General features: G+C 36.2%; 4 protein-coding genes and 1 pseudogene across 10 annotated transcripts; 3 read left to right on the top strand and 2 right to left on the bottom strand.

The window, feature by feature from the left end:
* The first annotated feature begins 22,893 nt into the window (after positions 1 to 22,893).
* LOC132310119 (uncharacterized) lies at positions 22,894 to 25,168 on the top strand. The gene is made up of 2 exons (XM_059808344.1): positions 22,894 to 24,612; positions 24,706 to 25,168. The coding sequence occupies exons 1-2, from the start codon at positions 22,901 to 22,903 to the stop codon at positions 24,746 to 24,748; spliced, it is 1,755 nt and encodes a 584-aa protein (XP_059664327.1). The 5' UTR covers positions 22,894 to 22,900; the 3' UTR covers positions 24,749 to 25,168.
* Positions 25,169 to 26,274: 1,106 nt separating this feature from the next.
* LOC132310117 (uncharacterized) lies at positions 26,275 to 27,003 on the top strand. The gene is made up of 2 exons (XM_059808342.1): positions 26,275 to 26,457; positions 26,543 to 27,003. Exons 1-2 carry the CDS (start codon positions 26,370 to 26,372, stop codon positions 26,836 to 26,838), a joined length of 384 nt encoding a protein of 127 aa, XP_059664325.1. The 5' UTR covers positions 26,275 to 26,369; the 3' UTR covers positions 26,839 to 27,003.
* A 15-nt stretch (positions 27,004 to 27,018) lies between these two features.
* On the top strand, positions 27,019 to 29,699 carry LOC132310118 (uncharacterized). The gene is made up of 7 exons (XM_059808343.1): positions 27,019 to 27,220; positions 27,322 to 27,414; positions 27,903 to 28,007; positions 28,100 to 28,651; positions 28,751 to 28,805; positions 29,041 to 29,087; positions 29,420 to 29,699. Exons 2-4 carry the CDS (start codon positions 27,412 to 27,414, stop codon positions 28,436 to 28,438), a joined length of 447 nt encoding a protein of 148 aa, XP_059664326.1. The 5' UTR covers positions 27,019 to 27,220; positions 27,322 to 27,411; the 3' UTR covers positions 28,439 to 28,651; positions 28,751 to 28,805; positions 29,041 to 29,087; positions 29,420 to 29,699.
* Positions 29,700 to 31,358: 1,659 nt separating this feature from the next.
* Positions 31,359 to 43,353, bottom strand: LOC132306344 (uncharacterized). 7 transcript variants are annotated; one of them, XR_009481938.1, is made up of 8 exons: positions 43,189 to 43,353; positions 42,949 to 43,038; positions 35,435 to 35,630; positions 35,112 to 35,350; positions 34,795 to 35,004; positions 34,599 to 34,691; positions 34,359 to 34,499; positions 31,359 to 32,109 (listed from the first exon to the last, which is right to left on the bottom strand). XR_009481938.1 is itself a non-coding variant. In XM_059803702.1 (4 exons), exons 1-4 carry the CDS (start codon positions 37,604 to 37,606, stop codon positions 36,012 to 36,014), a joined length of 1,254 nt encoding a protein of 417 aa, XP_059659685.1. In that variant the 5' UTR covers positions 37,607 to 37,628; the 3' UTR covers positions 35,940 to 36,011. The 7 variants fall into 7 exon arrangements, 1 of the variants encoding a protein (XP_059659685.1); XR_009481939.1 differs by having other exon boundaries at positions 34,603 to 35,004; XR_009481942.1 differs by lacking the exon at positions 34,795 to 35,004 and having other exon boundaries at positions 34,603 to 34,691.
* Positions 43,354 to 64,861: 21,508 nt separating this feature from the next.
* LOC132310811 (small nucleolar RNA R71) lies at positions 64,862 to 64,960 on the bottom strand (annotated as a pseudogene).
* Between the last annotated feature and the right edge of the window lie 7,129 nt (positions 64,961 to 72,089).

Raw genomic sequence — 72,089 nt, 5'->3', positions numbered from 1 at the left:
GTCCTCCACACATCAAGAAAATGTTCATGCAAATCAAAACAACTCTAGAATCCTTTTGAGTGGACCGGCATCAAATATGTTACTATCTTAGCCAACTAAAGAATTAATCACATCCTTACCCTCAAACTAGCACACAAATCTAGTACCGATCATCAAGACAAAAAGTGGACCTTTTATTAAAGCTTTATTGCTCTAGGTGCGCTTATTATTTTCACTCGATTTTTTTTTTTTTTTTTTTTTTTTTTTAAGGATCAAAGATGGAAGCATGGTGCAATGTGTCGATCTATTAAGCTTTCTAGTGATTCATAAGGTTGAGCGTTAGGTCAATAACTCCCAAACCGGACTGCTTTAGGGCATTAGGCGTTCAAACACCCCTACGGACTTATAAGCTCAAATCAACTAGGCTACAAATCAAAACAACCTCCATCTAATCATTTCCCACTTTTCACCTTTTTGGGAGAAGTCCTCACTTTTTTTTTGCTTTTGCAAATTTTTCTTATTCTTTTTTTCTTTTTATTTTTTATTTATTTTTTATTTTTTTATTTTTTTCAATTATCAACCAGGAGTTTGGACCCTCCACCTTTCGGCGCGAGAAGTTCAGTGCTTGATGAGGCTAGAATCCCGGCTACTTAGTGAAAAGGGGTTGTTATCTACCTTTATCAAGAATGAAAGCTTTCAATGCACTACTAGCCTAATTGGGATATAACCAATTCAATAATCAACAAAGCATGTACCCCATAAATGAATGCTAGTGTGCACCGGTGCTAGTGTAGAATTCTAAAGTGAATCTCAAAATAATCACAAAATCAAGATGATGTGGACCACAAGTGTAAGCAAGATACCAATCTTTCAAAAAATTTACTCCTAAATGGCATCTATAAGGCATACAAGGAGTATTGGACTCTCAAGTCAAGCAATTTTTAAATTTTAAGCAATATAGTCCTCAAAAGATCAAAATCATAGCTAGATATGGACTAATCATAGAAAATCTCTCAAATACACAAGTCATGCTCAAAATTTTGAAGTTTAATGCTAACACTGTAAAGTACACCATTACCCCTAAACTTAAACGGCACAATGTTCTCAATGTGCAAAGAGAACAAAAGGAAAGAATATACCGGTGCAATTAAGGCAAAGAATGGCTGGGACTGAAGTATCCAAAGTGGGTGGCATGGCCCCCCCAAACTTGGGATTAACTGTGGTCCTGAAATTTGGTACTCGTATAAGTTCATCAGATAACAAAAGGGATAATTAGTGCACAATGGACATGCAAGTGTAAATGAAATAAAGCAGTGAGAGAGGTATAAGGGTGGTCCTGAAAATCGGGTAGCACTCTGTCACTGAAGTCACTGTGATGTACCTGATGGAGTTAAACAGATAGATATGAGAACAAAATAGATGACATCCACAGCAAAAACATATATAAAGAAAATAAAGTATAGAGTACATCAAAAGAGCAAAGCCGATATATCCGGCTGCAAATAATATACAGTGACAAAAATGAAGTATAGATCACAGAGGTGTAATATGAAAAGATAGAAGAACTAGGAATCTCAGGTGGACGAGGCAGGACGGGCAGGGCGAGCTCTGCAGATATCCCTAGATAAATCTCGGAGTGCAGTTATGACATCCGTGCAGAATGTAGCAAAATCAACTCGGTGGGCTACAGCATCGGCTCGAATGGCAGCAGTATCAGCTCTGATAGCAACCACTGCATCCTCAAGAGCTTGAAGATGCTCTCCAAAGCCGGGGGTCTGACTAGGAGCCTCAGGTACGGATGAATCAAAAGAAAGATCCTGAGTCTGCTCCTCCTCGTGTACTGGCGACCCAGCTGGAGAGTGCTGCTCTGCGTCATCTGCAGGTTGTTCTAAATCGATGTCTATGTGCTCGGCAGCTGGACCTACTGGTACATCGTTCGCTGTAGGGTCTGCTGCTGCTGCCTCTGCCTCCTCAGCCTCGAGCTCCTCTACAGCCACTATTGCGTGGTCATGTAGTCTGGTGATAATAGCATTGTATTCCAGTCCTTCTTCAAGAAGTGACAGGAACCTCTCTCAGGGTGCTCCTGAGGATAAAAAGGATAGCGCTGATCAATCAATATCTGGGTGATGAGGTGGCCGAATGGGAGAGACTTAGCCCTTCCGGGCTTCTCCTTGCTGATATACTCATCAAAGAGCTTCCTCATCACGCTCCAGATGAGCGCGGGGATAGGTACCCAGTGGCCTGTATAAAATGCGTAGAGGGCTATCAGATAGTCTCCTCGCCGCTGAATCTTGTGCCCAGCCATATATATGTTTCGAAAGAGAATGGAATCAAAGAACCATAGGTCATCTAGAAGAAAGTTGCGGGTGGTGAAAGTCTCGCCATCGGTATGGTGACCTGTTAGGCTATCAGAAATACTGCCATGACTGCATAAGAAGGCCTGTATAGCCTAGGATAAAGCTCATATAGCTCCAGAGGGCATCGGTGTGGACAATGGCATGATCTGGCTAGTATGTCCACAGTAATAGTAATCTGATGGCCATTTATAGTAGTGACCAGCTCTGCCGTGGTACGCGGGGACGGTCGGAGGTTCTAGAAGAACATCCGTACTAGCCGCGGGTAGATTGGCTGAGTAACTTGGGCAAGAATAGCTGCAAGGCCCCTCTGGATAATATCATCGTAAGCTGATCAGGTCAGTACCGATCTGGAGAAAAAATTTGTGTCGTGACTCATGGTCCACTGTCATATGTGCATATCTAGGCGCGGGCCTATCACGCTCTCGAGCTGGCTGGTGTGGTGGAGATGGTAATGGTGAATGCTCAGCCTCAGCATGTGATGGAGATGGTGATGGTATAAATGCAGGCTGAGCCTCAGAAGTAGATGGAATATGATCAGCCTCAGCCTCATGGGAAGGTGACTGAGGTGGAGTAGGCGCTAATGGCTCCTCCTGTGCGTGAGAGGGCTCTGTTGGCTCCTCTATCTTAGGTCGGATATGTCTCCGAGGCCCGTGTTGCCTCTTAGCAACAGTCTTGCGCTTAGTCATGGCCTGAAAAATAATTAAAACTTACAAGGGGAGTCGGTGCTAGAATAAAGAATTGAAAGCTCAAAATAGAAACATGCATGTCAAATAAGATAGATAAAACATATAGATGACATGAATCTATGTAAGTGACAGGATAGGAGGCATACTAAACAATGTAAGTATGAAATGCATCCAATGTGGAATATCACAGGCATTGGGCATGAATGAGATAGCATGGACACAATACATGATGAATGAAGTGTGTGTACGAGATTTGTGAAGTTCGATCGATCACAAAAAAATGTGAGATCGATCTTAAAACTTCGATCGATCTGAGAAACTGAAAAAGATGAGTTCGATCGATCTTTCAAGATCTATCTGAGATAGAAGTTCAATCGATCGAACAGTGTGAAGATGAAAACTGAAAGGTCACAAATCTGTGACTTTGGAAGCACGGGGGCCATACGAACAGTGTTGTGGGCCCATCAACACAACAATTCCTCAATCCTATCCACTTTACAAAGCTCATACTCCCACAAATCGAATCAAAACTCAAAATATATACATATATATACAAACATGCTTCAAGCTTCATCAATGGAGGAGATCATCAACAATACATCCTAGATCTAGCATGTAGGCAACATGTATTAAACAAGTTGAAGCTTGAAATCATAAGATATGGCTCGGATCTTACCTCAAGTCGCGAGAGAAGATGAAAGGAAGATGGAGATGAAAATCCAAGAGGAGAGAGAGAGAATCAACGTTTGGATTTCGCCGGAGATTCGCCGGAGAAGATGATGAAGATGGGTGCACAGTGGTGATGGGAATGAGGGTCAAGGGTTTGGAGGGTTGGATCGATCTAATGAATCGATCTTGAGACCCTCAAGGTTTATTTTTAAAAACTTTTCTCGATTAGTTCGATCGAACTTTGATGATCTCTCTTCAAAGTATTTTTGGAATTTTTAAAATTTTTGAAAAATTAAAAACTAAAATTAAAAATTAAAAATTAAAATTGAAAAATAGAAAATATGTTTGGATTTTTTAAAAATAAAAATATTTTTGGATTTTTGAAATAAATAAAGTAAAATCCCCTTTTTTATTATTTTTATTTTTTAAAAAAATAAAATAAAATAATTTTTTTTTGGGTTTTTTGGAAAAGAAAATAATATATATATATATATATATATATATATATATATATTTTTTTTTAAAATTAAAAAGTCAAATGAAATCAAACAAAAGTCAAAATAGAGAATTGAAGAACTGAGATCGATATGAACAAAATGTTCGATCGATCATACAGAGAGTAAAAATATGCAGGTTTTTGGTTCAAAATTTTGGTTAAATGTTGGAACTCAAGATCGATCAAACTTTAAAGTTGGATCGATCTAAGGACTTCAGATCGATCTTGAAATGTTTTCGATCGATGAGATAGAGAGCTGAAATATGCAGGTTGATGCAGGCTCAAAATTTTTGAAGTGTTGGATCTCAAGATCGATCGAACTTTGAAGTTGGATCGATCTAAGGTCTTCTGATCGATCTGAGAATAAGTTCGAACGATGGGACAGAGAGGTGATTTGGATGCAGGTGGATGCAAGTCAAATTTTTTTCTAAGTGTTGGATGCTGGTGGAAGTTCGATCGATCGAACTCTCATTTGAGATCGATCGAACTTATGCAAAATGCTCAATCACAACAGACAAGTTCATGCAATCCTAATCACAGTTCCTAGCAATGCATATGAACCAAAAATAAGTACATACACTTCGCAAGAAATGAAATATAAGATAGAAATGAGGGAGAAATAGGGTTTTGACACCCTACGAAATGTCGTGCAAGTCTTTAACGTCCTAGCAAGACATTGGGCTTTTTTAGCCCGGATTAAAGATTTTGTAATGCATCCCCTCCTTGTTGGGGTGATAGATGCTTTGAACTCCACCCAACAAACAGTTCTTTGAAGAACTTGTTGGATTAAGCTCAAAAGAAACTTTTGATCCTTTGTCAATGCAATCACAATCTTTGGGCTTCCATGCCCATTCAAGGCAAGAATTTGAAACAAGACTTTGAGAATGCAAGGTTGAAGATGATCCCTTTGAATTTTTGGTCTTACACAAAAGCTCACTTCCTTGACATTGAAGATTATAGCATTTATCTACAACATTAACCTCTCCTTCATATTTATCAAATGAATTGGGTGTGGGATTAAAGATATTCAACTTCACCTTCATGTGGCCAAATGAGATCTTCATTATTCCCATCCTACAATTGATGTTGGCATTAGCGGTTGCTAAAAAAGGACGGCCAAGGATAACGGGAATTTGGCTTTTAGGATTGGGGACCGGTTCTGTGTCAATGACAACGAAATCAACGGGGAAGAAAAATTTGTCAATCTTTATCAAAACATCCTCAATTATACCCCTAGGCTTCTTAATGGATCGGTCGGCAAGTTGAAAAACTACTGACGTCGGTTTCAATTCACTTAGGCCCAATTTGACATAAATCGAGTATGGAAGAAGGTTAACACTTGCTCCTAAGTCAAGAAGCGCCCGATTAATGATATGATCACCAATAACGCATGAAGTAGTAGGTGAACCGGGGTCCTTAAACTTTGGTAAAGTGTTATGTTGCAAAATTGAGCTTACTTGCTCGGTCAAAACCACTTTTCTTGGTGTTTGGCTCTTGTTCTTCCGCTTTTGGGTGCACAAGTCTTTCAAGAATTTGGTATAAGTCGGAATTTGCTTGATTGCATCCAAAAGTGGAAGATTGACTTTCACTTGCCTAAACATTTTCATGATTTCATTAGTTTTTGCCTTTTGCTTGTCTTTTGAAATGGATCCTTTTAAGGCATCCAGAAATGGAGCTTTTGGCTCTAACACTTTTTCAGCATTTCCTTTTGAAAACTCTTCAACACAAGAATTTTTCAAATCACTTTGTTTCAAATCATTTTTCAACAAAACCTTTTCAAATTCATTTTTCGGCAAATCTTTCTTCAAATCATTTTCAAAATCATTCTTCAAATCACATTTTGAAGCTTTCTCATTCACAAGATCATTTATATGCAATGTAGGAGGAATGGGATGTGAAACGGGATGGGTGACAACTTGAGGTTGCACCGGTTCACTCTATTCATTGGACATTTCAACTTAATTGTCCACAATCCTACCACTCCGTAAGGTAGTCATCGCATTAACATGCTCAATGGTGTGGCCTTCCGATGAGGAATGGGTTTCCACAACACATTGTTGCTTAGGTGGGGTATTCATAGGCATCTTTCCCTTCTCTTTAGCATTAAGAGTGCTTGCTATTTGCCCTACTTGGGTTTCTAGCTTCGCAATAAATTGAGAGTGGAAATGAAGCAATTGTTTGTTTGCCTCAAGAGTGCCCAAAGCATTCAAAACTTTTTTTTCAAAGACAGGACTTCTAGCATTTCCTTGGGAATAAGATTAGTTGGGAAAATGAGAGTTAGCAAATTGATTCCCTTGTGATTGATAAGGTCTATAACCTTGGGATCCTTGGTTTTGAAGTGGAGGTGGAATATACTTCCCTTGAAAACTGCCTTGGGAAGGGTTTGAGCCCTCTCCTTGGTTTTTCCAAGAGAAATTCGGATGATTTCTCCAACTTAGATTATAATGAGTACCATAAGGATTGTTCCCTTGGTTCACAAAAGCTGCATTGACTTGTTCATTAGGTTCATTTTGCACTTGTCCGTGAGGACAATAAGAAGTAGAATGAAGAACACTAGAAAAAATCATACATGTTTCATTTGATGCACGATGAGAATGGTTAGGGAAGGAAGATACTTGGTTCGCCGAGTTTTGGTTAATAAAAAATTGATCAAACCTTTGAGATAAAGACTTCATTTCGGCGGCTATTTCATTTGAATGGTCAACTTGATGTAAGCCAACACTCTTCCTAGCTTGTCAATTTCTACCATTCTTGGATGATAATGTTCTATGCAAAGAATTTTCACTTATGCTCTCATAAAGACGCCACACGTCATCCTCATGCCTATCAATGTATGAGCCACCCATGGAAGCATCAACCATGCCTTTGTAATTGTCCGATAAGCTCTCAAAGAAATATTAAACTAATTTCCATTTGGGCATGTCATGATGTGGACACTTACTAAGCAATTCATTAAAGTGTTCCCATGCCTCAGGAAACGTTTCTCCATCCCCATGTGAAAATTCCCGAATTCAGGTTCTCATGGCATTGGTCTTAGAAACCGAATAGTACTTCTTTAAGAACTTTTGTTGCATTTCTGCCCAAGAAGTGATTGAAAAAGGCCTAAGATTGTTAAACCAATACTTTGCCTTATCTTTTAAGGTGAATGAAAAAAGTTTGAGTCTTAAGACCTCTTCTGGCATGTCTGTATATTTTACGGTGGAACATACTTCTAGAAACTCATCAAATTGCTTGTAAGGTTCTTCACTTGGAAGTCCATGATAGTTAGGAAGCATTTGAAAGGTTTGTGGCTTAATTTCAAAGTGGTGTGCTCTAAATGGTGGCAATTGAATACATGTGGATGCATTGTATTCGTGAGGCACATAGTGATCTCTTAAAGCAAGTGGAGGATTAGCAATTTGAGGTGCAACATGGGCACCTTGATTTTGATTTACTTGAATGATGGGAGGTTGCGGAGCATACATTGGCCTTGGCATTCCAAATGGAACTTGGCCTTGTTGTTGTTGTGGTTGGTGAATGAATGGCCTAGACATGTCTAATGGTGCTTGAATGTTCTCATGATGCACATTTGGATGAAGGATACCTTGTTGGTCTATGTGACCAAGGTCCTCTACATGCTCTTCATTATGGCCTTCCATTGATGTAATGGATCGGGTAGAACTAGAACTTCCTCTTCCCTTAGGATTTCTAACTACGGATTCAAAATGCAAATCAAGAGGGACAAGAGTTGGTCTTAGTGATCTACGACCATGCATGCACAATGTAAAAACATATAAGCACAATGAATGAACAAACACTTCGACTTCACAACAATTCAATAATTTTTCCTCCACAAACACTTAACCCATACTCCTATGCTTTAACAACAATGATGCAAAGAACAATTAAGAATGCCTCCACGCGGGCTCACGATTTATCTAAGAATTTAAAAACAAGCCTCCACGCGGGTCGACGATTTAACTAAGGGATTGAGTAAAGAAAGTCTCACAAAGGTCCTTTAGCACTTCAACTCCAAATTTATAGCTTAGCTTAGCAATTTTTTTTAAAATTTTTAGCATTTTTCCTTTCTTGCTTAGCTTCTTTGCTTGAATGCTTCTTTACTTGCTTCCTAGCTCAATGCTCCTTGTCAAAGATGAACAAACACAATAAGTAATCAAAAGAAAAATAAAAACAAAGTAAAGACACGATCAAAAAAGTACTAATTCCTAATTGATTCCACAAATACGACGTTGCCTAATCCCCGACAACGGCGCCAAAAACTAATTGTATGTCGCCGCACCACAAGCTTAAGAGTGTGCATTAAGGCGAGGGCCAAGTTTTATATTTATAGAAGCCACTGCTACCTTCACTAAAAATATAGTTAGGGTGAGTAGGGAGCATCCCAAGGGATTGGAGTGGAATTTGGTTGTCGAATCGCTATTAGGGTTAGTAGGTTGAGTGATCAAACAAATAGTTGGTTGGTTGATTAAACTAGAGAGCAAATTAAATTAAATAATTGAATGCAATAAAGAGTAAGTAAGAGAGAGATCTTGGGGTTTAGAGGTCACCACCAAACAATACTTTTCTACACCCTTAACAAGTGACTAATGAGGGAAATGCGTGTTGCAATATTGATGTGTGTGTTTGTTTGGTTGATTCAATTAGCAAGGGTGACCAATTAAGTATACATTGTCTAATCAACCTGTGAAAAGCACAATATATATAACAATTAAGTATATATTGTCTAAATAGTATGTGAAAAGCACAATATATCTAGTAAGTCATTAATCCTTTCATTAAGCTCACAAGCCAAATACACCACAAGGTTAGAGACATATGCTACTTGCATTTAAAAGTATGGAACATCAAACAACAAGCATGGAGTGTCCTCCCATCGAATAACTATGCTACCATTACACTACAATTAAGCTAATGACATGAAATTAAACTAATTAAGCTAAGGGAGAGGCACAATCCATCAAGAAATGAGCATGAACCATCTAAAAAATTACAAGAGCATTCCATTAAGCACAATGTTTTGACAATCTCTAGATCTATGACATTAATACACATAGACATGCATCAATAACACAAGAAATAGAGATAAACACATGAACATCTATTCTAGCATACATAGACATATGGATAGAATGAAATGATGAATTGGAAGCATTAAACCACATATATCATTGAATAAACAAGATCTATATATATAAAAGTGCCAAAACATGTATTACAACACTAATCCCTCAATAATACACAAAATCAAGATGTACAAAGCATGCTTGGGGCTAACTCTAGCCCCAAGAGGATGTCTAGCCGCTCATGGTAGTGCTTCTCCAACCCTCAAGGGCTAACTCCATGGTAGAGATTTGCTCCTTGGTTGATGAAGAGTCTCCAATGGTGTCTTTAGCCTCCTCCTCCTCTAAGCTTCCTCTCCAAGAGTTCTATAAGGTATGAGATGATATGATGTGATATGATGGAAAAAGTAATCATTATCCTTATATAGGTAGGTCAAATGACACCCAAAATAAGCTGGGGTCGTACAACAAATATTCCCCAATGATTGGATAAAGGATAACTTTTTCTAAGCTAGAAATTTAACTTTTTCGCACTGGAGGAAGTTCGATCGATCGAACCTTAGACTTGGATCGATCGAACATGGCTGAGATCTATCGAACTGAAGTTGGATTGATCCTCAATGGCGGCGCTATTTGGATAAAAACAAATCTGAGATATTTTGAAGATATTTTTGGGAAAAGAACAAAAGTGGTTGGTAGGGTGGTACAACTGGATAAGATCAATCATTTGGATAAGGACAAGGTAGTTCGATCGATCGAAGAATGATGTTGGATCGATCGAACTTTTGAGATCTCTGAAAATGTCACCATGGCCCTGATCCATCTTGAAGAGCTGAGATCGATCATGTTGGATCGATCGAACTTTGATCTGAGATCGATCGAAGATGTTGATTTTCACCTTTTTCTTCCTGTTGCTTCTACTTGGCTCCTTTCTTTAATTCATCCCAGAATTGCTTCATTTCTGCTCTTATTTGGCTGAGTTAACTTATTTTCAAAATAAGTGCCTGAAAATGGAAATAATATGAAATCAATCTAAAACGGTAAAGTTAGATAGATAAGGGTATTAGAATGCCTAAGCTTAAGGGGTTTAAATACGCATTTTTTAGCGCTCAACATGGTTACACCGGTTCACTCTCTTCATTGGACATACCTACTTGGTTGTCCATAATCTTCCCACTTCTCAAGGTTGTCACCGCATTGACATGCTCTATTGTGTGACCTTTCGATGAGGAATGAGTCTCCACAACACATTGTTGCTTTTGTGGGGCATTGAAAGGCATTTCCCTTTCTCTCTAGCATTTAAAGTACTAGCTATTTGCCCTACTTGAGTTTCTAGCTTAGTAATGGATTGGGAACGAGAATGAAGTAATTGAGTGTTCACCTCTAGAGTGCCTAGAGCGGTCAAAACTTTCTCTTCAAAAGCGGGACTCTTAGCATTTCCTTGAGAATATGATGGTTGATTAGGAAAATGAAAATTAGAAAATTGATTTCCTTGTAGTTGAAATGATGATCTAAAACCTTGGGAACCATGGCTTTGCATCAGAGGTGGAACATACTTCCCTTGGAAACCACCTTGGGAAGGGTTCAAGCCTTCCCCTTGGTTTCTCCAAGAGAAATTTGGGTGATTCCTCCAACTAGGATTATAATGATTGCCATAAGAATTGTTCCCTTGATTAACAAAAGCTGCATTGACTTGTTCATGATGCTCACTTTGAACATGTCCATGAGGACAATTGGAAGTAGAATATAAAACACTTGAACAAGTCACGCATGTCTTATTGGATGCATGATGGGAATGGTTGGGGATGGAAGATACTTGATTTGCCGAGTTTTGGTTGATCAAGAATTGATCAAACCTTTTAGATAAGGATTTCATCTCGGCGGCTATTTCATTGGAATGGTCAACTTGATGTAAGCCAACACTCTTCCTTCCACTTGAATTCCTACCATTCTTAGAAGATAAAGTTTGATGCAAAGAATTTTCACTCATGCTCTCATAAAGACGCCACACGTCGTCCTCATGCCTATCAGTATAAGAGCCACCCATGGAAGCATCAACCATGCCTTTGTAATTGTCCGATAAGCTCTCAAAGATATATTGAACTAATTGCCATTTGGGCATGTCATGATGTGGACACTTCCTAAGCAATTTATTGAATTTTTTCCATGCCTCATGGAACGTTTCCCCATCTCGGTGTGAAAACTCTCGAATTGAGGTTCTCATGGCATTGGTCTTAGAAATCTGATAGTACTTCTTCGAGAACTCTTGTTGCATTTCTGCCTAAGAAGTTATTGAAAAAGGCCTAAGATTGTTAAACCAATATTTTGCCTTGTCTTTAAGGGTGAATGGAAAAAGTTTAAGTCTGAAGACCTCTTCTGGCATGTCCGTGTATCTCACGATGGAACATACTTCAAGAAACTCATCCAAATGCTTGTAAGGTTCTTCACTTGAAAGTCCATGATAGTTAGGAAGCATTTGAATGGTTTGTGATTGGATCTTATAATGGTGTGCTCTAAATGGTGGCAATTGAATGCATGTGGGTGCATTGTATTCATTAGGCACATAGTGATCTCTTAAAGCAAGGGGAGGATTAACAATTGGAGGTGCAACATGGGCACCTTGATTGCCTTGAATGATGGGAGGTTGTAGCATAGATTGGCCTTGGCATTCCCAATGGAACTTGGCCTTGTTGTTGTGGTGGGTGAATGAATGGCCTCGGCATGCCTAATGGTACTTGCATGTTATCATGATGCACATTGGGGTGGAGGATACCTTGTTGGTCTATGTGACCAAGGTCCTCCACATGGTCCTCATTATGTACTTCCATTGATGAAATGGATTGACTAGAACTTCCTCTTCCCCTAGGGTTTCGAACAACGGATTCAAGATGAAAATTAAGAGGGACAAGAGTAGGTTTCAATGATCTACGACCATGCATGCACAACAAAACACAACAAGCAATAAGTAATGAACAAACACTTCACCTTCGCAACAAATCAACAATCAACAAACTTCCTTCACATACAATGATTCCATACTCCCATGCTATCAACAATATGCAAAGAAAAGTAAATTACCTCCACGTGGGCTCACGATTTATCTAAGAATTGAAATACAAGCCTCCACGCGGGCCGACGATTTAATTAGAGATTGAGTTAAGAAAGAGCTCACAAAGGGTCCTTAGTACTTCAATTCAATTTTCAATTTTAGCCTTGCAAAATTTCTAGATTTTAGCTTTTTCCTTGCTTTTGTTTAGCTCCTTGATTGAAATGCTCCTTTGCTCACCTTCTAGCTCAATGCACCTAGTCAAACAAGAACCAACACAATAAGTAACCAAAATGAAAATGAAAACAAAGTAAAGACATGATCAAAAGAGTACTAATACCTAATTGATTCCACAAATACGATGTTGCCTTCAATCAATCCCTGACAACGGTGCTAAAAACTTGGTGTGGCATATCGCGGCCCACCAAAGCTTGAACCAAAAGATAGTGGGTTGGGTTATGGTCAAGTTTTACATTTATAAATTGTCACTACTACCTTTCACTAAAAATATAGTTAGAGCGAGTAGGGATCGTCCCAAAGGATTGGTGGGTTGTATTAGGTTGTGGAATAGAGATTAGGGTTAGTAGGTCGAGTGATCAAAAGATTGGTTGATGGTTGAATTACACTAAGATGCAATTTAAACTAAAGTAAACAATTAAATGTAATGGAGGGAAAATAAGAGAGAGATCTTGGGGTTTAGAGATCACCACTAAGCATAACTTTTCTACACCCTTAATGAATGATTAATGAGGGAGAAAACATGTATTGCAACATAGTGTATGTGTGTGGTTGTTTCAACAAGCATAGATGACAAATTAAGCATATATTGTCTAAGCAACATGATGGATAGTACAATATATCAAGCTAAGCCATTAATCATTTCTTTAAGCTCACAATCCAAACACATCACAAGGTTAGAGAAATATGCTACTTGCTTTCATAAGTATGGAATATCAAACAACAAGCATGAATTGTCCTCCCATTTAACACCTAAACTACAACTACATTACAATTAAGTTAATGACATGAAATTAAACTAATTTAACTAAGGAAGAGACACAATCCATCAAGAAATGAGTATGAGCCATCAAATAAACCATAAGAGCATTCCATTAAGCACTATGTCTTGACAATCTCTAGATCTATAGCATTAATACACATAGACATGCATCAATAATATAAGAAATAGAGATAAATATATGAATATCTATTATAGCATACATAGACATATGGATAGAATGAAATGATCAATTGGAAGCATTAAACTACACAAATCATTGAATAAACAAGATCTATGCATATAAATATGTCAAAACATTTATCACAATACAAATCCCTTAAAAAATTCATAAATCAAGATGTGGAAAGCATGCTTAGGGCTAACTCTAGCCCCAAGAGGATGTCTAGTCACTCATGGATGGTGTCCTCCAACCCTCAAGGGCTAATTCCATAGTAGAGATGGCTCCTATTCTTGGTTGATGGAAGAACTCCAAGCTTATGTCTTTTGCCTCCTCCTTTCTTTTCTTCCTCACTAAGAATATGAAATTTGTGTCTCTAGTGTATGTATCTAGTATCTGTCAAGAATGACTCATATTCCTTATATAAGTAGGTTAAATGTCACCCCCAATGAGCTGGGCTCGTACACCAATATTCCTTCCAATGATTGGGTATGAGACAACTTTTAATGAGCTGGAAATTGGATTTTCTTGCACTTTGGGAAGTTCGATTGATCGAACTTGTGGTGAGATCAATCGAATATGGCTGAGATCTATCGAACTTAAGTTGGATCGATCCTCTATGGCGGCGCCTTTTTGGATAAAGACAAATCTGAGATATTTTGAAGATATTTTTGGGAAAGAGACAAATGTGGTAGGTAGGGTGGTACAACTGGATAAGATGGAATCTTTTCGATCAATAGGAAGAAAGTTGGATAGATCGAACTTTGTGGGATGTTTCGATAAGGACAAAAGAGCTTGAATCCATCTTGAAATGCTGAGATCGATGAACTTTCGATCGATCGAATATTTTCTGAGATTGATCGAACTTGCTGAATTTCCACCACTTGCTTCCTTTTGCTCCCACTTTGCTCCTTTCTTTGATTCATCTCAAAATTGCTTCAATTATGCTCTTATTTAGCTGAGTTAGCTTATTTTGGGGATAAGTACCTGAAAATGAAAATAATACAAAATCAATCTAAAACGGGAAAATAAGATAGGTAAAGGTTCTAAAATATCTAAGTTTAAGGGTTTTAAATGCGCACTTTTCAGCGCTCATCATGACTCACGTCTTTTTTTATTCTAGAGCTTGATAAATGATCAAGCTAGAATTAGATGAGTTTTACATGGTTTAAGTTTATTCTTTCCTAATTTGGAGAGCTCCTTCAGTTAGAAGCGGACTTCATTATCATCAAACCTTGTTCACATTTTCAATTATTGTTCAAATTAAGACCAAATTAAATTCAAGCCATCTAACTTATCCTATACAAGTCCTTCATTATCCTAATGCGAAACTTATATATTGTCATTGGAATTACATTCAAATGTCATTTCACAACCAACACCTCTAATGAAAATCTGAAAAAGTCCTTTGCTGATTAGACATATATAAGACTGTGGCAAATAGCTTAAAAAACAAAAAGGTTTGTTGAATAAGTAGAATCAAAGTGAAATTTAATTGGATTAATTTATCCCTAACAATAGTAGGATTATGAGCCCTTGAGATGGAGATCATTGATTTGGCTAATTTATTACACTTTTTATTTATTTTTTATTTTTTATTTTTTTATATAGAGATGGAGATCATTGATTTGGCTAATTAATTACACTTTTTTTTTATATAAAAAAATAATAATAAAATAAAAAAAAAAAATTGGTAGTTGGTGTACCATGTAGTGAGGAAATCATTTAAATTTTTTTCTTTATCCAAGTCCAGATATATAGATGATCAAGTTAAATTAGGCCAGTCTATGTCATGAAGGAAATTATTTCTCAATCTACAGAGTACTTTTCATCAAGGGCATCTAGCGAGGTGTGAACATCTTTTTCATCATTTCACATTAAATTCATATCATGGTTCACAATAAAACCAAACTCAATTCAAATCCTATACCTTATCCACTTATCCTAAATAAGTCCTAGATTTAAGTCTTAGATTTCTGTGGTTATCTGAATCTGAAATTTTATTGTTATATCACATGTCTCGGTGATGACTTGAACATAAATGAGACACGACAATGACACGTTAAAACCCTATAACTAACATATACAAGTTTTAGATTTAAGTGATTATGAAGAGTTTTAATGTCATATCACAGTCAACTAGTATAATGAATTGAAGATGATACGTCAGTAAGACGTTTTAGATACAATCATCTGTTATAACGAATGATTTTGTAATTATTATTATTATTATTTTTTAAATGAGACTAAATTGAATTTAAAATATATCGGGTTATTTTAAAATAATAATATAAAATTTAAAAAAATAAAAATAACAATATATGGTTAAAATGATCAAAAAAATATTATTTATATATAATAATATATTATATTATTAATGTCTAAAATATATTAGATAAAATTATTATTTTAGATTGGAAAGTTTAAAAGACATCCACGATTGGAAAGTAAAATAATCACGAGCATTGACGTGGGCAACGAGAGAGGTGAGAAAAGTTTAGTTGTGGGCTGACCAATTAATCATTCCCTTTCCTTGCGTGGTTGGGGCAGTTTGTTCGACACCTAGTATGCGAGTGACATGACATAACAAATAATAATCACCCATTTTATTTCATTTCAATTCAACGGTATACTGAATTACCCATCTTTTGTGTTTAGACAAGGCCCTCACTAACATCCAATATGCCAGCAACACGATTTGACGTTACGGATTCTCTATGCTCATCCCCATCCCAACAGACAACGCGCACATCTCTCTCTCTCTTTCTCTCTCTCTCTCTATGTATATATATTTGTATATGTATATAGTTTTATAAAGGAGATTTGGAATTCGGACATGATTCACATTCAAAACAATTTTTTTTACCCAACTTGCATTCTACTTTTTTCTTTTACTAAAAAAAATTTAAATAAAATAATTCAATTAATTATCCATTAAAAATACAATCTATTAATAATCAACACACATTTGAGGGTTAAGTTTGTCTTTTCATGTATTAAAATATTTAAGTATAAGTGAAAAAAGGTAGAATATGAATATGATTATCTCACAATATGGTGTGAAAAAAAAAAAAAAAAATCTCACAATATGTCCTAATACATATACTATATACTTTTATATACTTACCATAACCACGTCGAAAGGATAATATATAGGTAATTTACTGAACCTATCATAAGGTTTGGCCTAATTACCCTAGGTTTAAAGCTTTTAAAATATGGTACAGTTAATTGAATGTTAAGCCTGATAAACTCAAGAAATAAAATAACCACAATGTCAAACTACCCTAGTATGCAATTACTATAATTATTACTCACTAGCCAAATAAAATCACTCTTCAAAGGCATTCATATTTGGACCAATGCCGTCCGTGTCGACCACCACCATCCCTAATTTGAAAGACAAGCCCCTTCCTAATTATTGTAGACATTCCATTTTGCCCCATCACTTTCAATATACAGTTGAAAGGATCTAATCGTTGGATCTACAATCCAACTTCATCAAGTGGATTGAAAAGTCCTAAAACTACCACATGTAATAAGGATCAAACTTGAAGAGCCACCTTAGACTCCTACTAATCAAATCTTAGTGCAAGGGCAAAATAAATTTTGCACCGCAATCCGGTCATCAATGCTACTAATGGGTCGGACAACACTAATGTGTTCTGAAGGTCCAAAAACTTGAGAATGCAAAGGATGGGATCCTAATTCCTCCGAAAAATCAAAAACACCTAAATCCCCAAAATTAGGGGGGAAAAGGTCAAAACACACCATCAATAGAAAATATGACTATCCAATCGTAAAATAGATAGCACTAGAGTGTTTGGATCATCTAAGAACCCTCGAAAGCATATATGAATCGAGCTATAACTCCTGAATGTCTTTCGATCACCCCCTTAAGAACGGATGCGTCTAAGAACATTTCTCTAAAAACACGGAACTCACCCGGATTTCTAGCTTGGCAATCCTGGTACTTATTGGCCCGTATCCACAGATACGGGCCACCAAAAAGCAAAACAAATTCACGATCTCGCAGGCTCTAATGCGGGCTATGCAGAGCTTACAGACCGTAACACCAAATGCGGACCAGTATATTCCACATAAAAAATTCTGTTTATTTTCGGACTAAGAAACCCACTACATATGTTTTTCCCATCCCACATCAAATTACGAGGACATAGTGGGATGCCATGGAGCCATATAAATAAGCTCCACCCTTTTCTTTCCCCTCTCTAAAAAACCCTAGCTTCTTTTCTCCCTCTCTTTCTCTCTCTCACTTAAAGAGAGAAGCCTATACAACCCCTTTATAGCTTCCTTTTAACCAAGTAGTTTCATTGAAGAAGAGAGAAGAATGTGTTGTTTAAACAAGGAGAATGATTTGTTGGAAACTAGTTCTAAAAACTAATGTTTTGTGTGAATGAACCATGCCTGCAACATAAGTTGAAAAATGCAGTCACAGACTAACAATGTGAATATGGGCATTGTCTATGTATATCACATTGTAGCAATATGAATGTCAACTATTACATGGGCATTGATATGGTGGTATTACATTGCCTGCATAGTTTCCATGTCAGTAATATAGCCTCTGATCCTTTAACGTATACTTTAACGGGAAACTTGACTGTTTTGCAACGTGACGAGCTTTTGCGAAGTAGCTATTGGAAGTGGTGTGTAACCCATCAACCGTTGGCTTCTGGTTATTCACGGCAAGAGTTTCCAGAACACAAGACGTGATTGTTGGAATGGATTAATCTGGAAAGTTGCGATGAATGGTTGTATTAGTGAGATGAAGAGACACACCTAAATCAAGAAACACCATTTTGTCTATAAATACCCACCACGGTTGCCATTTGCATTTCTTTCATTTTTCATTCTTCTCTCCCTCTCTCAACACGAACCCACCCAAGTGGGTGTAGGTTCAAGCTATAGGTCAAGCAGTCGAAGCCAATTAGACCCAAGAACAATATTGATCAGTCATATTAAAATTGGTCCGAACCATTTGGTTTAGATAGCACCTAATTCATTATTTATATAGTATAAATGCATTTTTGAGTCAAAGACAGTATTACACAGTGGAGGTTCGCCTTATATATCAATGAGTTTGAAGTACTGTTACTGGTGGATGTAAACCATTGTATCATGGGAGACAAGTGTCATGGAGATTGTTAGCACCGTGAGGGGTGTAAATTATCTTAAGGCCCACTGCAACAAAATGGAGCTTTTGTGACGAAGTTTTATTGACCAAATATATTTGGTCAACAAAAGTAGTTTTTTAGTGACCAAATATTTTTTTGTCACCATTAGTGTATGTTTTTAGCAACTAAGAACAAAATTTGTCGATAATCGTTTGGCAGGAAGTTGGCGCTCTTTCATGCTCCTTGGAGGGATCTAAACTTGGTAACTTTTTTGTACTAGCCACGAATGTTTTCGTCTCTTTGAAATTTTTGCAATACGACAATATTCTTTCCTAAAAATATTATTTTAGACAGCGCTATTTTATTAGTAAAAAAACCCAAAAAGGAAAAGGTCCTGTATGCACGCATATGATTTCTTCCCCCAATCTCTAAGTTTTCTCAGTTTCCCCCGCTAGAGCAAATTGATCTCTTGATTAAATTCCAATATCTTATCCCTAATCCAAAACAAAAAAAATTCATTATCCCACACACAGCGCGCCTCTTTTTTCTCAAAAACCCTAGATTTATCTTTGTTTTATGTGCTCTCCTCTAACAAATATATCCATAGAATCCGATTATCAGGATTATCTCAAAGCGTTGTGCGTGTGTCTGCAAGAGATATTCCAACAATATCTTACACTTCAACGTTGGTGTCCAAAGTGCTCTCCATCCTTTTCTCCAATTTCCAAAGCCGCGGCCTGCTATTTACTCCATCAATAATAGATTGAAGCCCTTAAATCTCGGTAAGTTTCAAATCTTGAATTATATTTCTTAATCACTTTGGAATTTGTTGTTTGTTCTTTTCAATTCTGATACTTTGTAAATAATTTAGTTTTACAATTTAGGCTTTTGATTTGCTTTTGAAAAATCTATCATCATTCATGAAAATACATTTATACATGTTATGATTATATGAGTTTAATGATCTGTTATGGATATGGGTACTGAGAAGATATCTCCTAACTTTTGCCTTGCAGCTCTGTCATCGGATTTGTAGCAGTGATTCTTCTTTAACGTCGTTTCTGTTATAGAAGAATAATATATACAAACAAGGTATGTCGTCTGTTATAGATTCTAGTGATATTCCAGTGATTTGTCTTTAACGTCATTGTTGTTATAAAAGTATGTCAGTATGTCGCCTGTTATAGATTCCAGTTATCTAGGTTTGGCCTTGGGCCTTATTTGTATATATTGTTCTCCCTTCTCTCTCTCCATTAAAATAATTAATTACATGTTCTCTTCGATCTCCTACCTACATCTTGTCATTTGTTTTTAAGTTCTCTCTCATTTTTTTAAAAAATATTTATATATTTTTTTCTACTCCCATTTTGTCATCTCGCTCTCTCTCTTCCCTTTTAATGAAATTCTATTATTAGCTTATTATTATCAAGTGTATTTGTCTCTGAATTGAGGTCTTCGTCTTTCCCTTCCTTTGACTACTACCGGGCTGCTTTGGTTTCATTGGCTTTAAATCAATATTAACATTTTTAATTGAATAGTTTATATATTTAAGAATTGCTTTTTGCATATATGATTATTGTGATCACATCTGTGGTGATGCTGTAATTTTTTTGTATGAGATTCTAATGTAATTTTCTATTATGACATAACTTGTTTTTTATGCTCCTTATTAGAAGTCTGACTTTAAATTTTTTTTACATACATAGTTATTTTTGGTTGGTTTTGTGGGTCTGGACCATTGATACATTGGATTAAGTTGACAAGCTTGGGATTCTAGAGTTACTAAGAGCGGCTAATAGAATTTTTTTTTTTTTTTTTTCCTAAATGGAGTAAGTTTTATGAATAATATCAATAATGTACAAAGAAACTATGACTGCATACCCTCATGACAAAGGAACATACTCCTAAAGAGAGAAGAAGACAGTCAAGGATAGACCCCTTGACAAAAGAAAACCATAGACAAAGATACTGACAAAGCTATAAATCTAACTTATCAAACTTCTCCAACCAAAGAAAGAAGAAAGCAGCAAAAACAAGAGATTTTGCAGCTTCCTACATTGAACATCTGGCCAGGAGAAAAAGACAACACTTGGACATACATCTAAGAACATTCTAAATGTAAAGCTCTGATAAACCAGTCCAAATATGCCATAAGATCGAAGACACAGCAACCGCAATAAGAGACTACTAAAATACAGCAGCAGGGCTAAAAACAAACCCCTATGCTCTTAAGCCCCTTCATGAAAGGAAGAGCCTGCGCATCTAGCAGCTTCAAACATTGAACTTCTGATGAGGAGAGACAAACATCTTTGAACATATTCTGTAACTACAGAACTTGCTGAATAAGTTTGAATTAACTTTAGAGATGGCTTTTTAGATGCTTTCACAATCATCTAAAATAATTTTAAAACACATGAAAGAGCGAAAATAATTTTTGCAATGATAGATAAGCTCTAATTAAGGCTATAACAACCTTGTTGGAGGCTTTTCCCTGTCCTAAAATGAGATTAAAAAAAGTTTTATGTAAATTAAACTTGTTTACTTCTATTAATTTTGGGTCTTTTGTATTAACATTTACCTATAAGAATCTCAATAAAAAAATGCTTTTCAACCTTCATTGTAATTTGAAAAGGGAATGTGTGGTTTTTCTGTGTCATCGTGTACTTGTATGCTTGAATCAGTTTCCTCTTGAGAGGAGCTTCTGTGATGGGTTTCTTCAGTCACTCTATTGAAATCTGGTTCTGATAAGTTGTTTTGCGAGACAAAACTGATTGTCTCTTTGTTGTGGACTTTTTCTTCCTCATCAATTGGGCTTTTCTGAATATAATCGACATTGTGCTCCTTTAGGAATAACATGAATTCTTTAAAATTCTCTTATGTTGGAAGATAATGCCCACTGTGAGGCCAGACTGCCTATTGAATTCAATAGTCGGATTAATATACAAAATAAAAGTGCCTTAAAAAGGATCCAAAGAAGCTATAAAAAGGAAAATAAATAAAAGGATGTGGCACAGTTTTGTACACTTAGAATTCCATCTTCGACTACTAATCTACCAGCACATAACATACCCCAACTGAATAGAAGTAGCAGGGATAAAAACACAAAATCCAAAATACACATACAGCCCACTCCAAAGTACACCCCCATGTTCTCAAGACCCTTCAAGAAAAGAGGAGCATGCACATCAGTAACTTCATACATTGAACTAATACACATACAGCCCACTCCAAAATACACCCCCATATATATGCATCTATTAATCTTTTTATTAATAAGTTTTATTATTTTTATTTACTAAAAGTCTTGTAAAATTGCTAAAATAATCAAAACACTTATTAAACTCTCCATTAGTACCTAGCTAATCAATTAATAATTAAGGACAATAAAAAAACAAATTAATTGACCTAAGTCACACACCTGTTATTTTATTGTCGCTAGCTGCGGAAAGCACCTCATTCTCTCTCATCCTGGTCTCAAATGGAAACTGGAATCTCCTCTTTCTTTCATTATATTTTCTTCTCTCTCAACAAAAAGTGAAATGATTAATGATTTTAATTTATTTTTTCATATTGTGGGGTCCAGCATAAGTGCATGAGTCTTTTTAAACTGTGACTTAGTTAAATGGGTGAGAATTCTATGAAAATTCATTAAAAACATTTATATAATTAATTAAAAGTCTATAAATATATATAAAAATAACATTCCTAATTTTTTTAGTTTAATTCACATTGTTGTTGATGATGTTTGCAAATGTAGATGGACAAGAGTTGGATCCAACTTCCTAGGATTGATCCGCACTATGCAAAAGGGATTAAAGATTTTATTGAGGTGGCTAAGGCCTATGTAGATGACAAGAATAGGACTAGGTGCCCATGTTCTAAATGCAAAAACATACTATATAGAACATTACCTGAGGTTAAAGGACACTTGTGTCAAAATGGGATGGACAAAATGTATACTCGCTGGGAATGGCATGGAGAGGGGTATGATATGGCTAATAATAATAGTTCAGAGGAAGAGGTTGAAGAAGAGGAAGATGGTGATGAGGTAAATGAGTTGTTGGAAGACATTTGCATGGGACCTTTTGTGCAAACAGAAATGACAGATGTTCAGCAAGGGTTGGATGATGCTTTGCCAAATTCTAACATGGGACATGATAGGTTTCAAGATTTATTACAGGATGCACAACGTGAGTTATATCCAGGATGTGAAAAATTTTCAAAATTATCGTTCGTTCTAAAGTTATACAAAATGAAAGTAACTCAGAAATTGAGCAACAAATATTTCACTATGATGCTAAAGTTGCTTAATGAAGCAATGCCCAAAGGTGTTGAGCTTCCAAAGTCACATTATGAGGCAAAGAACATGTTGCGTGAATTAGGTTTTGGGTATGAAGTGATACATGCTTGCATAAATGATTGTATTTTATTTTTGAAAGAATATGAAAATAATGAGTTCTGCCCTCGGTGTGGTGAGTCTAGATACAAATCTCATGAAGGCAAGGGTAAAAAAATACCACAAAAGATTCTTAGATACTTTCCTTTGAAGAGCAGGCTTCAGAGGTTGTTTATGTCAAGAAAAATATCTTCAGATATGAGGTGGCACAAAGAGAAACGTGTTAAGGAGACTAATATATTCAGACATCCCGCAGATTCTATGACTTGGGAGAAATTTGATATAAGACATCCTTGGTTTTCAGCGGAACCTCGTAATGTTAGACTTGGTCTAGCAAGTGACGGATTCAATCCATTTAGCAACATGAGTAATTCATATAGCATGTGGCCAGTAATGGTTTTTCCATATAACTTGCCACCTTGGAAATGCATGAAAGAACCATATTTGTTTATGTCATTACTTATTCCTGGACTGAGATCACCAGGGAAGGAAATTGATGTGTACTTGAGACCGTTGATCGATGAGTTAAAAGAGTTATGGGTGGATGGTGTAATGACTTATGATGCTTCTACTATGTGTACTTTTAGATTGCATGTGGCATTATTATGGACAATAAATGATTTTCCAGCATATGGAGATTTGTCTGGTTGGGTCACAAAGGGATACATGGCATGTCCTGTTTGTAACTTTGATGCATCTTCAATACGTTTGGAGCATGGGAAAAAGATTTGTTGGTTTTGCCATCGTCGTTGGCTGCCACTAGACCATAAATGGCGAAATTTATACAAACAGTTTGATGGTAACAAAGAAAGGAGGTCACCACCTAAAGAATTAACTGGTGATGAGTTGATTCAACAGTTGCTTCAAATTAGGTTCGCCGACTTGGGAAAAGGACCGACCAACAAAAAGAGGAAGCGTACCAAATCCGAGTTAAATTGGACTAAGAAAAGCTTATTTTTTGAATTGTCATATTGGCAAGGCCTCAAACTGAGACATAATCTGGATGTTATGCACATAGAAAAAAATATATGTGATTATATATTAGGGACATTAATGAACATTGAAGGAAAGACAAAAGACACAATGAAATCTCGTTTGGATTTGCAATTAATGGGTATAAGAAAAGAGTTGCATTTTACTCCTAGTGGCAATAAGTTTCTTATGCCCCTGGCATGTTATACATTATCTACTGATAAGAAAAAGAGCATATGTGAATGGTTGAAGGCAGTAAAGTTGCCAGATGGGTATGGTTCCAATATATCTCGGTGTATTCATAAAAATAATCGTACTATATCAGGTTTGAAAAGTCATGATTGTCACGTACTTCTCCAGCGTCTTCTTCCGGTTGCTATTCGTGGACACATGTCCGATAATGTATGTAATGCATTGGTTGAACTTGGATTATTTTTCAAAGAGTTGTGTTGTAAGACGTTGAAACTAGAAGTCTTAGAGGCACTTGAAAAGGATATTGTATCCATACTTTGCAAGCTTGAGATGATCTTCCTACCTTCATTTTTTGATGTGATGGTTCATCTAGCTGTTCATTTACCCCGTGAGGCCATTATTGCTGGACCAACACAATATCGATGGATGTACCCCATTGAAAGGTGTGTCTTATTTGTTCGTTAATTCATATCTCCATAATTTTTATTCTTATGTTAATTTCTTTTATAATTTTGTCAATATGAAAACATATTCAGATTTCTACGAACTTTGAAACAATATGTTCGCAACAAAGCATGACCTGAAGGTTCAATTGCCGAAGCTTATGTTGATAGTGAGTGTGTTGCATTTTATTCATTGTACCTTCGAGGGGTGGAGACACGTTTCAATCGAGAGGAAAGGAATTTTGACAAAGGGCAAACCCAGAAGTCAACAAGTTTTTCTATATTCACGCAGAATGTTCGCCCCTTAGGGTATGGAAATTATGAAATAATGGATTCTGCAAATCTCGAAAAGGCGCACTTTTATGTGCTTAACAATTGTCCAGAAGTGGAGCCATTCTTAGGGTAAGTGAATTGGAGATATTATGTTATTTAAATTCAATTATTATTATTTAAAACATTGACATTCTTATGTAGAAAGCACATGGAAGAACTAAAGAGACAAGATCCTAACAACGTAGTTGTGAGGCATTCAAAACAATTTACTAAATGGTTTGAAGAGCATGTAAGTTTTTCATAAAATTTATTGCATATTAATTGTATAATAATATTTTTTTATATCTATTCTCGTATATGTTATGTAAACTATTTCATTTGTGTATAGGTTAAAAGATTGCGACAAAGTATGTCGCCTGATGCTATTGATGATCTTTATTCTCTAGCTTGTGGGCTTGACTCGAGAGTGAAACGATATACAGGTTGTGTTGTGAATGGGACTAGGTTCCATACTAAAGAGAGGGAGAAGAACAGGAAAACACAAAATAATGGCGTGATGGTCAAAGGTGAAAATATTGATTTTTATGGTTGTTTGACAGACATCATTGAGGTGTCTTATGACACGGAAAGACGTGTAGTTCTATTCAGGTGTGATTGGTGCAATACAAGAAGTGGAATTCAAAAAGATAAATATTTCACTAGTGTCAATCTCTCCCGTCAAGCATATAAGGATGAGCCGTTCGTGTTAGCTCATCAAGCCAAACAGGTTTTATACCTCAAGGACAACAAATTAAGGGGTGCCTGGGAAGTTGTGCAGCAGATTGATCCTAGGAACTTATTCGATGTCCCAGAAAAAGATGATAAAACAAATGGGTCAAATGAAGGGGAAAGTAGTGAGGAGGTTGCATATCAAGATTTTGAGTCACTAGAAGTTAATGGTGTTGTTTGAGACATAGATTTTGACTCGGTGACATTAACTAATGATGATATGGTTTCAAATGAAATTGATTCCGATGCAGTTCATAATATCATAAATAATGCACATGGCAATGATGATGTAGAGAACGTTACCCTTGATTATGAAACTTTTGATGAAGAAGATGCATCCAATGATGATTCTTTGGATGAAGAAGATATTGTGTTTAGTGATGATGATACCGATATAGAATAGTTTGTTGTTTAAAAGTTAAAAATCTTACTTTATTAATATATTAAGAATTTTTATGTTAAGATGTGCTCATTTGTAGTTATGTGTTATTTTGAAATGCTTACATTCCAAATATGACTTGTTTTTTTAGCTTATAATCTGTTTGATTTCATTTTTAAATGGCATTAATAATATGTTTAGTTATATAGAATTGACATTTTCATAAATTTTTTTCATCAAAGTGTATTACTATTGCATTTAAAGGAAGTGATGTTCTTCAAGAGAGGTAGTTTAGTTCTACCATTTCTATATTGTTGTATTTTGTTCCAGTGTATACATGGCTCCTACTAATCGTAAGAGGGTAATGGCTAACACTACTGATATCAACAATGATGAGTTGCAGTCCATGCCGGATGATGGTCAATGTAAGTTAATAGAATAATTTATTATTGCAACTATAATATATTATTGTTTAGAGTATCACTAATACTGAAGTGGATTTATTTGCAGGTTCTGCCACTTCCGTTAAAAGGCGTGGACCCTCAACAAACAAGGCATTGGAGGATGTGTTGGATAAAAATAAGAGGCAGCCATTAGAAGTTACATTTAAAGAAGGACATTTGCAGCCTGTAGGTAAGAACGCAAAACTTTGGAAGGCTGAAATTGGAGTAGAAACAAGACGTTTTCCAGCTATTTACCCCCGATATGATAAGATACCACCTGAAAATAAGGATGTTGTGTATTATAGATTAAAGGTAATACTTTCATTCGTACAAAACTACTCTCATTCCAATCTCTTTTGCTAATTTCAATAGTTAGTAGTTAATTGACAATGTTTAATTTGATATGTTTTCCAGGTAGTAACTTACGTTTCGCTAAATATATGTTTTTCCTTTACAAATTACCAAAGTCTAACTAATAGATAATACTTTTTCTTATCTATTTGGATAACTAAATTTATTGTTCTATTTCTTTTAGAAAAAATTTAGACCTAATGTTGGTGAACACCATCATAGACGGGCATTTAATCATCAGTTCAGCAAGTGCTTGAAGGCCCGCAGATACAAAATAAAGAATTACTATGATGGCTTTAAAAACGCTGAGCTTGCTCGGCGTAACCCATTTAAAGGTGTTCCCAACGAGCATTGGAATTTATTGTGCGACAGATACAGTTCTGAGAAGTGTGTGGTAATGAAATAATATACTTACAACTTTGTAATTATGGATTGAGTTTGAATTACACACACAAATATGTTGATATACATGTTTTTTGATTAATTATCATGCAGAATCGCAGTGAGACAAACAAAAAGAATAGGGACAAGGTGAAGACTAAGAATTATGGTGGCTCGAAAGTGTATGTTCAGTACCTGGATGAGATGGTAATGACAAAAGGCTATTCAAATCACATTTTAGTACTTTTTGAAAACTTCTTTATGCATTAATTTTTCAATTAGTTATACTTGTATAGTTAAAATATTCAACGCCCTTATATTTTGGTATCTCCATTTAAAATAATATGTTTTATACGTTAACTAAACTGAAATGTGTGAAGTTATTCAAAACTGTTTTAGTTTCAACTTTAATGAGTTTTGTAGATGATTAATTTGATATAATAAGTTATATATGTATATGTTCTAAAATTCAACATATATATATATATATATATATATATATATATATATATATGTATGTATTTGTATATACTGTGTATATATATGTAATGTTTAGTATATGAAAATTATATGTATGTGGATACGAATATATTTGTAATTTAGTCTGAGTTCCCGCTAGCTTTTGTTCCTTATTCGGTTGATTGTTAAGCTTTTTATAGCCCAGTTTGTTCATTTTACTTGCTTATATATCACAGCTTAATAATGAAACTGGGGAAGATGGAAGTGTGATTGAATTCTATGCAAAATCACATATCAAGGAAAATGGGGAATCTATTGATGAAGAGGCTGAGAAGAATTATGTAAGAATGTCTTCATTGTTAATATTTTAGCTTTTATTTAAATTAAAGGATGGTGCACATTTAGGATGACAACTTCGCTTCTGAACATGCAGGCTAGAATGCTAGAAATGAAAAAAGTTGCAATTGAAATTGGAGAAGTAATAACCCACGAGAAAGAGGAAGAAATAATGCTTGAAGTGCTAGGGAATAAGTGTTCATTTTTAAATGGGCCTAATAAGGATATGCCAACTTTGTCAATCCGTGCTACTCAAAAAGATGTGGATGCAGCTAATGCTAGGGCCGACAAAGCAGAAACGAATATGGACGAGATGAGACAAGAGGTGCAAGGGATGAGGGAAGACATGCAGCAACAAATTCAAGAGAAAGTGAAAGAGGCAATGCTTGCTTTTATTGCAAATATTGGGCAGCCTTCCCTTGCACCCCAAAATTAATCTACTTTAGAGTTTTAGAAGGACAACTTTTTAAAATTAATTAGGTCTAATATTTTAGGACTTTGAATACTTTCTTGCAGTTTCTTGTTTTTTAATAGTAAACCTATTATTTTTGGGATGATGCATCAATATTCCTTATGCCCTCTTTCTCTCAAATTGTTTGAAAACTCTCTTGTTTCACATTGGATATGGTTTTTGGAAGGATAATTTATGGTAAGTTAGCTAACTTAGAATCAATTTAATTTTTATAATTTTTTTTTTTTTTTTTTTTTTTATCAATAGTTTTTACCAGGTATACAATTTATTTTGCAGGTAGTTCGTCTTGTTAAGAGAGTTGCTTCTTAATTTGTTGGAGTGTTCTATGGCAGTAAGTATTGCCTACCTTGTTTTTATTGGTACTAGGGGTTCACTTATAATGTAATCTATAGCATTTTCTTGTACGCAACATTATGGTAATTGAGTTGATATAATATTGTGAAAATACGTAAGCCATAATTGCTTCATTAATGAGGGGTTTTTATTTTTTATTTTTAAAATTATATTTCATGTTTAAAGTTCTCTTTAAGGGTGTACTGATATTTACACCTTCAATTGTTTCTTAGGAAAAAATTTGCTTTATTCTTTGGACTAGGAATTAATGCTGAAGTTGGTAAGTTTTAAATTTGTTGATTTTGATGAGATGTGATAATTTTTTATAAATGCATACAGCAGTCTTGGAGAATATGATATTACGTATTGTAGTATTTGTTTTTTTGTATAAAAGTTGAGTAATATACCAACAAAGCTGAAGACATATTACTTTTATTATCGTGTATAAAGAAAATTAAATTTGAGTACGTTTCTCTTCTAGTTAGTTTATGCAATGCTACATTCTCGATCTATTCGTCCATTAAATTGCATATAATTAGAAAAAAAAAAAGTTTATATAATCTTACAAATTGTACACAATATTGTAATGACCTTTATCTTTTTGAATTGTAGAGCGATTAATTGGGATGACATGAAGAAAATGAAGTATTCATGACAACGACGAACTAAAGTGATGAGATTCCATACGAAGAACTTTGAGGTGCTGCCATAGAGGGAGAGTTAGGAGTTTGCTTTTATGTTTTAGTTTGGTCTTTAATTTGTATTAGACAATTGGAAATTTAGTTTATATTTTGACTCAGAATTGAACAAATGTAGAAATTTATTCAAATTGATGTTAATTTTGTATTTGAACTCAGAATTATTATGTATTGCATAATAAAATTTAATGTTATGTTTAAATTTGTATTGCTATATAGAGTTTGAAATTTGTGGACCTGTGCTACTATTTGGACTTTTTTATAATATTAGCAAAAACGATAAGAAGTTTAGAAATTAAAGCATGCAAAAAATGGTTTTTAGCAATGAAAGACCATTGTCATTGGGTAAGTTAGTGACGAAAACTTTCGTTGATAATGCCCAATAAAATGTGACAAACATTTTAGTCACTAAAAAGCAAACAGATGTAACGAAAAGTATGTCACTAAAAGTCATGCAATAGTGATGAAAATGTGACAAACGTTTTAGTCACTAAAAGGCAAATAGATGTGACGAAAAATATGGTTGCTAAACGTCATGCAATAATGACGAAAATGTCCGTCACTAGTAGGCAAGCAAATGTGACGAAAAGTATGGTCACTAAAAGTCATGCAATAGTGACGCAAATTTTTTTGTCACTAAAAGCAAAGTCAATAGTGACGTAATTTGCATTCGTCACTATAGATTAACCGAGACGATTATATAGCAACGAAATATTGACAAATGATTTTTCGTCACTAAAAACTTTTAGCAACGAAAATTTAGTTTTTTGTGACGAAAAAAAACATTGCTAAAGCTCCATTTTGTTGTAGTGAGGACATAGTATCCAATACTAGCTTCAGTCTAGGTTGTTTATTTATTATTATTAATTTATTACATTGTTTTGCATGTTTAATTAAATATAGAGTTGTATTTTTAATTATTTATTTCGTAGCATATTTTAATTATCTCATAGCATTTTTGTATAAGATTTGTTATATCATAAATGTCATATGAAGCATATATTTTATCTAACAATCTTGAGACAAATTATTTTCTGCTTTGTTTTACTATATGTTTTTATTTAAGATATAAACAAGTAGAGATTATACTAATAATTGAGATATAAGAAAATAATGTTATAAGTATTATTACATGATAATATACTAAATATTGATGTGTTCAATATTATGTGAAATTGAAGCATGTGATATAAATAGATTATTGATTTATTTATATAATTCAATATTGGTTGGATTATTTTAATTTTTTTAATATGATATTCTGTAATATATTATATTATCTTAAGCATGTGCCAGCTAGAGGTGAAAAAAGGTATTTCGTTACTTTTATCAATGATTGTACAAGATACTGTTATGTATATATACTATGAAACAAAGATAAAGCCATAGAAATGTTTAAACATTACAAAAATGAGGTTGAGAACCAACTAGGCAAAAAGATTAACACTACAAGAAATTAGGGTTTTAGGGACAGTCGAAACTGTCCCTAAAAGCTCGAAAATGTCCCTAAAAGTCAAATTGGTCCGTGACTAAAAGTAGCGTGACAAAAGAGCTTTAGGGACAGTCAAGTTTGACCGTGACAAATACTTTGACTTTTAGGGACGGTTTGGACTGTCCCTAATAATACCGTCCCTGAAACTTATTAGGGACGGTATAGACTGTCTCTAATAAGATATGAATTAGGGACAGTTTCAGGGACTGTCCCCATTACATATAATATTAGGGACGGACGGACCGTCCCTAATACATTATTTTTAATTATAATTATTGTATTAGGGACGGATGGACTGTCCCTAATACATGTTTTTTAATTATAATTATTGTATTAGAGACGGGTAGACCGTCCCTAATACTTTTTCTTTTTTTTTTTTTTTTTTTTTTTTTTTTTTCTTTTGTATACTTGATTTGTGGGTTTAACCATTCTGAATACATGCATGCAAAACGTAAATAAAATAGATCCATAATAACATTCAAAAAGATATTGTTAGCCATCAAACAAAATAAATCCACAATACATATTCAAGATCCATAAAATTTCTAATTTTCTAAACAAAAACAAAAACTGCTAACCAGTTTTCTAAACAAAAACTAAAACCATCTGGTAGCACAAAAAATTGTTCCATCCCCTTCAAGATCCATTATTCATTCCGTTGGTGGTTGATGTGGTGCTTGTTGGTGCCACCATGTTGGTGGCGGCTGCTGATATTGCCACCTTGTGGGTGGCAGCTGCTGAAAATGAGAGTCTGTTGGAGGTGGCGAAGGCTGTTGATGCCAGTTTGGTGCGGTTTGCTGCAGCTGCTGCTGATATTGGAGGAGCCATGGTGGTGGCTGTTACTGCAACTGCTCAAGCATCTTCTCAAGTTTATCCATCTTTTCCGCCATTTGTACATTTCTTTCCTCAGCAATTTCGGCCCTTTTCCTAGAAGCCTCGTCACATGATGAGGAGGCACGTTGACGCTTTGGAGCCATGAAACCATGTCCGAATCCACGACAATATCCCTTCCTTATGCCTAGTTGGTTTTGCACTATCTCAACATCATTTATGGTTGGACTCGTACCATCAGAATTTTGAGAATTTTGTGCAGCCTTTTCTTTCATTGCATCCTGCAAAATATTTAAGTTTGCTATCAAATTGAAAGAATATGACATAGGAATAAATCATGTGCAAGGTAGAATATTAATCTCAATAGAGAGAAAAAAAATGCTTATACACATAATGGAAGGATGAGTACATTGCAATGACAAACTATATTGTCAACTACAAATGAAAGGAAGAAGTTCTCATGTCATTTTTTTCTTTATCTAAACTGGTGTGGAGAAATTAAAAGTCCTAATTATGAATTTAGAGAACAAATTATAATTTCTGTTTTGTCAAAGTCAACTCTTATGGAAACAAGATTCTTAATAGCATAATCTCAAGAGCAGCATGAATCTTCTTGTTTGATTTAGAGCATGTTTACCCTATCACTATCAGTTGTATGACTTCAAGAGTGTGCAATCACTGTGACTCTCACATAAGCACCACAGATTAGCATCACTATGACCCTTGATTGGTTTAAATTCTGAATACTTAGCTTTAATCCATCTACTTAGATTGCATATGAAAGTTATTTTCAATATATATATATGTGTGTGTGTGTGTGTGTGTGCACGTGCGCGCGCACGCGCGCAAGTTCAGTGCTATAACATGATTGATTCATAACTCTAAAAAGGATCATTACGTTAATTTAATTGTGTAGACAGGTGACTTAAAAAAATACCTCCCTGCTACAACATATGCATTTATCAAGTCCACATTTCCGTAGTCAAAAATATAAATTCACAAGGACTTAATAACGTTACAAATGCCGATGCACATACACATCTTCTTTCTTACTGGACTATATTTCATATTTCAAATTTCATATTATTTGGTCATCATTTTCTTAAGTTATATCTAGACCACTTTAGAAGGAAAACTTCACTGACTAATTTATTATTTTTTTCATTTTATGGTAGGTAAGTTAAACAAAGATATCAATTTATATTTACAGAAGTAGATAATTATCACATAAAATAATTTAGGCTCATTTGAATATGGATAAAATGCTCAATTTAAAGGGTTACATAACTAGGGGGTTATGCCTTTATGAACCACATCCCGGCCTGGGTCATATGCATTGATATCACTCCGTACATTAATCAATGCGAACCATAGGAATAAAAGGTTGTTAGAACATGTAAGCCAGTGTTATTAACAGCCAAATAAGGGAAGAAAAAATATATATTCTAGGAACTAATGAAATTTCCACGTGTTAATAGCCTTATATAATAACATAAATTCATTTTCAGCCACGTTTACGAGATATTTTCGAAGATTTAATAATGTACTAAAAAATGTGTGTGTGACTGTGTGTTTTGGGTTGATTGAATATGCTTGAATATCTATACGAACACACATGAATAAATACTACAAAATATGACCTAAATATCAACATAATGAAGAACAAGAATTTACTAGTAAAAAACAAGTACAATTTTCAAGCATCATGAAATGATAGAGACTATGAAACATACTAGATAATATATACACGAAGAGACTTGGAATTTTAGGTTTTGATACTTCACTCTCATCTTATTTTGAAAAGAAAAATGGTTATTGGACGAAATATTTCAGATCATTTCAATATATTTCAACTGTTTCAGTATAATGGATGAGTTTCTCCTTAACTGTTTCCGTAGTCAACCAAATTGATTTAAGAAAACTAAGGTTATTTCACTTGCTAAGTTAATTATATTGCTTCAATGGATTTGTATTTAAAATTTCTAATAATATTTTTTTCCTTGAAAGATTCATTTAGATGTAAATTTCAGCAACATACCTACACAATTTTTAACTTCCGGAAGCAATAATAACTTGTCTTTAAGGCAAGTAATCACAACAAAATTACCATTTCCTGTTAAACACAACTACTGACCATGTGGGTGTGACCTTAAGAAAGTCCTTCAAGCACAGTTGTAATCTAGAAATAAAGGGCTCTCTTTTATGATCTCCCCATCACATTAACACAACTTTTAACTTCTCTCAATGTGAACCCTCTTTGTCACATGGCCCCAACATTTCAACAAATTATTTCCATTATACTTTTTTTTATTTTTTAAACATGAAATACATGAATGAAAACCACACTTCATCCGCAACAATTCCCCACCTCCATTTGTGCACAGAAAATCAAGAATGGTCACTTAAAGGCATGTGACCCCCTATAAACCGCAAAAATGGTCACTTAAAGGCATGTGACCTCCTATTAACCGCAAAAATATTATGAGATTCAAATTTCATAATCCAACATACTAGCTTATAATTAACTTACAAAATTCCTCTTAGCTTTCTCGTGTGCCCATCCACCTTGTTCCTTAAAATGTGTGTCCTTGTACAAGCGAATGGCAGGATCCTCATCCCTTTCACCATCTTCATCTTCATCTTCTTGGCTCTGCCTTTCTTTGAGTTTGACCTACAATACAAAGTAGTAGTGACCATTAGACAAATATATGGTTTAGAACGTAGAATATAAAATAAAAAATTTATAATTATTGTTTCATATATTACGTACATACGCATCGTAACGTCTAACGAAGGACATCGATCCAGAATAATGTGGAACCTTAATCTTGGAACGATTTTCTTTGTTTTTTTCACTTATTTCCTAGGTAGCAATTCAAACAATATTACAAGTTAGGAAACCCAAATAGCTAGTGAATGAAGTTATTATATTAAATAATAAAAAACAAGTAGTTAAGAAATTGAACCTAAAATTTTGGTGATATCCAATTATCACACAATTTTTGCCAAACAGCATTACCAATACCATTGTAAGGATGGCGGCGTGCATTCTCAATAGGAAGATGCTCCTCAAAATGACACTTCAATTTATATCTATATTTCCTCAACGCGCTGGAAATTCCCTTATTTACTCGCTTAAAATTAATGTCATTCGCATATGCATCAACTCCAAAGACCTTATTTATAATGTAAAATTAATGTAAGCTACAATTTGTAACCAATTAAGCCAGCAACCTCTGATTTATTTTTAACAAAACAAACATTAAATGATGGTTATCATTACCTTCAAATGCTCATAGTAGACCTCTTTCTCAAAATCTGGAACATCCCTCCACGTTTTATACTTTAAAAGGGCTTCAGTATCTCGTATATTAATGCCAACCTCAGCTGTCCATAATTTGTTATTTAAACCAACAGGTTTAATATAACCCTCTCCAAACTCTACTAGAACCGGACAGTTGTTTTCTTTAATTTTGTGCAAGGCTTCATTTTTTGCTCTTCCATGCCCTTTTCATATCGGACCTGAAAAACAAATTCATCATCTTAATTAAAATGTAGGCATTTTACAAAAGAGCTTATGGTTAATTAATAATGAAGCATAATTACCTCCTCTTGGTTGTGGCCCCATCTGCTCTTTACTACCATCACCTTCTATTCTTTGATTTGTTGTATTCCTGTCATCACTTGATCCACTCAATTGTATAGGAGGTGAACTTGTAGATGGTCGCTCAGTTTCAGCCCTGCGGGACCTTAAAAGTCTATGCATTGGTTCCTCGGAGGTGTCCATAATTTAGTTTACAAGCTGATATGAAGAATCAAGTGAAATTAAATCAAAATAAACAAGTATATACAGAATATATTTAGAGTCATCATTTCATATTTACATAATTGCATTGAATAAAAAATTCAATAATTAGAGACTAATAAACCTGAAGGAAGTCAATAAATAAAGACTAGTAATATAACTGAATAGATCACATTAAATATTATCATAAAACCAAAAAAATAAGTAAATGCTCAAATATAACAATTAATTTGGTCAACCAAATCAAAGATGCAAATTAATGAAGCACAGAATCAATACTTAAAGAGAAATTTAAACAAAAAGTAATTCAAAAGATAAAGCTCGGTAATATAATTCATAAAACCATAAAATGAGATACATGCTCAAGAATACAAAGCTTCACATGTCATCCAAATCAGTATCATCTTCAGACATTAATTCTGGTTCCTCATCTGAACTATATTGAATGTCATTTCCATCATCATTCTCAACATCCCAAAAGTCGTCATTAATGGCTGCTTCACTCCTACATTTTTGAATCATTTCAGCATCAACAGTTTCACCATCCAAATCGTCCCTGTTCAAAGGGAGTGGATCCATGTCCAAGTCCGCTTCTACAACTCCATCCATGATGCTTGGTTCGTTCTCTTGGTACGCTGCAATGTTGAGCATTTCATCATGTACTCCTGTTTCACCCTCTTTTTTAGGTACATCAAATGATCTTCTACTTGTTATATCTTGAACTACCTCCCACGTCCCTTGTAATTTCTTATCTTTGACATAGAAGCATTGTGATGCTTGATTTGCTAACACAAACGGCTTATTTTTGTACGCTCTACTGGCTACATTTACATTTGTGAAATAGGTATCTTTATGTACACCGGTACCAATCCTAACATCAAACCAATCACATTTGAAAAGAAAAATTTTTCTACCCAGAGGATATCTTAACTCAATGATATCTGTTAGGACACCATAGTAATCTTGGTCTTCTCCTTTCACTAACACGCCACTATTCTGTGTTCGTCGATTTTGCTCCCTTTCCTTAGTATGGAACCTAATCCCATTTACAATACACGCAGAATATCGACTTACTAGACTTTGAGGTCCACACGCTAATGAATACAGATCATCACAAGTTGTTTCCTTTTGATGATGACGCATTTCCTTTATCTATTAAAAAAAGTGTAGTGTTAAATAAATGAATGACAGTTCATTTTAATTAAATTAAAGAATTTTATTTAATTAAGTACAATAGGTGCATAATGAACTTACTTTTGTTTCGAACCAGCTCGAATATTCTTTAACATGTCTTTGAGGAACATTGTGCGGATTTTCTCTCTCAAGTTCTACCTTGTGTTTTCTAAACAATTACATGATGTTAAAGATACAATTGTTTACATGTATTAAGAAATAGACTATATATTCATAGAAACTGACAAGATATGACATACAATGAGCTACTTACTCTTCATATGACAAAACATCTTCACAATTCTGTAACACGTACAATCGGGCCATCTCTATGTCCGCACGGGGCAATATGTCCAAACTTTGTGTCCCTATCGGTCGAACCACTTGCTTTAGATCATAAAAAGTGGACCAATTATTGTTGTAGTTTCCCTCACTATTTCTTTCTTCTCTATTGAACCTTGTCTCAATCCCTCCAAGAAATTTTGAACAAAATGTGAGGCATTCATCGTCCACGTAAGCTTCTGCAATGGACCCTTCCGGACGTGCTTTGTTACGGACGTACAATTTGAGAGTATGCAAAAATCTACATACCCGTTAATCAAACCAATAATATTTGATAACAAATTGATAAAACTTGTCACAAAAAAAAAAAAAATAAAAGAAAAAATAAAAAAATAAAAAAAGGAGGAATTTTGGTTTACTAAAAATATACAGCACCTTTCAATCAGGTACATCCATCGATATTGTGCAGGGCTTGCGATGATGGCTTCACACGGCAAATGCAGAGCCAAGTGCACCATAATGTTAAAAAATGATGGAGGAAATATCATCTATAACTTGCTTAGTATAACAGCAATGTCCCTTTCCATTGCCTCTAAGACATCCACTTTAACTCGACAACACAATTCTTTGAAGAATAAACCAAGCTCAGCTATTGTGTTACAAATATCTGAATTTAAGAATCCTCGTATAGCAATAGGGAGGAGATGTTGTAAGAGAACGTGTGAATCATGACTTTTCAATCCAGATATCTTACAATTATTAACATTCACACACCGACTTATGTTCGATGCATAGCTATCTGGAAACTTAACTGATCTTAGCCATTCACATAGTTGCCTTTTATCATTCTTTGAGAATGTGTAATGCGCTTGTGGCATCTCAAATTTTTCACCATTACGCCTCAGGTGGAGTTCTTTTCTAATCCCCATTGCTTCTAAATCCAACCGACTTTTGAACGTGTCCTTAGTTTTCCCTTCAATGTCCAATAATGTCCCCAACACACTATCGCATATATTTTTCTCTATATACATAACATCCAGGTTGTGCCGCAACAAAAGGGTCTGCCAATAAGGTAGTTCAAAAAAAATACTCTTCTTCATCCAGTTAAGTTCAAATTCCTCACGAGTTCGCTTCTTTTTATTTGGTCCCTTTCCGAAACTAACCTCGGGTATGAGGTTAAGCTGTTCCAGAATATCATCACCCGTCAACTGCTTTGGTGGCCCTTTGTCTTCACTTTTGCCATTAAATTGCTTGTGATGTTTTTTAAAAATGTGATCTAACGATAAAAACATACAACTTCCCAAGTAACATATCTTACGCCCGTGTTCCAAATAACAAGAACATGTTTCTTTGTTACAATTTGGACATGCTAGATAACCCTTTGTCATCCATTCAGATACCATCGCATAAGCGGGAAAATCACTAATGGTCCAAATCATTGCCGCATGCATTTTAAAGTTACATTTACTGTAGGCGTCATACGTCATCACACCATCCCGCCATAATTCTTTTAACTCTTCAACCAAAGGTTGCATGTACACATAAATATCATTACCAGGCGATGTTGGACCAGGAATAAGCAACGACATAAATATATATGGCTCCTTCATACATATCCAAGGTAGCAAATTGTAAGGCACAATCATCACAGGCCACATACTATACGTATTGCTCATGTTACCAAATGGATTGAATCCATCAGTTGCTAATCCAACACGAACATTACGAGGATCAGCAGCAAACCAACTATGCTTACTATCAAAATCCTCCCAAGCTTTTGAGTCAGCTGGATGTCTTAACTCATTTGTCTCCTTCACACGTTTCTCCTTATGCCACCGCATGTCTAAGGCTGTATCCTTTGACATAAACAACCGTTGAAGTCTTGATTTCAAAGGGAAGTGCCGAAGAACCTTTTGAGGGATTTTCTTACCCTTACCTTCGTGAGGTTTATACCTCGATTCACCACACTGTGGACAATTTTCTTTACCTACATTCTCCTTCCAAAATAGAACACAATCATGTTTACATGCATGTATACAATCATATCCGAGACACAAGTCTCGTAACAAGCTTTCAGTCTCGTAATGAGACTTTGGTAACACATTGTCGTCGGGGAGCATATCCTTAAATGCATCAAGCATCATGTCAAATGATTTGTTGCTCATTCGGCTTGTAACCTTCACATGGAACAACTTTAATATCGCTGACAACTTAGAGTATTTTTTACAACCTGGCCATAATTCACATTGTGCATCATTTAACAATCTATCAAAGCTTCCTCCTCCAACATCAACTTCAGGGGAATCTTCTTGTTGTTGTGCATTAGTGAAGTTTCCCATTTGTATGTTATCCAACAATTCAAACACATTATCTACATTTCCATCTTCATCGTGGACATTTTCCCCACTAACATTAGCATCAATATTAACATTATTGTTGTTTTGACGATCCTCCCCATGATATATCCAATTGGTATACCCCTTGTCCATCCCATAACTCAAGAGATGCTGCTTAACTTCTTCAATTTGTCGATAAGTCTTATTTTTGCAATGACGACATGGACATCAGGACCTACCGTCTACTTCTGCATAACGCCTAGCCACATCAATGAAGTCGTGTATGCCATCAAAATACTTTACACTACCCCTAGTGTGATGATGAATCCAAGACTTATCCATGTAACTGCCTAAACATACACAAAAAAAATTAATATATATCAATTATAAACAAAAAACGAAATATATATAATTGAACCTTATAATATATATATATATATATATATATAATTTTTCCCTAATAATTGTCAACAATTGAGATTCAGAAGCACTGACAACCTTTAATCTTACAGAAATTCTACAAACATAATTACAAGAGAAATACATTTCTTATTATTTTTTTTTAAAAAAAATGATCGGCATCTTACTATATAATGTCACCTTCATTAATGAAAGATGGAAAAGTAAAGGGGTTCACACTAGAAAACAACTTACTATATATATATTGTTTATGATTTCTACCCACTAGAAAACAACTACTTCACCCACAAAATGGAAGATCTAAAAAAGAAAAAGAAAAAAAATACAGGTCCTGAACAATTCTGAAAGCTGCCATTATTTCAGCTCATTCTGCACTCATGGAATTTAAAAGTTCATGTCTTAAGCTGGGCCCGTTAATGGCGTAAAACAGGTACCATCTGTTCCCCAGCTATGCTTTACACTGCTTATTTGAATTGCAGAGATGCTAGACTCGTTCTCCATCCAAATATCGTGTGCGTGTGTATGTGTGTATAAAAGCAACAAACACTTGAAGTTCACAAACTATATTTGCAGCTACCAAATGCTTCTATTTGTGTGATTCTATAATAATGAGAACGGAGAGTTAAAATATGTGTGTGTGTGTGTGTGTGTTTTTTTTTTTTTTCAAATCCTAGTACCCATTTGAGAGATGGCATGAATAACAACAGATATGTTTAGCTGATGATGGTGTGTTGGATTGACTGGTTTTTAATTTGGTGTGTTTTCGGTAATACAAAAACAAGAATAAATTATGGACTTCATGAGCACTCTAATATCTGTTTTTAATCAAACCTTGAAGTATATTGTCATCTTTAATTTTAAATTATATTATTGCACCTTTTTTTATGGAGTAAAAAAAAGAATTTGGGAATTGATTTATTTAGTTGTTACAATGTTTCATGTGGCATTGAAAAGATAATCAATCTAGGGAATTAACTCATAATCATTTTTTTTGATACCAACAAGAGAAAGGAAAATAAAGGAGCAATGGGGAGGTTTTTTAATTTGTTGGGTGTTTGTGATTAGAAAGGACCTTGGATTGTCTCCTAGCACTTAGATTGTGTTTGAAAGGTAATGTTGGGCCTTACTGGACAACAAAGTGATCAATTTTTATGTATTAACCTCCATCAAGGTTGTTTGTTTACCAAGAACACAATGGGAAAATACAAGATGGGCCCTAATGGCCTGTTTTTTTTTTTTTTTTTAGAAGCCCAAATGGCCTATTCTTGTCTCACTCGAAACAAAAATTGATAAGTTTGGTCTGAAAGATTATTTTTCTGATTCAGTTTTGAAATTGTTGAAAGTTTATTAATTTCTAATTTTACCCATTCTTATGGATGCTAACTTTTAGAATTGATTAACAAGGTACCATGTAATGTATACTCAACATATAAGACAGTGTGTGGGTTCTAGTTTTTAGGCAATTGGCCAACTAAAACTGATTTTAAAGTCAAGAATTCGGAAACTGCTTTCAATTAGTGACTTTTATTAAAGCAATATCTCAAGCCTCATCTGAAGGAATTTTTATTACAACCATTTCATGAGTAATTATAATCATGCTTTTATACACACATACACACACACATATATAGACCTTCTTACTATAACATGAAACAACAAATAGATCCATTTTTGCTACAATGCATTGAAGACAAATGAATTCTGAAAGTTTGCACAAAATTTTGACTACCTTTTTTTTCTGAGTGGAAGTTTATGTTCAAAATAAAGCTGTATTTTATTTTATTTTGTATCTGCGATTTTGACATATTATAAAATTGAAAATTGTCAATTCAAAAGTTTATGAATTAATTATACCCAAAACAGATATATTGTACTAGCAAAGATTTTTAATAGATGTTTGGTTGAAGGCTTGGATGTATGAAAGAAAAAGTTGTGGGCTGATAGACGTTTACAGAACCAATTAAACAACAAAGTAATAGGCTCATCTTAATTGACTTCTACTATACTAATACAATACAATGACCTAACCACTCAAAACTTGATCAAATGTTTGGGATACTAAATAAATCAAAGCTCCAAACAAAATGATAATAATATAGGTATCTTAACAACATAATAACTTGTTCATGTATTATTCTAAACTCATTAACAGTCAGTGAATGCATTAATGATTTATCAATTCAAATTTCTCTCTACTACTGAAATTAACATTTCAAAGATGTTGACAATCCTATCACTATATTTAGAAAAAGGCCTATATATCTGCAAAAGTTTCATCTACTACTACAAAATTAGACTTCCAACACTAGCAAAAAAAAAGGCAAGACAGAGAAGAGAGGATTTAAAGTAAGTGTTACAGATATCCATGCTTGCTTGGCATTCATTTTGAGTGGCCAAGAGCAGCAGAAATTTGAAGGTTTAGCTTATATATGGGTGTCGACATCTCCGGTCAAGAACAACAAACCAACCCACAATAGTTGAAAACTGATTTTGAAGTCTGGGATGCTATTCAGATTTCATATGTTAATCTAATATATATATATAAATAAATAATAAACATACGTTAAAACAAAAAATAAATGTCTAGAATTATTTACCATGAATTTAAACCCTAATTTATTTTTCTACCCTGAACAATCCAAGCTAGAAAACCAATCAAGCAAACAAGCAAGCATATACCAAATTATACAAGAGAGTTAATAACCCAGTAGGGCCAGTGCATCCTCCAGCTAAAGAAGAAGAAAATTAAACAAATAAAAGGCTTTAAGAAAACATTGCATATGGAGCTTTATACATCCACTAAAAATTTTCAGAATCAATCATAACTTCTGACCAAGTATAGAGAGATTCATATTAGAAAAAAAATGAAATGTTAAAATGTCATGTTTGCAAACTTTAATTCATACATTTACTAACATTAGCCATAAGCAACAGAGAATCGCTTCTATAAATGTGACTTTTTTCCTAAATTAAACACAATACAACAAACAAAATAGAAATAGAACCTAGAATTCAAATTCTATCAAAGTGATTTCACAATGTAACAAGCACATAATGAGTTTTTTAACAAGCACATAACAAGTCAAACTCGTTATATATCAAACCTGTATTTTCCACAGCGATTCAGACCGCAAGCCGACTCCAGATTTGTAATTTACCCCTTCGATTGTTAGGCCTTTTGCAATTTTGAAACCCTACAACATGTATTTGCATAAAACAAACTATGGTGAGGATCATTAAACTGAAGTGGGTTATATGAATGTCAAATTGAAGATGAGGGTTCTCTGAAAATCGAAGAAAGAGGCAAAATCCCTAACATTGTAAAAAAAATAAAAATGTTGTACCTTATGATTAAGAGTGGCTGTTGGAACGATTGGGTCATTCGGCCTTTGCTGCTAGAAGAAGGTGAAAGATTCTATGTCTTCTGCGACGGTGGAAAAGGGTGGCAGAGCTAGCCTCTGTTTTCTGCAAGGAAGAAGAGGCGTGAGGGCTTAGAGGTGGGTTGAGAAATGAAGTGGTCTGAAGATAGACTTTAGGTATATGGGATGTAATGATATATTAAACGGTGTAGTTTAATGTATTTTGTAAAATAAAATAATTAAATATATTATAATTTTAATCGCGCCAAACAAGGAATGAAGCGCCAAGTTTTGCCGCACAATTTTTTGTGGAATTGGGGACAAACTTTTTTAAGTTTTAGGGACAGGGTGTAAAGACCGTGCCAAAAAAGAAGGCTTTAAGGACAGACTGTGCTAAAAAAGAAGGCTTTAGGGACAGTTTCTTTAGACTGTGCCTAAAAAGAAGGTTTTAGGGACAGTTTTTAAGACTGTCCCTAAAGGACTGTCACTAAAACCCAAATTTCTTGTAGTGTAAGCTGTTAAGAAGTGATAGATATGATGAATACGAAGCACCATTTACTAATATTTGTGATAAGCGAAGAATATTACATATTCGAGTCCTTAAACGTGTATATGTTAATGCCTTAGCGATGCCTTTATCTCGGTTCTTATGTTTTTTTTATTAATTTGTTATTTTTTGGTCTTCACTCAAAGAGACCGGCAATTCCATGTATTTAGAGCTTATGGCGATGTTCTCAAGGCTTAAAAACATGTTCAGGGCTTTCCAGGTCAATTCGGGACTTAACTGAGAAGATTTAATGAAGTTTCAGCTTTTAGTGCTCAAGCACTGATGAAGAAAATCCAAGAAAAAATACTAAGTATGAAGAAAAAGACGCTTCAAAAATTTTCAGATCAATATTTGACTGAGTATGGAAGTAGTGCACGAGCACTGAATGTAATGACCCGATCATTTTCCTTCTTTTCCTTTTTTCTCAAATTTTACTGATAATATTTTTCCGTTGTCTTTTCTTTTCTGAGTTCGGTTTCTAATCACTTTGTGTCGTCTCCAGTGCTCGAAAATGATTTTTGAGACTCTTTCCTTTGGATTGACAACTTCCTTTAAGATCGAGTCATTTCCACATTTCAATTTTTTAGACAGTATTCACTTTTCATCTTTTTCCCATTTGTCACTTTGTTGGCAAAACCTCACTTTTTGTGTCCGGATTTGTGTCCACTTTTGCATGCACTCATAGTATATGATTTATTAGAAATGTGCATTTTTACTTTCTTAGAAATGCATGTTATTAGTATACTTTCTTCCTTAGGGGTATGGGTGCATACTTCTTGGCAATTTTTCTTTCTTTTGGGGGAGTTTGTGTAATTACTATAAGTAATTATTTTTCGTCTAAGGGACCATTTTATAATTTTATTTGAAAGATATTTTCAAAAATAACCTTCTGCAATTTACGGAAAGCGTGACATTTGTGTGGAGACACTTTGATGCCTTGGATGATGACATGTGGAGGGTGGAGATTCACCCACTTGTTGACCAAAGATAGGTGCACTTGTTGGCTTGGATGGTTGACAAGTGTAAGCTTAGGATTAAGCCTACAATGGATGCTTGGATGAGTGACAAGTGTAGGCTCCAAATTTGGTCTTGCATTAATGTGTGTGTGTGAGGTAGTGTAAGAGCACATAGTGAGTGGATGATTTAACCAAAATTAGCGTAGGGTTTTCATTTTAATTTCATTTCATCTCTTTCCTCTCAAACCCTAACCTAGCTACCATTGAAGCAAAGCTTGGCTTAGAGCTTTAAGCTTCATTTTGGTCCCCTTCCACTCACCTTTAACCATAAAGCTTGGAATACAAAAGCTTTGCCTCACCTTCCTCTTCATAACCTTAGAAGGGCTTACCTTTTTGAGCTTGCTTGCCTTGGATTCTAGAGAGACACTTCTTTATTGAGGTAAGGGGTTGTTCTAAGTTTATTATCTAAGGGATTTACTTGCTTTTGTAGTGAAATATAAGTTGTATGCAAGTCTTATATTGATTTGAGAAATTAATAAGTAATTGTAGCTTGTATATAACTCACTTTAGACTTGGTATATGGTATGGCCATGACTTGATCCTTATTATATATTAATTTGGGATGATTTAAATGAGTTTTCAATTCTAGAGATTTAATTAATTTAATTTGATTTAAATCTTGCTTAATTATACTTTGCTTGTATTTCATTTTAGACTTGATATATGGCACGACTATGACTTAATCTTTGTTATATATTAATTTAGGATCATTTGAATAATTTTTGAAATATAGAGATTTAATTAATTTAAATTAATTAAATTCTACATGATGATATCTTGCTCATTTTACACTTTTGATTTGATATATGTAATGACCATGCTATGTTGTTTAACATATATTAATTAGGGATTATTTGGTTGAGATTTGAAATCTAGAGAAATTAATTAGTTTATTTAATTAATTTTCGTTTCTATTTTGTTAATGATTTAATCATGTATTTGACGTTGGTGGTATGTTTAAATCAAGATTTTGGACTTGTATTAGATTCATGAGTTTATGTTTTCAATATTGAGTGATATTGTTGCAGCGTGTAACGAATCACACTCTGAAGATTCTACATTTGTCATTCTATAGTAGTTGTGGACTTAGAGTATGTATTGTATGTGTTTCCAAATTCAGTTGTGCATGGTAGATAGTAAATTATCTTGTATATACATGTTGATATATACGTTGTTGCACAATTTATTAGATAGTAAATTATCTTGTATATACATGTTGACTACGGTTAGGGCATGGTTATAGCACGGGAGAGTATCCCCCTATAGTCTAGTGTGCACATGGGGAGGTTACCCGTGGGCTTGTAACCCTAAAGTAACCACGTTGTCGGTCTGATCTGGCGTGATGTCCGAGTATCCATCTTGTTTGATTTCACACTTTATTTCAAGTTGATAATTAGATGATTTTGTAACTTGTTGTTCCTTATTTGATTTCCCATTTTAAGTTTCAAGATGTTAACTTTGATGAATCATGCTTTATGCGTTGTATTGGAAGTTCCAATGTTGGTTAAATTGTATCGATATTGTGATTTGTGTTTTATTGTTTTAATGTAGCCTAGGATGATTTCTTAGACTTATTTGGAACATAGACGTTAGATGGCATGAACTATTTTAGTTGATTTCGCATTTCTGATTTTAAGTTGATAACTTCGATAATCTATATCTTGTTGCGTTGTATAGTATGCTTTTATATTGTTTAATTGTATAAATATTGTAGTTTATGTTAGAAATGCTTTAATGTAGCTTAGGATGATTCCTGAGTCCCACTTATGACATAGACGTTAGGTAGCATAATTCTTTTGAATTGCTTTATGTTAATGTAATAACCTTGTAAAAGTTAGGTCGATGCGTGCTCATTCCCTACGAGTAACTTGTTTACTCACCCCAAAGATGTCGGGTTGTTTTTAGGTATGGATGCCTTGGTTTGGGATGCACAACATCCCTAAGTTGTTTCGATAGATTGAAGTTCTTTTAAGTGATGCAAGTGTTAGCATGTTTGATTTTTACTTTTAAAGTTATAATGCATAGTTAGGTAAAAATGTCAATTTTTGCCTTGGACTTGTAATGTGCACCTAAGCACACTTTTTGACGTTCATTTTATGTATATGATATGTGGTCAAGGGCCAAACTTTAATTAAAATTCATATATATTGAAAAATGTTAAATTTTGCCTTTAATGTGAATAATATGAAAAATAAGGGTTTAATATGTCATTTTTGCACCGGAGTGTGCATTATGTACGAAATTCTTTATTTGGTATTCATTTACCACATATGAGGTGTGGCGAAGGGTCAAACACCATTTTGTTTTAGGTTTTTCAATTTGGTTTCATATACTGCATTTTTGGGCTAAAATAGAAAAATTCGAGCCTTTAAGGGTTCATTTCCAAATCGGGTAGTGCAAAGTGTGCACGAGCACCTCAACAAGGACTCATTTTATATGCATGAAGTGTGGCCAAGGGCCAAATGGTCTTTTGATTGCATTTAGGTACGGTTCTTACAATTTTTGCCTTTGAAGGGCATTTTTCCTGCATTGGGGTTTGGATAGGTCAAATTTTGCATCGGCGGTATTTTTAAGCCATGGATTATTGTAGCACATCCTAATAGGTAAGTTACGTTTGCGTGCATGATTATTTCCGGGCAAAACCTTTTCCTTAGTGATTTGAGCCTCCTATGAGCTCATTTTGCACTATTTATGCCAAAAACTATGCATAAGGCCATTTTGGGGTTTTCACATGAAAAATTAAGTTTTTTTTTTTTTTTTTTTTTTTTTTTTTTTTTTTTTTTTTTTGGCATGGTTGGCTAGAAAACATGATTTTGGAAGGGTTTCTTATTTGTGTTTTTTTTTAAAAAGGCCCAAAAAGTCCTCAAAATTGTGTTTAAAGTTTAGAATTCTACTAAGCTTGTTAGTGGACAAGCGTTCGTAGTTAGGCTGTGGTTACTGCCCTGGGTGTGCCCATTTATGAGTGCTCATCGCGAGCACTCGTCCATCCTTTTGTGTGTGTGTGTGTGCGTGTGTCTTGTTTCAGCACTGCACCTCAAATTTCAAGTTGTCATATCTCCTTTGTTTTAACTTCGAATTGATCTATTCTTGAGTCTAAATTGACCGCGTCAAAATAAGCTTTCCAATGGTACCAATTAAAGCTTCAGATTCTACTTGTATCTCAAGATATTCAAGTTTTAGTGAGGTAGTGTTAGGATTTGGTTCAAACCGGGATGGGGTTTCCCTTCTTTCGACTTTTAGACTTGATATTTTTACCGTCCAGACTCCGAATGAACTGAGTCTTGAGTCCATCCTTGTTAATTTTTTTATTGTCTTTCAAATGGTGTGCACGGTGGAACTCATTTTAGTTTGGAATGACCATTTTGCCCTTGGTCCATTCCTTGGAGGGTATAGAAACCCTAATCCGGTCTTGCTTCTGCTGAGTCACGGGACTCCTCAGAAGGTTGTTTTTGTGTCTTAGAGATGACGTACATTTCTATAGACTTGTTCATGTTTAGCTTCCTCATTTTGGATTCGTTTCAGGTCATCATAGGACACACTGGGTTCTTGTGTCTTAGAGACGTGTTGTATCTCTAGAGACCATTGTTTTATCTTTTGCTTTCACATTTTGGATTCGTTTTCGGATCAATGCTCGGTTTATCACAGGATGCAATAGCCGAAAAACCAGGCCGTCTCAGGTGGTATTAGAGCTCCTAGGTTCGAAAACCTTTGGATGATGGGTTTTGGGTGCATATAATGCTTGTGTTGCCATGCTTTATGTGTTTATATGCTTTATGATAACATGTTTTGGTTTGATAACATGTTTATGTGCTTATGTGCTATATGTGGTATGCTGTTTGTTTAGCATGATTGTATTCTAATGTAAAGAGCATGACATATGATGTATACTAGATTAAATTTGTATATGCATGATTGTTTTGCATATTTGATAGGACTTTGGATTAGTAATAGGACGCTGGAGTTGAGATTGAGTTGCTTGGTGAGTTAGCACTTGGTGTGATGGCTGGTCTGTCTGGTTATGTTTAAGAACTCTTCTTTGATGTTGTTGACAATTATTAGCTTGGTTTCATGGTAGCATAGGTCATTGTTGGCCTAACATTGGCTTTAGATAGGTGGATGGTCGCCTTTTGTTTAGGCTCTTGCGAGGTAAGTCATTAGGCGTTGTCGTAGTGCTGGATTTGTTAGTTTTGGGCCATGATAAGGTTATAAACCTCTTAGGCTCCTTGTTTGTTTGGGGACCGATTCCTCTGAGATTGCAATTTTGTAGGTGGGTACGTTGTGGGGGGGTGCTTGGCACTGTCATGTTACTGTACTGGGCCTACTATTGTGTAGCTCAGACAGGGTCAATGTAGGCTTTTATTTCGAAAGGCGTAGTCCTTTTGGTCAATGATTGATGGTCGTTTTGGGGATGATTCTTGAGATTGATTCGGTTGTCCGATTGTATGGCTAGAGTAGCCATTTCGTTTGAGTTCCCCTTGCGTGATAACATTTTTGGAATCGAGTCGATTGATCGATGTTTTGGGTTAGTGAGAGCATTGCATTATTAGTGTCACTTATAGTGTCACCTTTAGGTTCAGAGATGGATTGTTAGAGTCTTACCATTGTGGTGAGGGCTCACGTTTGTTTGAGATAGCTTGTTGTTGCATTGGTTTTTAAAGTTAGTTTATGGCTAGGATTTCTCTTCCTTTTACCTAGACACTCTAGGACACGATGTCCATAGGGTTCATTGTTGCATTGTTTTATTTTCACCAGTTTCATTTACTCCCAGTTAGTAGTATGATTTATGATATTGTGATGCATGAGTAGGTGGATGTGTGTCCACATTTGTCTTCTTATTGTGTGGCATTAGCATGTCTTATTTATATGCTTAGAGATGCCATGTTGTTGTTGTGCTTTAGTAATATGATTTTGTGTTTACATGGAGACGTGCCGTATGTACCCTTGATTTTATCTATGTGAGTAGATTTACTTATTTGGTAGTTGTATTCCTTGTCATATGCATGACTTCCATGTTTGGTTTTCCCTTTTGTTTTCCTCGATCGCACGTAGTTTGTATGCCGGTTTTCGCAATGGTTTCGTTTTGAAATTCCTTGTACATGAGTTGTCACATTTGTTTTGTCTTGAGCTGTGCACTTTCCTAAAGTGGGAAGAATGCTCCATTTTTGTGTTTTTTGTGTTGACACTCGTGGGAGAATATGATTTCTCCTCTTTTTCTTGGTTTGGGTTAGGGACTTCACAAGGAGTGAGTCTCTTCTCTTCATCGCCTTGTGCACGGTTTTGGGGTTGGTCAGTCCTTGAGGATCACCATTGTTGTCTAAAGTCCTTGGTAAGGAGTTGATGAATTTTGGTTGGCTTACTTCCATATAGGGGGTGAAGTCTTTGACCTTGTTGTTTTTTTTTTTTTTTTTTAGAGATAGAGTCGTGGAGTTGTCCTTCTTAGGACTGGTGTTTCCCTTTCTTTCCTGTCTTTCCTTGGGGAGTTTTTATCGTGGTTATTGATGGAGTTTGCTATGCTCGGTGTGAGTGGATTGGTGTGAGATCATTTTACAGGGACTTGTGTCCATTTGATTAAAGATTTGGTTGATTTGTTGTATGAGCTTGACGCTATTTAAGGATATCTTTAGGAGACTTGCTTTAGTATTGGAGACCTGGATGTGGTTGACTCTTAGGAGAAGTTTTGGAGGATCGCTGTTGGATATGGCTTGTTTATGGAGTTTTCTTGTCCTAGTTATGGCTAGGCATAGTTTTAAGGAATCGTAGTTCCAGTGATTGTTTATGGATTGAAATTTAGGAATTTTTGATTTAACTTGGTGATGCCAAGAACGGTTTTGAAAGACTCATTTTGTGACCTTGGTAGTCGGGATTTTGATGTGTGTGTCACATGGTGGACTTATTTTTTGAGGATTTAGTTATTCGTGATAGGGATTTTATCCGATGTTTAATTGCGATGAGTAGTCTAGTAGTTGATCTGTTTCAGGATGATATCTGGGATTTTGGAGATCCTATTTTGCTTGTCAGGCTTGGGATTCGTGACTAAGGTTATTGATGAGGGTGTTTTGCAATGTAGGAGTACGTTGCTGGCTCTACTTGCACTAAGGATTTAAGGCCTTAAACGTAGCGCTGCTTATGACATTGTTGTTAGAGTTTTAAGATTAGCTACCCCAACTCTCACAAGATGCCTGGTTTTCGTAGTGCTTTTGGTAATGATCTTTTTCGACATTGATGTCATTTGTATCTAGAGGTTTCATAGGTAAACCTAGTGGGGGCAGGTTATGAACTAGTGCCTTATACTATCATGCTATCGTATAAGTTGTATGCTGTGGGCGGGTGCTAGTTGCCATCAAAGCTACCATACTGACGAGTAAGTGTGGGCGGGCATTAGGCACTGTCATTGCTACCACACATTTGAGTACGTCGTGGGCAGGTTCTGGTCGCTATTCGTACTACCAAGTCGTCTTTGTTCGGTACCTCAATAGATACATGGGTATCTTGGAGTTCTTTTGGTGGTTATTTTTGGATCGATATGATGATTCGTCAAGAAGGATACTTACGGTTATGGTCTTCTATTCCTTTGTCTAACCTTGGGTTTCGTGTGTGAGTTTCGACTTGTCGTGTGGCCGTGCAGTCATCATTCATTTGAGAGTGGTCGACATGAGCACGTGGTGCAAATGACATTGGTTTGTGTCGTCTCGAGTGCTTGGAAATGGTTTCCGAGACTCTTTCCTTTGGATTGACAACTTCCTTTAAGGACCGAGTCATTTCCACATTTTCATTTTTTTGACACTATTCATTTTTCTTCTTTTTCCTGTTTGTCACTTTGTTGGCACAACCTCACCTTTCGTGTTTAGATTCGTGTCCACTTTTACATGCACTCATGGTATATGATTTCTTAGAAATGTGTATTTTTTCTTTCTTAGAAATGCATGTTCTTAGTATACATTCTTCCTTAGGGGTATGGATGCATACTTCTTTGCAATTTCTCTTTCTTTTGGGGGTATTTGTGTAATTACTATAAGTAATTATTTTTCGTCTTAGGGACCATTTTGCAAATTAATTTGGAAGATATTTTCAAAAATGACCTTCTTGCAATTTACAAAAAGTGTGACAAGTGTCACACTCTCATTAGTCCACTTGTTGACATTTGTGTGGAGACACGTTGATGCCTTGGATGATGACATGTGGAGGGTGGAGATTCACCCACTTGTTGACCAAAGATAGGTGCACTTGTTCGCTTGGATGGTTGACAAGTGTAGGCTTAGGATTAAGCCTATAATGGATACTTGGATGAATGACAAGTGTAGGCTCCAAATTTGGTCTTGCATTAGTGTGTATGTGTGAGGTAGTGTAAGAGCATATAGTGAGCAGAGGATTTAACCAAAATTAGTGTAGGGTTTTCATTTTAATTTCATTTTATCTCTTTGCTCTCAAACCCTAACCTAGCCACCATTGAAACAAAGCTTGGCTCAGAATTTTAAGCTTCATTTTGGTCCCCTTTCACTCACCTTTGATCATAAAGCTTGGAATACCAAAGCTTTACCTCACCTTCCTCTTCATAACCCTAGAAAGGTTTACCTTTTTGAACTTGCTTGCCTTAGATTCTAGAGAGTCACTTCTCAAGTGAGGTAGGGGGTGTTCTAAATTTATTATCTAAGGGATTTACTTGCTTTTGTAGTGAAATATAAGTTGTATGCATGTCTTATATTAATTTGAGAAATTAATAAGTAATTGTAGCTTGCATATAACTCACTTTAGACTTGGTATATGGCATAGCCATGACTTGATCCTTGTTATATATTAATTTGGGATGATTTAGATGAGTTTTCAATTCTAGAGATTTAATTAATTTAATTTGATTTAAGTACTACTTAATTGTACTTTGCTTGTATTCCATTTTAAGACTTGATATATGGCATGGCCATGACTTAATCCTCGTTATATGATGAACGCTGAAAAGTGCGCATTTAAACCTCTTAAGCTTAGGTATTTTAGGACCTTTACCTATCTTATTTTCCCGCTTTAGATTGATTTTGTATTATTTCCATTTTCGGGTACTTATCCCCAAAATAGGCTAACTCAACTAAAATAAGAGCATAATTGAAGCAATCTTGAGATGAATCAAAGAAAGGAGCAAAGTGGGAGCAAAAGGAAGCAAGTGGTGAAAATTCAGCAAGTTCGATCGATCTCAAAAAATATTCGATCGATCGAAAGTTCATCGATCTCAGCATTTCAAGATGGATCCAACCTCTTTTGTCCTTATCTAAAGATCGCACAAAGTTCGATCGATCCAACTTTATTCTGATCGATCGAAAAGATTTCATCTTATCCACTTATACCACCATACCTACCACATTTGTCTCTTTCCCGAAAATATCTTCAAAATATCTCAAATTTGTTTTTATCCAAAAAGGTGCCGCCATAGAGGATTGATCTAGCTTAAATTCAATAGATCTCAGCCATGTTCGATCAATCTCACCATAAGTTCGATCGATCAAACTTCCCAAAGCCCGAGAAAATCTAATTTCAAGCTCATTAAAAGTTGTCTCATATCCAATCAATGGAAGGAATATTAGTGTACGAGCCCAGCTCATTGGGGGTGACATTTAACCTACCTATATAAGGATTATGAGCCATTCTTGACGTATAGGAGATAGAGACACTAGAGACACAATTTCCATATTCTTAGTGAGGAAGAAAAGAAAGGAGGAGGCTAGAGACACAAGTTGGGAGTTATTCCATCAACCAAGAAAAAGAGCAATCTCTACCATGGAGTTAGCCCTTGAGGGTTGGAGGACACCATCCATGAGTGGCTAGACATCCTTTTGGGGCTAGAGTTAGCCCTAAGCATGCTTTTTACATCTTGATTTATGTATTTTTGAGGGGGATTTGTATTATGATACATGTTTTGACACTTTTATATATACAGATCTTGTTTTATTCAATGATTTGTGTGGTTTAATGCTTCCAATTGATCATTTCATTCTATCCATATGTCAATGTATGCTAGAATAGATGTTCATGTGTTTATCTCTATGTCTTGTGTTATTGATGCATGTCTATGTGTATTAATGCTATAGATCTAGAGATTGTCAAGACATAGTGCTTAATGGAATGCTCTTATGATTTATTTGATGGTTCATACTCATTTCTTGATGGATTGTGCCTCTCCCTTAGTTTACTTAGTTTAATTTCATGTCATTAGCTTAATTGTAGTGTAGTTGTAGTTTAGATGTTAAATGGGAGGACAATCCATGCTTGTTTTTTGATGTTCCATACTTATGAAAGCAAGTAGCATATATCTCTAACCTTGTGATGTGTTTGGATTATGAGCTTAACGAAAGGCTTAATGGCTTAGTTTGATATATTGTGCTATCCACCATGTTGTTTAGACAATATATGCTTAATTTGTCATCCATACTTGTTGAAACAACCACACACACACTATGTTGCAATACATGTTTTCCCCCTTATTAATCATTCATTAAGGATGTAGAAAAGCTATGCCTAGTGGTGATCTCTAAACTCCAAGATTTCTCTCTTATTTTCTCTATATTACATTTCATTGCCTACTTTAGTTTAAATTGCATCTTAGTGTAATTCAACCACCAACCAATCTTTTGATCACTCGACCTACTAACCCTAATCTCGATTCCACAACCTAATACGACCTACCAATGCCTTGGGACGATCCCTACTCGCCCTAACTATATTTTTAGTGAAAGGTAGTAGTGGCAATTTCTAAATGTAAAACTTGGCCACATTCATCATAGCCCTACACCACTATCTTTTGGTGCACAAACTTTGGATTGGGGATGGCACAACACCATTATATATTAATTTGGGACGCCACATTCATCTAGAGATTTAATTAATTTAAATTAAATAAATTCTACACGATGATATCTTGCTCATTTTACACTTTTGATTTGATATATGTAATGACCATGCTATGTCATTTAACATATATTAATTAGGGATTATTTGGTTGAGATTTGAAACCTAGAGAAATTAATTAGTTTATTTAATTAATTTTCATTTCTATTGTACGTTTAAATAATGATTTTAGACTTGTATTGGATTCATGAGTTTACGTTTTCAATATTGAGTGATATTATTATAGCGTGTAATGAATCAGACTCTGAAGATTCGACATTTATCATACCATAGTAGTTGTGGACTTAAAACATGTATTGTATGTATTTCCAAATTCGGTTGTGTATGGTAGATAGTTGATTATCTTGTAAATACATGTTGATATATACGTTGTTGCACAATTTGTTGATTTTGGAAACTTGGGACATCGTTGTATGACAACGGCTAGGGCATAGTTCTGGTACGGGGGATTGTCTCCCTATAGTCTAGTGTGCATATAGGGAGGTTACCCGTGGGCTTATAACCCTAAAGTAACCACGTTGTCGGTTTGATCCGGCGTGATGTCTGAGTATCCACCTTTTTGATTTCGCACTTTATTTCAAGTTAATAACTAAATGATGTTGTAACTTGTTGTTCCTTATTTGATTTCCCATTTTAAGTTTCAAGATGTTAACTTTGAGGAATCATGCTTTATGCATTGTATTGGAAGTTCCAATGTTGGTTAAATTGCATCGATATTGTGATTTGTGTTTTATTGTTCTAATATAGCCTAGGATGATTCCTTAGACTTATTTGGAATGTAGACGTTAGGTGGCATGAACTATTTTAGTTGATTTCTCATTTCAGATTTCAAGTTGATAACTTTGATAATCTATATCTTGTTTCGTTGTATAGTATGCTTCTATATTGTTTAATTGCATAAATATTGTAGTTTATGCTAGAAATGCTTTAATGTAGCTTAGGATGATCCATGAGTCCCACTTATGACATAGATGTTAGGTAGCATAATCCTTTTGAATTGCTTCATGTTAATGTAATAACCTTGGAAAAGTTAGGTTGATGCATGCTCATTCCCTACGAGTAACTTGTTTACTCACCCCAAAGTTATCGGATTGTTTTTAGGTACGGATGCCCTGGTTTGGGATGTACAACATCCCTAGGTCGTTTCAATGGATTGAAGTTCTTTTAAGTGCTTTCTTGTTCACATGCAAGTGTTAGCATGTTTGATTTTCACTTTTAAAGTTATAATGCATAGTTAGGTCAAAATGTCATTTTTTGCCTTAGACTTGTAATGTGTGCCTAATGTCACGGGCTTAGAGTTTCAGCACCACTTTAGCTACTCCCGTGCGGCACCAAGACGTTGCTTCTACTCTCGCAAGTACTTGGTCAGCCTAACTCCCGTGCACACCTTAGCCGACACACTCCCCTCGTGCGCTTACTAACTAGTGTTGTAGTGGCCCTCGCCCTCTTCTCACTTGGCTTGCACACTCACACACACTAAGGCACTTAAGTTGGCAAGGAAAGAACACTTCTATTACTTCAAAGAATGCTTTGTACAAGACTAGCTCTCAAACTCTTTACAAAGCTCTCAAGCTTACTTCTAGGACTTGTTGCCTACAAAATGAAGTCCTACCTCTATTTATAGGCATCCCCATCCCTAATGGATGGCTAGGATGCATTCTAACTAACGGTGGAGATCGATTCTCTAGAATCTTCTCCCACCTTCTTCACACTTCCATACTTATCTACAAGTGTCTACAATATTCTAGAACTCTCTATACTACTCTACACAATTCTGGAGAAGTATAGAATATACTACACATATCTAGAATCTTCCACACAACTCTAGACAACTCCGGAAGACTCTAGAAACTCCACTCGCCATGTAGTTGCCATGCAGCGTCCTCCTCAGCATCTGCATGTCGACTGCGTGGCACAACCTCCATAGGCGGGGCGTGACATTCTCTCCCACCCATTTCCGTGATGCCCTCGTCACGGTTTCTTCAGCTGACCCAGCCTCTCGCAGGTCATCAACACTTACGCATATGTCCTTGGCCCAAATGTACGAGCGCCCTTCAAGAGATGTGAGGTCCTCACGAGCTCCATCGTGTTCACTACCACCTCTGGACTCTCCTTCCTGCCCACGAGCGGCACCATGCATGCGGCCTTGCCTTCTTCACCTCCAAGTAGCATCAGCCCACCAAGGCATGGTAGTGGCGCGGCATTATTCCTGTCCATGAATTCCAGCCCCAGCACCATGTCGTGGTCATCCATCTCTGTAACCTGGAAGTCGGCCTTACTATTCCACCCTTGCATGCATAGCTCTACCTCCTTGTACACTCTACTCACGCGTGCCTCCTCGGAGTTAATGGCTTTGATCCAGCCCTCCGTCTTGTGCATCTCCAAGCCAAGTCGCTGCGCCTCCTTCAGGGTAATGAAGTTGTGTGTGGCGCCCGTGTCCACCAATGCTTGCACGGCTTTGTCATCAACCTGCGTATCCACATAGCGCACTCTAGCTACCTTCTTCGCCTTGCCCTTCTTCTTGGTGTCATGTGTTATGCTACTCAGCATCTGCATAGCCTCCATGCACCTATCTTCATCGCTGCCCGCATCGTCCACCTTGCCCTTGCCCTTCACAAGGGCGCTTATGGTCTTCTTGTTGGGGCAGTGTCGCAATATATGCGGCCTTTCGCACAAGTAGCACTTCGGCTCCCACTTGCCCTTATCGCGGTGCTCCCCTTTGCCACTAGCCTTGGACCTCTCTCCATGGTATTTGCCCTTATCATGGCGTGGGCATCTCTCCTCATCGCTGTGCTCATCATCACTAGACTTAGGCGATCCCCCTTTCTTGAAGCGTCGGTCTCTGCCACCTTTACCGTGGTCCCTTCTGGGAGACGTGACCCTCTTATCATCGCGCCTAAAGTCTTCAAGGCGCTCCGCTATAGCCATTGTGGATGCCAAGTCTCTAGGCTCCCTCTTCCTAAGCTCCGTGGCCACCTAAGACTACAACCCATCTATGAACAAGCACACGCGTTGCCGCTCTGGCATCTCTGGGATCTCCAACATCTAGTTGGAGTACTCCTTCACATACTCCCTTATGCTGCCCTTCTGCTTCAGGCACCTTAGGTTGATCATGGCGAGGTCCTTGACACACTTAGGGTAGAACTGCCTCTTGAACTCCTCCTATGTGTCAACCGCTCTTGCGCCTCTACCGGTAAAGCGCTACCTCCACCATAGAGCGGTAGTGTCCGTGAGGTACATGGTGCTTGTCTGCACCTTCTCCTCATCATCCTCGATCTCCATGCACTCGAAGTACCTCTCCATGTGCCAGAAGAAGTTGTCAATTTGGCACGCATTCCTTGCCCCATCGTACTCCTTGGGCTCCGGCGCCTTCTTCTTCCTTGGCTTCACTACGACCTCGCGTGCCTGGGAGAACTCCTTCTTGCACTCGGCAATCTCCACGCGCAAGTCGTCTACCCGATCATACAAGTCCCTTTCCTTTTCTTGTGCCTTGATGGTAATGCCATCAATCAGCTCGTAGAGCTCCGCTACCCTTCTCTCGAGCCTGTTAAACTTAGTCTCCATGTAGACTAAGTGTGTGGCAAGTTTCTCCTCCAAGCTCTGCTCCAAGACGTGGACTTGGTGGTCTCCTTTGCTAGCTTTGTCTACTCCAACAAAGCTCCCTTAACGAACCTGCTCTGATACCAACTATCACGGGCTTAGAGTTTCAGCACCACTCTAGCTACTCCCGTGCGGCACCAAGACATTGCTTCTACTCTCGTAAGTACTTGGTCAGCCTAACTCCCGCGCACACCTTAGCCAACACACTCCCCTCATGCGCTTACTAGTGTTGTAGTGGCCCTCGCCCTCTTCTCACTTGGCTTGTACACTCACACACACTAAGGCACTTAAGTTGGCAAGGAAAGAACACTTCTATTACTTCAAAGAATGCTTGGTACAAGACTAGCTCTCAAACTCTCTACAAGGCTCTCAAGCTCACTTCTAGGACTTATTGCCTAGAAAATGAAGTCCTACCTCTATTTATAGGCATCCCCATCCCTAATGGATGGCTAGGATGTATTCTAACCAACGGTAGAGATCGATTCTCTAGAATTTTCTCCCACCTTCTTCACACTTTCATACTTATCTACAAGTGTCTACAATATTCTAGAACTCTCCATACTACTCCACACAATACTGGAGAACTCTAGAATATACTATACATATCTAGAATCTTCCACACAACTCTAGACAACTCCAGAAGACTCTAGAAACTCCACTCGCCATGCAGTTGCCATGCATCGTCCTCCTCAGCATCTGCGTGTCGCCTGCATGGCACAACCTCCATAGGCGGGGCGTGACACTAAGCACACTTTTTGACATTCATTTTATGCATATGATATGTGGCCAAGGGCCAAACTTTAATTGAAATCAATGTATATTGAAAAATGTTAAATTTTACCTTCAATGAGAATAATATGAAAAATAAGGGTTTAATATGTCATTTTTGCACCGGAGTGTGCATTGTGTGTGAAATTCATTATTTGGCATTCATTTACCACATATGAGGTGTGGCCAAGGGCCAAACACCATTTTGTTTTAGGTTTTACAATTTGGTTTCATATATTGCATTTTTGGGTTAAAATTGAAAAATTCAAGCCTTTAAGGGTTCATTTCCAAATCGGGTGGTGCAAAGTGTGCACGAGTACCTCCACAAGGACTCATTTTATATGCATGAAGTGTGGTCATGGGTCAAATGGTCTTTTGATTGCGTTTAGGTACGATTCTGACAATTTTTGCCTTTGTAGGGCATTTTTCCCGCAATAGGGTTTGGATAGGTCAAATTTTGCATTGGTGGTATTTTTAAGCCGTGGATTTTTGTAGCACGTCCTAATAGGTAAGTTATGTCCACGTGCATGATCGTTTCTGGGCAAAACCTTTTCCTTGGTGATTTAAGCCTCCTATGGGCTCATTTTACACTATTCATGTCAAAAACTATGCAAGGGGCATTTTGGGGTTTTTACATGAAAAATAAAGTTTTCTTTTGGCATGGTTGGCTAGAAAACATGATTTTGGGAGGGGTTTCTTCTTTGTTTTTTTTTTTTTTTCAAAAAGGCCCAGAAAGTCCTCAAAATTGCATTTAATGTTCAGAATTCTACTAAGCTTGTCAGTGGACGAACATTCGTTGATGAGTGCTGAAAAGTGCGCATTTAAACCCCATAAGCTTGAGTATTCTAGAACCTTTATCTATCTTACTTTTTCGTTTTAGACTAATTTCATGTTATTGCCCTTTTTAGGTGTTTATCCCCAAAATAAGTCAATTTAGCCAAATTAGAGCATAAAAGAAGTAATCTCAAGCTGAATGGAAGAATGGAGCAAAGTGGTGGAAATCAGCAAACTTCGATCAATCAAGAATATTTTTGATCGATCTCACATTAGTCAATCTCACCTCACCAAGATGGATCAGACCCCTTGTCCTTATCCTCAAAGAATTTCCATCTTTGATCGATCCAACTTTCTTCAGATCGATCAAACTTCCTTGATCTTATCCTCACCTATTACTTTTGTCTTTTTCCTAAAATATCTCAGAGATTTGTTGTATTCCAAAAAGGTACTGCCAAGGATTGATCGATCTGGCCTAAATTCAATGGATTTGGCAACAGTTCGATTGATCTTATCTGAACTCAATCGATCGAACCTCCTCAAGTCCGAATTAAAACAGAGTCCAACTCATTAAAAGATGGCTCGTGGTGAAATCATTGAAGGGACCCTAGTGCATAAGACCTAACCATTGGGTGTCCCACTTGAGCTTCCTATATAAGGATTTTGAGCCATTTTTACATGATATCTCCATATATCTTCATACCTCAATACATCTCATATCACATATCTTGGAGAGGAGGCTAGAGCTTAGAGAGACATACACTATTTTGGGAGTTCTTCCATTCTTCTAGGGTTTTCATCAAGAAGAAGAACATTTCTACCATGGAGATGGCCTTTGAGCGTGGATGACTACATCAATGAGTTGCTAAACATCTTCTTGGGGCTAGAGTTAGCCTTATGCATGCATTCTAGACCTTAATACTTTGTATTTTGAGGGGATTTGTGTTGTAATGTTGTCATGACATTTGATTTATATATGAATCTTGTTCTTACAATGATTTGTGTTGATTAATACTTCCAATTGATCATTTCATTCTATCCATATGTCTATGTATGCTAGAGTAGATGTTCATGTGTTTATCTCTTAGTTTGTGATATTGATGCATGTCTTTGTGTATTGATGCTATGAATCTAGAGATTGTCAAGGCATAGTGCTTAAATAGAATACTCTTGTGGTTTGTTTGATGGTTCATACTCATTTCTTAATGGATTGTGCTTCTTTACCTTAGTTTAATTAGTTAATTTTCATGTCCTTAGCTTAGAAGTAGTGTAGTTGCTTTACTTTCTTAGATGTGAGGACAATCTATGCTTGTTGTTTGATGTTCCATACTTATGAATGCAAGTAGTACAATTCTCTATCCTGTTAGTGTGTTGATTGTGAGCTTAGAGGAAGGAATAATGGCTTAGTTTGATATATTGTGCTATTCATTAGGTTGTTTAGACAATGTATACTTAATTAGTCAATCCGTGCTTATTGATTCAATCAATCACACCTCATTATATTGCAACACATGTTTCCCCTTATTCATTATACATTGAGTGTCTAGAATGGTGATGTTTAGTGGTGACCTCTAGATCCCAATGCCTCTTTCTATTATTCTCTACCCTTTTATTTACTTTAATTGCTTAGTATTAAATTCATTTACATTGTAGTTTAATTAACCAAACAAATAATCTTTTGATTACTCGACCTATTAATCTAACTTTGTTTCCATATTAACATAGCCCCTAATCCCTCGGGACAATCCCTATTCACCCTAACTATATTAGTAGTTAGAGTTAGTAGTGGCACTTTATAAATTTAAACTTGGCTACACTTTCATTACAACTTTGGGTGTTAATACGACCTTGAGAAATAGCACACCACTCGTCCATGGGGGGACGAGCGCTCGTAATTGGGGCTGTGGTTACTTCCCTGGGCGTTCCCATTTATGAGTGATGAGTGCTGAAAAGTGCGTATTTAAACTCCTTAAGCTTAAACATTCTAGTACCTTTATTTATCTTACTTTATCGTTTTAGATTGATTTCGTATTATTTCTATTTTCAGGCACTTATCCCGAAAATAAGCTAACTCAACCAAATAAGAGCAGAAATGAAGCAATTCTGGGATAAATCAAAGAAAGGAACCAAGTGGAAGTAAAAGAAAGAAAAAGGTGGAAATCAACATCTTCGATCAATCTCAGATCAAAGTTCGATCGATCCAACATGATCGATCTCAGCACTTCAAGATGGATCAGAGCCATAATGACATTTTCATAGATCTCAAAAGTTCGATCGATCCAACATCATTCTTCGATCGATCGAACTGTTTTGTCCTTATCTAAATGATTGATCTTATCTAGTTGTACCACCCTACCAACCACTTTTGTCCTTTTCCCAAAAATATCTTCAAAATATCTCAGATTTGTTTTATCCAAAAAGCGCCACCAATGAAGATCGATCCAGCCTAAGTTCGATGGATCTCAGCCATGTTCGATCGATCCAAGTCCAAGGTTCAATCGATCGAACTTCCTCCAGTGCGAAAAAGTTAAATTTCCAGCTCATTAAAAGTTGTCCTTTATCCAATCATTAGGAAATATTGTGTGCATGACCCCAGCTCATTTTGGGTGTCATTTGACCTACCTATATAAGGATAAGGATTGCTTTTTCCAAAAGGGGAGCTAATATCACATTATATAATATCATATCATCTATTGGAGAGCAAACTTAGAGGAGGAGGAGGCTAGAGACATCATTGGAGACTCTTTATTATCCAAGGAGAAAATCTCTACCATGGAGCTAGCCCTTGAGTGTTGGAGAAGCACTACCATGAGTGGCTAGACATCCTCTTGGGGTTAGAGTTAGCCCCAAGCATGCTTTCTACATCTTAATTTTGTGTATTATTGAGGGATTAGTGTTGTAATACATGTTTTGGTACTTATATATATATAGATCTTGTTTATTCAATGATTTATGTGGTTTAATACTTTCAATTGATCATTTCATTCTATCCATTTGTCTATGTATGCTAGAATAGATGTTTATGTGTTTGTCTCTATTTCTTGTGTTATTGATGCGTGTCTATATGTATTACTGCTATAGATCTAGAGATTGTCAAAACATTGTGCTTAAAAGAATGCTCTTGTGATTTTCTAGATGGTCCATGCTCATTTCTTGATGGATTGTGCCTCTCCCTTAGCTTAATTAGTTTAATTTCATGTCATTAGCTTAATTGTAGTGTAGTGGTAGCATAGTTGTTAGATGGGAGGATAATCCATGTTTGTTGTTTGATGTTGTATACTTTTGAATGCAAGTAGCATATGTCTCTAACCTTGTGGTGTATTTGGCTTGTGAGCTTAATGAAAGGATTAATGACTTGCTAGATATGTTGTGCTTTTCACATGCTATTTAGATAATATATACTTAATTGCTAGATATATTGTGCTTTTCACATGTTGATTAGACAATGTATGCTTAATGGTCACCCTTGCTAATTGAATCAACCAAACACACACACACACATCAATATTGCAACACACATTTCCCTCATTAGTCACTAGTTAAGGGTGTAGAAAAGCATTGCTTGGTGGTGATCTCTAAACCCCAAGATCTCTCTATCTTACTTACTCTTTATTGCATTCAATTATTTAGTTTAATTTGCTATTTAGTTTAATCAACCAACCAACCATTTGTTTGATCACTCGACCTACTAACCTTAATAGCGATTCCACAACCAAGAACGACTCCAATCCCTTGGGACGATCCCTACTCACTCTAACTATATTTTTAGTGAAGGTAGTAGTGGCTTTTATAAATGTAAAACTTGGCCCTCGCCTTAATTGCACACTCTTAAGCTTATGGTGCGGCGACACACACCCATCAGTTTTTGGTGCCGTTGCTGGGGATTAGGCAATGCCGTATTTATGGAATTCATTAGGAATTAGTACTCTTTTGATCGTGTCTTTACTTTGTTTTTATTTTTCTTTTGATTACTTATTGTGTTTGTTCATCTTTGACAAGGAGCATTGAGCTAGGAGCCAAGCAAAGGAGCATCCAAGCAAAGGAGCTAAGCAAGTAAGGAAAAATGCTAAAAATTTAAAAAAATTGCTAAGCTAAGCTTTAAATTTGGAGTTAAAGTGCTAAAGGACCTTTGTGAGCTTTTTCTTACTCAATCCCTTAGTTAAATCGCGAGCCCGCGTGGAGGCAATCTTAATTGTTCTTTACATCATTGCTGTTAAAGCATAGGAGTATGGGTTAAGTGTTTGTGGAGGAAGTTTCATTGAAATTGTTGTGAAGTTGAAGTGTTTGTTCATTCATTGTATTTATGTGTTTTTACATTGTGCATGCATGGTCGTAGATCACTAAGACCAACTCTTGTCCCTCTTGATTTGCATCTTGAATCTGTAGTTAGAAATCCTAGAGGAAGAGGAAGTTCCAGTTCTACCCGATCCATTATATCAATGGAAGTCCATAATGAAGCGAATGTAGAGGACTTTGGTCACATAGACCAACAAGGTATCCTTCATCCAAATGTGCATCATGAGAACATTCAAGCACCATTAGGCATACCTAGGCCATTCATTCACCAACCACAACAACAACAACAAGGCCAAGTTTCATTTGGAATGCCAAGGCTAATGTATGCTCCACAACCTCCCATTATTTAAGGAAATCAAAATCAAGGTGCCCACGTTGCACCTCAAATTGCTAATCCTCCACTTGCTTTAAGAAATCACTATGTGCTTAATGAATATAATGCACCCACATGCATCCAATTACCACCATTTAGAGCCCATCATTATGAAATTAAGCCACAAACCATTCAAATGCTTTCTAACTATCATGGACTTCCAAGTGAAGAACCTTACAAGCATTTAGATGAGTTTCTTGAAGTATGTTCCACCGTAAAATATACGGACATGCCGGAAGAGGTTTTAAGACTCAAACTTTTTCCATTCACCTTAAAAGACAAGGCAAAGTATTGGTTTAACAATTTTCGGCCTTTTTTGATCACTTCTTGGGCAAAAATGCAACAAAAGTTCTTGAAGAAATACTATCCGGATTTTAAGACCAATGCCATGAGAACCTCAATTCGAGAATTTTCACATGGGGATGGAGAAACGTTTCATGAGGCATGGGAACGATACAATGAATTTCTTAGGAAGTGTCCACATCATGACATGCCCAAATGGCAATTAGTTCAATATTTCTTTGAGAGTTTATCGGACAATTACAAAGGCATAGTTGATGCTTCCATGGGTGGCTCATATATTGATAGGCATGAGGATGACGTGTGGCGTCTTTATGAGAGCATTAGTGAAAATTCTTTGCATAGAACATTATCATCCAAGAATGGTAGAAATTCACAAGGTAGGAAGAGTGTTGGCTTACATCAAGTCGACCACTCAAATTAAATAACCGCCGAAATGAAGTCCTTATCTCAAAGGTTTGATCAATTATTGATTAACCAAAATTCGGCGAACCAAGTATCTTCTTTCCCTAACCATTCTCATCGTGTATCAAATGAAGCATGTATGACTTGTTCTAGTGTTCTTCAGTCTACTTCTCATTGTCCTCACGGACAAGTGCAAAATGAATCTAATGAACAAGTCAATGCAGCTTTTGTGAACCAAGGGAACAATCCTTATGGTACTCATTATAATCCAAGTTGGAGAAATCATCCGAATTTCTCTTAGAAAAACCAAGGAGAGGGCTCAAACCCTTCTCAAGGTAGTTTTCAAGGGAAATACATTCCACCTCCATTTAAAAACCAAGGATCCCAAGGTTATAGACCTTATCAATCACAAGGGAATCAATTTGCTAATTCTCAGTTTCCCAACCAGTCTTATTCCTAAGGAAATACTAGAAGTCCCGCCTTTGAAGAAAAAGTTTTGAATGCTTTGGGCACTCTTGAGGCAAACACATAATTGCTTCATTCTCACTCTCAATCTATTGCGAAGCTAGAAACCCAAGTAGGGCAAATAGCAAGCACTCTTAATGCAAGAGAGAAAGGAAAGATGCCTATTAATGTCCCACCTAAGCAATAATTTGCTGTGGAAACCCATTCCATATCGGAAGGCCACACCATTGAACATGTTAATGCGGTGACTACCTTGCGGAGTGGTAGGATTGTGGACAATCAAGTTGCAATGTCCAATGAAGAGAGTGAACCGGTGTAACCTCAAGTTGTCACCCGTCCCGTTTCACATCCCATTCCTCCTTCATTGCATATACATGATCTTGTGAATAAGAAAATTTCAAAATGTGATTTGAAGAATGATTTTGAAAATGATTTGAAGAAAGATTTGCAAAAAAATGAATTTGAAAAGGTTTTGTTGAAAAATGATTTGAAACAAAATGATTTAAAAACTTCTTGTGTTGAAGAGACTTCAAAAGGAAATTCTGAAAAAGTGTTTTAACCAAAAGTTCCATTTCCGGACGCCTTAAAAGGATCCATTTCAAAAGACAAGCAAAAGGCAAAAACTAATGAAATCATGGAAATGTTTAGGCAAGTGAAAGTCAATCTTCCAATTTTGGATGCAATCAAGCAAATTCTGGCTTATGCCAAATTCTTGAAAGACTTGTGCACCCAAAAGCGGAAGAACAAGAGCCAAACACCAAGAAAAGTGGTTTTGACTGAGCAAGTAAGTTCAATTTTACAGCATAACACTTTACCAAAGTTTAAGGACCCCGGTTCACCTACCACTTTATGCATTATTGGTGATCATATCATTAATCGGGCGCTTCTTGACTTAGGAGCAAGTGTTAACCTTCTTCCATACCCGGTTTATGTCAAATTGGGCCTAGGTGAATTGAAACCGATGTCGGTAGTTTTACAACTTGCCTACCGATCCATTAAGAAGCCTAGGGGTATAATTGAGGATGTTTTGATAAAGATTGACAAATTCTTCTTTCCCGTTGATTTCGTTGTCATTGACACAGAACCGGTCCCCAATCCTAAGAGCCAAATTCCCGTTATCCTTGGCTATCCTTTCTTGGCAACCGCTAATGCCAACATCAATTGTAAGACGGGGATAATGAAGATCTCATTTAGCCACATGAAGGTGAAGTTGAATATCTTTAATCCCACACCCAATTCATTTGACAAATATAAAGGAGAGGTTAATGTTGCAGACATATGTCATGATCTTCAATGTCAAGGAAGTGAGCTTTTGTGTAAGACCAAAACTTCAAGGGAATCATCTTCAACCTTGCATTCCAAAAGTGTTGTTTCAAATTCTTGCTTTGAAAGGGCATGGAAGCCCAAAGATTGTTCTTGGATTGACAAAGGAACAGAAGTTTCGTTTGGGCTTAATCCAACAAGTTCTTCAAAGAACCATTTGTTGGGTAGAGTTCAAAGCATCTATCACCCCAATAAGGAGGGGATGTATTACAAGATCTTTGATCCGGGCTAAAAGAGCCCAATGTCTTACTAGAGACGTTAAAGACTAGCAACGACATTTCGTAGGGTGTCAAAACCCTATTCCTCCCTCATTTCTATATTAAATTTCATTTCTTGCGAAGTCTAGATACTTGTTTTTGGTTCATATGCATTGATAGGAACTGTGATTAGGATTGTATGAATTTTATGTTGTGATTGAGCATTTTGCATAAGTTCGATCGATCTCAAATGAGAGTTCGATCGATCGAACTTCTACCTGCATCCAAATCACCACTCTGTCCCATCGTTCGAACTTATTCTTCGATCGATCCAACTTCAAAGTTTGATCAATCTCATGATCCCACACTTAGAAATTTTTTTAACCTGCATCAACCTACATATTCAGCTCTTTGTCTCATCAATCGAAAACATTCCAAGATCGATCTGAAGTTCTTCGATCGATCTAACTTCAAAGTTCGATCAATCTTCAAGTTCCAACACTTAGTCAAATTTTTGAACCAAAACCCTGCATATTTTTGCCCTCTAACTGATCGATCGAACATTTTGTTCAGATCAATCTCAGTTCTTCACTTCTCTATTTTGACCCTTGTTTGACTTTATTTGACTTTTTAATTTTCAAAAATCCAAAAATATTTTTATTTTATTTTATTTTTCAAAAATTCAAAAATATTTTCTATTTTTCAATTTTAATTTTATTTTTAATTTTTAATTTTATTTTATTTTTCAAAAATTCAAAAAAAAAAAAAATCCAAAAATATTTTATTCTATTTTATTTTATTTTATTTTACAATTTTTAATTTTAATTCTAATTTTTAATTTTAGTTTTTCATTTTTCAAAAATTTCAAAAAAATACTTTGAGGAGAGTTCATCAAAGTTCAATCGATCTGAAATCTCAGTTCGATCGATCGAACTAATAGGAAAATGTTTTTTTTAAAAAAACTGAGAGTTGTGAGATCGATTACAAAGATCGATCTAACAACTCCCTACCCTAACCCTTGCTTCACTCATTGTCGCCGTGAACCCCAATCACCCTTTCCATTTCTGGCGAACCTCCGGCATCATCTAGCTCACCCTGAATCATTCTCTCTCTTCATCACAACTCGGATTTCATCTTTCCCTCTTCGCATCCACTTCTCTCCTTCGGTTGAGGTAAGATCCAAGACACCATGCTTGATTTCGGCTTAGATCTCATGTTTACATGCTTTATATGTTGAATCCATGTTATTTTTATGATCAAATCTCCATTGTTGACTTTCGAAGCATTGTATCTCCATATCCATATATATGTGTTGCTTCGTGTGTATATTTTGTATATTTTAATGATGTTGATTTCGATTTAGGGAGTATGGGCCTAGTTTGGGTAATGGTAGTTACTGATTTGTTGTGTTGATGGGCCCATGACCTTGTTCGTGTAGCCCCCGTGCTTTCAAAGTCACAGATCTGTGACCTTTGAGTTTTCACCCTCACACAGTTCGAACGATCGAACTTCAATCTCAGATCGATCTTGAGAGATCAATCGAACTCATACCTCAGATCGATCGAAGTTTTGAGATCGATCTCAAACCTTTTTGTAATCGATCGAACTTTACAGATCTCACACACACACTTCATTCATCATGCCTTATGTTCATGCCATCTCATATATGCCCAATGCCTGTGATATTCATACTTACACTATTTTGGATGTTTCATATCTTGTCACTTGCATTGATACATGTCATATATGTTTTGTCTATCTTATTTGACATGCATGTTTCTATTTTGTGCTTTCAATTCTTAATTCTGGCACTAACTCTCCTTGAAAGTTTTTAAATTATTTTTCAGGCTATGACTAAGCGCAAGACTATTGCCAAAAGGCAACAAGGGCCTCAGAGACATATCAAACCACGGATAGAGGAGTTAGCAGAGCCTTCTCATGCACAGGAGGAGCCAGTACAGCTTACTCCACCTCAGTCACCAACTTATGAGGCTAAGGTTGATCATATTCCATCCACCTCTGCAGCTCAGCCTGCGTTTACACCATCACCATCTCCACCACATGCTAGAGCTGAGCATTATCTAGTACCATCTCCATCACGCTAGCCAGCTCGAGAGCGTGATAGGCCCGCGCCTAGATATGCGCATATGACAGTAGACCATGAGTCGGTATTCGACACAGACTTCTTCTCCAGATCGGTGCTGACCCGATCAACTTACCATGACATTATTCAGAGGGGCCTTATAGCTATTCTTGCCCCAGTTACAGAGCCAGTCTACCTGCGGCTGGTGCGAATGTTCTTCCAGAACCTCCGACCGTCCCCACATACCACAACAGAGCTGGTCACTACTATAGATGGCCATCAGATCACTATCACTGTGGACTCGCTAGCCCGCTCTTGCCATTGTCCACACAGATGCCCTCCGGAGCTATATCCGAGGCTATACAGGCCTTCTTATGCCGAGATGGCAGTATTTCTTACAGGTCACCATGCTGACGGCGAAACTTTCGCCACCCGCACATTCCTTCTAGATGACCTATGGTTCTTCGATTCCATTCTTTTTCGGAATATATATATGGCTAGGCACAAGATCCAGCCGCGAGGAGACTATTTGACAGCCTTCTATGCATTCTACACAGGCCACTGGGTATCTATTCCTGTGCTCATCTGGAGCGTGATAAGTAAGTTATTTGATGAGTATATCAGCAAGGAGAAGCCCGAAAGGGCTAAGTCTCTCCCATTCGGCCACCTCACCACCCAGATTCTGATTGACCAACGCTACCCTTTTCATCCTTGGGAGCACCCTGAGAGAGGTTCCTGTCACTTCTTGAAGAAGGACTAGGACAAGAGCTACAATGCTATCATTACTAGACTATAGGACCATGTAGTAGTGGCTGCAGAGGAGCTAGAGGCTGAGGAGGCAGAGGCAGCAGCAGCAGATCCCACAGCGGACGATGTACCAGTCGGTCTAGCTGCCGAGCATATACACATCGATTTGGAGTGACCTGCAGATGACACAGAGCAGCACTCTCCAGCTAGGTCGCCAGTAAATGAGCAGGAGTAAACTCAGGAGCTTTCTTCTGATTCATCCATACCTGAGGCTCCTAGTCAGAGCCCCGGCTTTGGAGAGCGTCTTCAGGCTCTTGAGGATGCAGTAGTTGCTATCAGAGCTGTTACTGCTGCCATTCGAGCCGATGCTGTAGCCCACCTAGCTGATTTTGCCACATTCCGCACGGATGTCATGACTGCACTCTGAGACTTATCTCGCGATATCCGCGGAGCTCGCCCTACCCGACCTGCCTCCTCCACCTGAGATTTCCAGTTCTTCTATCTTTTCATATTACACCTCTATGCTCTATACTTCATTTTCACCACTGTATATTATTAGCAGCCGGTCTGTCGGCTGAATATGGTCGTGGTAAAAATCTCTCTTATTACCGTGAAGGATATAAGTCCTTGAATGTTTGCAATCAGAGATTCACACCATATCCCCAAAGGAGGGATTATAATGAACTAAAACAAGTAAAAAGGAAGGGTTTGTTTCATCCTCCCAAGACACATGAAAATACTTGTTATCGGTGTAGAATGACAGGACACTGGCAAAGTATTTGTCGTACCCCTAAACATCTTGTTGATCTGTACCAAGCTTCCATAAAAGAAATGGAGAAGCAAAAGGAAATGAATTTCATCAATTATGATACGCCAGATTTAGATGCCTTAGATTTTGAGAAGCAAAAGGAAATGAATTTCATCAATTTATAATATGCCAGTTCATATGACAAATTTAGATGTCTCAGATTTCTTTGGGGACAATGATGGCAAACTTGACTGCTTGATTGGTGATGAAAATGTCCACACCAAGTAATCATACTTTATTTGTTCTCTTTTCTATGTTTAATTGTTCTCTTGTATTCATCATATGTTTATCTTTCTATTATAAAAGTTTTTATAACTATTATATTAAAGTTTTTATTTGTTTTCTAATAACTAATTTTGCATGAATAGGCATGGAGCTGAATAATTCATTGACTAAGTCTAAACTAAGGTGTGAAGATATATCTCTAATTGACAGTGGAACGACACACACAATTCTTCGAGACAAAAAATATTTTTCTCAATTAACATTGGCAAATACTAGTGTTAGTACTATATTTGGTCCCACAAATTTGATTAAAGCCTCTGGCAAAGCCCACATTATGTTCTTCGACTAAATCTCGGAGAAATTTGTTGAGTTTTAAAGATTTACATCGCAATAGGTATCATATTGAGACCACAAATGAAGGAAATGTGGAATATCTCTGCTTTACTTTTATGACCTCTGGAAAGAATACTATACTCGAAAAACTTCCTGTTGTGTCCTCTAGGTTATATTATACAACCATAAGTACAATTTGAGTTATATGCGGTGATGCATCAAAAGTCTTGTAACCTAATACTTTTTATTCTCTAGCACGATAAACTTGGTGATCTACGGTCGAAATCAATTTTAAATCAACCCTCTTCGCAATAGCACGAATCATTGTAAAATAGGGCTATTAGACGGGTAAGTCGAACCACTGGGACTGCGCTAGTCTTAAGGCAACCTAAGTATCTAAAGTCATTTTAGAGTGATGAGGGGTTTATAAAGGGTTTGTGTGTTTGTCACTAAACTAAGAAATTAAAATGCATAAAACAATAGATTGCAATGAAATTGAAGAAGTGAGATACAAGTAGAAAAGACTAGGGAGATGAATCCACACTACACCCTAAGTACATGCTAGATTAGGTCTAAATTTAGGGATAAATAGCATATATGCAATGGTCAAGAAATATGAAGCAACTCCGTTGCTTAATGATCATCAAGAAGTTCACTTAATCAAAACAAGAATGATCCATCAAAAGCTACCATAGTTGAACTACTTAAACTAAGGTGTAGAATCAAATACACTAT

This window comes from Cornus florida, unplaced genomic scaffold (assembly GCF_030987335.1).
Source record: "Cornus florida cultivar Cherokee Brave unplaced genomic scaffold, ASM3098733v1 CherokeeBrave_3.0.0_Hap2_Chr05, whole genome shotgun sequence".
NCBI lineage: Eukaryota > Viridiplantae > Streptophyta > Magnoliopsida > Cornales > Cornaceae > Cornus > Cornus florida.
Note: the sequence above shows the minus strand (reverse complement) of the source record. Positions and strands in the feature narration are given on the sequence as shown.

Excerpts from the sequence above, each read along its gene's own strand:
- LOC132310118 (XM_059808343.1), top strand. Across the intron at positions 28,008-28,099 it reads AAGAGGCTGAGAAGAATTAT|GCTAGAATGCTAGAAATGAA; the intron begins GTAAGAATGTCT and ends CTGAACATGCAG.
- LOC132310119 (XM_059808344.1), top strand. The coding sequence starts at position 22,901 with ATGATGCTAAAGTTGCTTAATGAAGCAATGCCCAAAGGTGTTGAGCTT. Across the intron at positions 24,613-24,705 it reads TGGATGTACCCCATTGAAAG|ATTTCTACGAACTTTGAAAC; the intron begins GTGTGTCTTATT and ends AAACATATTCAG.
- LOC132310117 (XM_059808342.1), top strand. The coding sequence starts at position 26,370 with ATGGCTCCTACTAATCGTAAGAGGGTAATGGCTAACACTACTGATATC. Across the intron at positions 26,458-26,542 it reads CATGCCGGATGATGGTCAAT|GTTCTGCCACTTCCGTTAAA; the intron begins GTAAGTTAATAG and ends ATTTATTTGCAG.
- LOC132306344 (XM_059803702.1), bottom strand. The coding sequence starts at position 37,606 with ATGGTGCACTTGGCTCTGCATTTGCCGTGTGAAGCCATCATCGCAAGC. Across the intron at positions 37,390-37,523 it reads TGGATGTACCTGATTGAAAG|ATTTTTGCATACTCTCAAAT; the intron begins GTGCTGTATATT and ends ACGGGTATGTAG. Across the intron at positions 36,786-36,887 it reads CGAGCTGGTTCGAAACAAAA|ATAAAGGAAATGCGTCATCA; the intron begins GTAAGTTCATTA and ends TTTTTTTAATAG.